The 72,089-nt window shown below is 38.8% G+C and overlaps 1 protein-coding gene across 2 annotated transcripts; it reads left to right on the forward strand.

Annotated features, from left to right (window-relative positions):
- The first annotated feature begins 1,438 nt into the window (after positions 1 to 1,438).
- On the forward strand, positions 1,439 to 24,309 carry LOC149018726 (protein STRUBBELIG-RECEPTOR FAMILY 5-like). Of its 2 annotated transcripts, XM_089152878.1 has the most exons (16): positions 1,439 to 2,008; positions 7,235 to 7,367; positions 8,351 to 8,422; positions 8,530 to 8,595; positions 8,884 to 8,955; positions 9,044 to 9,115; positions 17,580 to 17,651; positions 17,722 to 17,787; positions 18,204 to 18,269; positions 18,373 to 18,674; positions 19,332 to 19,606; positions 21,119 to 21,387; positions 21,960 to 22,080; positions 22,776 to 22,912; positions 23,002 to 23,158; positions 23,791 to 24,309. In XM_089152878.1, exons 1-16 carry the CDS (start codon positions 1,906 to 1,908, stop codon positions 23,920 to 23,922), a joined length of 2,115 nt encoding a protein of 704 aa, XP_089009004.1. In that variant the 5' UTR covers positions 1,439 to 1,905; the 3' UTR covers positions 23,923 to 24,309. The 2 variants fall into 2 exon arrangements, with proteins under 2 accessions (XP_089009004.1, XP_089009005.1); XM_089152879.1 differs by lacking the exon at positions 1,439 to 2,008 and having other exon boundaries at positions 7,257 to 7,367; positions 8,525 to 8,595.
- Positions 24,310 to 72,089: the final 47,780 nt, after the last annotated feature.

Here is a 72,089-nt window from a genome sequence, read left to right on the forward strand (position 1 = left end):
TCTGATAGTTGTTTTGAGATCCTTATCTTTTATTTTATTCTGTAATTAAATTAATACATTGATTGATTCTTGCTCATGATTGTATTATTGTGTGGAATGGGAGGATGATTGTTTGAGACTTGATCTTGGGGGCTGTGGATCACACCTTTGGGTATTTCAGATAAGGTATCGGTTGGGGGGATGTGACATCCACACTTCTCAAACTAGCTCATATGGGATTTAAAGTCTCCAACGCATAACCATTCCTCATTCCTTCGTCTATCAAATTTGCTAATCCTCTCCCACACCTCTTGTCTCCTATCTCTCAAGGGTTCTCCATAGACACAAGTCAAGAAAAATTTGTCATTATTTGGCCAAACAATTCTGCAGTCAATGAAGTGATCCTCCGCTTCAATTATGTCAGTATGATACACCTCCTACCACGTTAAACATAACCCCCCAAAGCTACCTCATGCCTCGACCACAAAAGAATTTGTAAATTTAACTAATTTCTATACTATCTTCATCCTTGCTCGATTACAAATTGTTTTCATCACAAATACTAGGTCGGGTCCATTGGAAACCCACGATAGTTCTAGCTAAGTAGTTTCATGACCACCCATGGGACTGATAGACCCAAGCCTTCACAAGTGAAAATGATAAAAAATAATAAAAAAAGAATTGCTACCATCTCCTTCGTTAATACTCACATCAAAATCTTTGTAGCACTTAACACTACCTATGTGCTAGCTCTCTTAGGCATTCCCCTCTTCTTTGTCAACTTTACAGATTCAACCACATTTAGTTTGGAACTCCCTTTTCCGCTTGGAGCCTTCCTAGAACTTCTTCTGACCTTCTAGCGTCTACTCATGTGGTCTTCATTCATTGGTCATGGTTTGGGACAAGTTTGAAGCTCTAAGGAGGAAGGGATTAGAGATAATAGGAGGGAGTTCAAGGTCCACACACATTAGTTTCAAGATTTGGGTGGGCAAGAGATGAGGTATTAAAGTTGGATTGGTTTGGGTTGGGTGTGGTTATTTGATGGGCTTGGAATTGATGGCTTCAAGAGTTCTGATATGGGCCTTGGTGTTTAGGGAAAACCTGCAATTTTATATATGAGGAGCTGAAGGTCAGAGTTCAAATTCCTTCGAGGCCAAGGGCGAAGCCCCGCCTATAATGAATTATATAAAGCTCTCCTGAGAATGTAGTCGAGGTATGCGTAAGTTGGCCTGGATAAACCTCATTTCTAAAAGAAGAAAAAAAATTGGGGTATAACATAATGTAAGGCGGATTTGATCTCTATAAGGAGGGGATTTGAACGGAAAACATCCTCTCTATACAAGGTTATTTTGGACTTTTCAAATTTGGAATCAAGCTTTAAATCTCAGCCTGTAATTTGGTATTAAAAATGCAACGCTGGAAGATGATCTTTTTTCGATTTGAACCCTTACCTCCTAATTGGAGGTGGTGGTTGAAACGGATAAAATGAAGCGGGAAGAGTTTTCGTATCCATTAATCATAGACACAATCAGCATAGGAGGGGCGTAAAGCGAATAAATCATAGACACCTCATCATCTTTCACCTAGACCATATTCAATTTCACCAGACAAGACACAAGTTCAAATAAATTTCCAAAGGCTCTCCATCACTTGGGGCGATTGTCTCGCTTTTGAGTTTTGACGACTATGGTGGTCTCAATGTTTTCCAACTGTACTTCTGTTACCTCCAGATTTAGCGGTGATTTGCTAAAACTGAATGCAACAGAGAAATCAAAGGAGTTGGATCATTGGAGCATTGGAGGGGTTCTCTTCCTCTTGGGATTCATGGCAGAATCCGGTCATTCTTATCCTTGGTTTCATCATCACCTTCATCAGATCTTCAGAATCTCAGTTATCTGATGAAGAGAAAAGGCTAAATTTACATGCATGGTCTTCTTGCGCAGGAAGATGGTCCTGATCTTTCTCAGGTTTTGGGCTATTGTTTTCGGGATTTTAATCCCTGTCAATGCCAAGACCAAAAAGTCAGATGGTACGCCCTTCTACTTTTCTGTTCGTTTATCCAAATATCTTAAAATATTTTTCTTTAAATGTTCAACCGATGATTCTTGGAAGTTGGCAATCAATATGATATTTTCCCCCCTAAAGAGCTTTGTTTATGGTAACGAATTGTATCAATTTCAGTTCTTTTTGATAGATATAATCGTATCATGTTCAGATATACTTCACATGATGCCACGGAAGACTACTGCTGTAGAATCTCTAAATTGACCTATGGTGTGCCTAAAAGTTTGGATTCATTTGCAGGGCAGAAGCTGGATTTATCTTAATTAAAATTAAAACAAGAATGTGTCATTTCTTTTTCATGCATTTTGTATTCTTTTGACAATATAAAGAGTTTTATGTTGATTTTTCTAGGAGGGTAGTTTAGAAATCATTCAATGCTTTGATTATAAGAATATGGAAGAATGGCGCAAACGCTTTGTTTACTAAAATCCTACTAAATTCTCTACATGTTTATATTATATAGTGAAGGTTTGGGGTAGCCCAGTCCCAATACTTGAGATATCTGGTTAGGTGACTGTGCTTAATGAAATATTTTATTTAGTTCACTTAAATACTGGGTTTACATTGATGTTTGGGTAGAAACTGTGACTCTTGACATCGCTTTCGCATTTGAGGGTTCTAATTGTAGTTTGGGGTTATTATGTTAATCTATTTAGAGTTCATGGACCATACAAATTGGAATATTTTTTAGCATTTTATTACTTGGATGGATATGATGAATTTTTGTTCTTTGGTTCTACAATATAGAAAAGGAAATCTTGTATATTTATGTGGAAAAATCATCTTTTGGCCAATTATATATATATATATACACACACATTCAACAGAGGCTTTTAAGTGCCCCTGTATGTAGAGAGTGATATAATTAAGACTAAAGGACTAGAAGAGCTAGGGCCAAACCTAGGATAAGCTTAGGAGAATTGGTGAGAAAGGATATGCATGATTTAGGCCTTATATCTAATATGGTCTCAGATAGAGCTAATTGAAATGCAAGGATCCATGTAGCTAACTCCATTTAGTTGGGATAAAGCTTGTTACTGTTGTTGTTGTGAGTGAGATAGAAGCTGAAGAATATTGTAAGGTAAAGCATAGTTTTTTTATACTGATGTTTGTAGGGACAACAACAGAAATTGTAGTATCCATTTTAGTTTGACTATAAAATATTTAATTTAACTGCTCTGATTTTTGGATAATGGATCTCCAGATTTTCGAGTAATGAAGATGGTTGATTGTTAATTATATAGGACAACCTAGGAAATTTAGATTGTTCGGAATGAAGTATAAGGAATGATGGTGAGCTAGAGCCTAGGATTGATTACTGATTAGTTTTAATAAATTGAAGAAATTAGAGGGAGAAGACATGGAGATATTCCTCTTTACTGCAATGGCTATGGCTTATGTGGTTGTGCTATGGCTAGTTCTAGTTTCACATTCTATATGGCAAGAAAGAAATTTCAGAGCTTTTGAGGGATGACAGAGGACGGTGGGGGTTTCTTCTGAAAACAGTCCTCATTGAGATGAGGATGCAGTCCTATAAGATCCCTGGGAAGTATCTCTATCAAACAGATTTATTAATCTTTTCTAGACTGGGTCTTCAAGTTGAATTTGTGTAGGCAAGAGATCTAATTCCAGTGTTCTGGTGTAGGCCTAAGAAGGGCTGGGTCAAGTTTCATATAGGTGGGAGTTCCTGTAGTAATTCGGGACTGGCAAGGGTGCTTGTTATCTTCGGCTAGGGTGCTATCAGTATTTCAAGTAAGGTAGAAGTGGAGTTTGAAGCTTTAATGTCAGGTTCGGAGAAGCCCGTTATATGCATCTTCACAAGTATTGGGTAGAATGCGATCCAGTGGCTGTTGTGGTTCAAGTGAATACAAAAGCTCCTCGGTTTATCTATCAAAAGCAGAGTGCTTTACAAAGCTACCTAACTTTAATAGAGTGGAAGATTACTCATTGTTTTTGTAAAGCTAATCCCACTGTAGAATTCTTAGCAGTGAGCATCAATATCTTGAGGAGTTCCATCTATGGAAAAATTTATTAAGGTCTCATTTTGAAAGGGATGGCCTTGCATGCCGCGGTACAGATTCCTATTTTATCTAGAAGTCGCTTGCTGTTTTAAGGGATGTTTGAGTAGCTTGTACCTTTTGTAACTCTGTTTTCCCCCTTCTCTTTAATACTTGCAACCTTTTAGGGAAAGAATATGTGGCTTATGAGTTCAGAAATCATATGTCTAAACATTAAAAGATGATTTTACCTTGTGTTTTAATCCCCTTCATCCTCCCCCATTTTTACCTTCCATTGTATCTTCGCTTTATTTGAAACCGATATTCTTCTTCAACTCATTAAACAATGAAACTCACTTATTGCACTTTTGTTATTCCTTACCTAGTAACCATAGTGGCAAACTCCTATGTCTCCTTCCCTTGTTTCTGAAATAGTAAACCATAGTTTCCTTCTTTCTAGACGCATTTAACCAGCTTCATCTCTCATTATCTATCTGGTTCATTTATATTATCCTTTCTTCCTAAAAAAGGACTGAGAAGAAACAGAGAAAGGGAATAAGGAAAAAAGAATTTTTTCGATCAGCATGGTGACTGAAGACGTTATGAGGCAACATTGTAGACCAATGGAGAGTAAAGGTTGCATTCTGTTGCTGCAACTCCAATGATTGCAATTTTAACCTCAACTTACTTTGGGCTTTTAGAAATTGAAAACCTTATTTTCAACCTTCATGCTCTAGTCGCTTGCCAACTTAAAATTACATAGAACTAATCCAATTAACTTAAGCTGAAACAACTTAAAAAAAGCCCATTTGGGTCATGAGTCTGCATCAGCCTCTCTTGAAACATGGGTAAGGGTGTGTACCTTTGTCCCTCCCTAAATGCTACTAAACACATGAACCTTGTGCATTGTGTACAGCCAGTATCCTGGCCCTTTCAGTCCAAGAATGAGTCCAAGACTAAGTGGAGGGCCAAGGGAACCACCTAGGGTTGTTGGCCAGTTGCTTTTATTTTCAGTTTTAATTACTTTGTTTCATTTCCAATTGCTTTCTTTGAGTCTACTGGATTGGTCAGGGCAGAAATTGCAAATTCTGCCCACCTGAGGGGTATCTTTGGTAGGCAATTTCTTTTATTAGAAGCTTGTGTTTAATTAGGAGTTTTAAATCAGTCCTTGTACAAGTCAAACTATAAGACCTAGTAGTGGTTGAATTCAAGTGGTATTTGGCTGGGAATACAAGTCCAAGTAGGAACCCAGCCGCTAGCATGTATAAATAAACACCTTCAGCCTCCACTTGATGGGGATAGGCAATTATGATTATCGAGTAATAAAGCCTTCCCATTTGAGCACTGAATGTGTGTTTTAGTAGTGAATAAGTCAATTAAATTGAGGATTCAAGTAGTAGCGGGTCTGATTCTGTCAATAAGTTTGGAGAATCAACTCTAGGAAGGCTCTAAGTGAAGTCCCGCTCAGATCCTGATAGTGGCTGTAGGAAACAGCCGTCAAGCACCATCAATAGCAGCATTCCAGCTTCATCAAGGCTCCATAGAAGGTCCTAAGCAGGTGCTGTTGGAAGCCTTATCTATCCCCTTCCTTTTCCCCTTCCTTTTCTATTTTATCCAGATTTGTCTTAAATTTTTCGGACTTCTTTGGAAAGCCTAAATTCAAGGACAGATCTACACCAATCTAACCGTTAGATCGGTACCAAACTTCAGAAATATCATCCCCTAAACCTAGTGACCTCCAACCCAATTTCAATCCTAATGGATCAACCAAACCCTCCTTTCTCTTCAAAATCAAACCCAATATCTTCCAATCCACTTATCCAACATCATTGAAACTTATAGAGATTATTCCAAGGAACAAAATAAAATTTCCGTTGAAGTTTAATGCTATTCCACTTAGTTTTCAGCCCACATTGTTACTCCATACCAACTAATCCAACTAGGGAATTAGAACTTGATTATTTGGAATCAATTGGGGAACAATCACCTCATACACCCTAACTAAAACCCTAGTTTTGGACCAGGAATACAAGTCCAGCCCTAGAGATCCTTGAAGCAACAGCCATATTTGAGCAAGGCAGCATCAGGTTGGAGCTGATTTATATAATTTTAGTCATCTTCTTTAGGTGTCTACGGGTAGGCTCTTTGATGAAAAAATGGTATTTAACAATCCATGCATATAATGATGTGTAATGGATTCCCACGCCATCTTTTATGCTCTTTTTCTCCCACTTCAAAGGAGGTTGCCTATAGGTTTTGAGTAGTTCCTATGTGCTCCTGCAATAGATGCATATCAACTGATGTAATATTTAATAGAATGCTATAAGACCCAACCAATCTTATGGAAGTGAATGCTTGGCAAAGAAAGAAACAACACATCCATTGCACTATATGCTATGGATTATTAACAATAAAATTGAAAAACTTGATGAAAATAAACAGTGACATAAGGGGGCAAGATTTGGGGGGTGGGGAGGTTTAGTTGATGGAGTTGGTTTTCTATATATGAAAAAAAATGAATACTGCATGACGAGCAATTTTATGCCACACTACTTTAAAGAGCAGAAGGGGAAGGCCGACAAGGTGGTGTATTGGTAAAGAGGAGAACCTAAAATTAAAACTTGGAAGATATTTCCTTCAGCTAGAGTTGGAGGGTGGACTGCTTGCAATTGAAATTAAATAATTGAGACAAGTCGATCTAGCTAACACTAAGTAATTCATATAAGTCCTCATTTGAGTTTTTGAGAATATAAAACATATCATTCTACTAATATAGAAATTCAAACATCTAGAGGAAGTCGATCTCGAGAAATTGCTATAGGAATGGATGTTGTCTTGGTTCATCCTTAATAGAGGTAGCAGACTAGCAGTGACTGAGATGTATCTTTCTTCTTCCTTTAATTTGAAGTTTGTTGTCTAATTGTTTTAAAACATGCCTTGGTGACATAAAGCAAATTTCTAGTTGTCAATGTCTGAATTTGTTTACATTTGGGTTATCCTTGTTTCTTAAATTCAAAGTAGTATTTCACTAGAGTTAAAATCATCTTGGAAGAAACTTATATTCAAAATTCTAAATGAGATCTAATTCATATATGTTTTTTCTATAGAAGATGGCATTTGCCTTGTTTGTGCTTGTCATGGTATTTTGAGACCTTGATGCGCTTTAACATTTTATTTTTTAATTGTATTTGTAGTCTCTGCTCTCAATGTGATGTATAATAGCTTAAACTCTCCTCAAAAATTGACTGGATGGAAATCTAGTGGAGGTGATCCTTGTGGAGAATCTTGGGAAGGAATCACATGCTCAGGCTCTTCTGTTACAGAAATGTTTGTACTCCTTATTCATTTACTCTTAGAATTTGATTTTGTAAGGAAATTGGAAAGTGGAGATTGACTTGATAAATATTAGAACATAGGGATAACTATTGTTGCCCCCCTGTACTATAGTTTTATTACTAAAAAGACCCTACTTTATATGAAATTATTGTTCCCCTCCCCCTCAGTTTAACAGTGTTTAGAGACCATTACAGTTGAATGTTTAATGTTTATTTTGTCCTTCTAAAATTAAAGTCAAAATACAATATTATCCTCATTTAGAAAGAAGAAAAAAAAACATATCAAGTTCCAATTTTAGAGTTGTATTCTTATTATTTTGATTTCCCAAAAAAGATTACCTAAATTATTTTTTTCTGCTAAATGAATACAAATTGAAATGAGAATATAACATCAAAATTGGAGATTATAAAGGAAAAATCTAATGAATACAAATTGATAGTAAATAAATGAAAATCTAATGAAAATGGGAACTTCTTAAAATTGATAACATCAAATTGGAAATTGAATAACAAAAACTAAAAAGCAACACCAAATTGAAAAGTAAATTTAAAAAAAGCTAAAAAATAAAGAGCTACCTAATTAGGGTTAATTTTTCCCTAATTGCTAAGGTAATAATGTAATTTAGTATAAAGTATAAATAAATAGAATAAAACCTTAGGGTTATTTTTGGATTTTTAAATAAATAAAAATTGCCACATTATCACTTAACTAATGCAGTTTAGCCGTAGGGGGCAACAATAATTATAGATGAAGCTTAAGGTTGGATTAGTAATTTCAAAAAGTATAAGGGATAAAGTAGTAATTAAACTATAATATAAGGGACAACAATAATCATCTATAGCATATAAAATAATAATATTCGTCTATAGTCTTTCATTTTTACGGTATATATTCTTCACTAACAGGAATATCTAGTACTAGTAAAGCCATTAATGATGGTAACCAATTAATCCTCCCTCCTTTGAATTGTGCAGAAATTTATCTGGTCTTGGATTGACAGGATCCATGGGCTACCAATTGTCAAGCTTGACGTCTGTAACCGACTTGTGAGGCGTAGCTTTTGTACATAATCATTTATGCTTTGTTTTTCTTTTAAACTTCTTTTGGAAGGATTTCAATTGATGTCATTGTGCATTTATTTGTCATAGTACAGTGACTTGAGCAAGAACAACCTTAAAGGTGATATACCATATCAACTGCCACCCAATCTTGTTCGGTTGTAAGTTATCACCAAACAGATGCAACAAATGAATTTCCTATATTATTTAAGAAATATTTTGATATATTCTGTTATCATTTCCTTGTGAGGATTTTATAATCATGTCTTCTTAGCATATGGAGATATAGATGAGAGTTATCATGATTTATGAGGTGGACTTATATGTTAACTGATCATATTGCTACATTGATCTTCAATGAATTTTTCTAGTTGGATTTTGTTATCTGGAGAAATTCTATTTCAATGATTCTTTGAACTTGCCAATGATAAAATTAACTTGACGTGTAGGAACCTTGCTGAAAATGGCTTTACTGGTACTGTACCTTATTCTATTTCTCAAATGGCACATCTTGAAGAATTGTAAGTGGTGGTTATTTGTTAGTTGCATATATGTCTCTTTCCTTTAAATTACTTCTTTTTACCAGTGTAATTGTTTGAGTGAATGCAGAAATTTTGGTCATAATAAGCTCAATGGCCAGATGGCTGATGTGTTCGGGAAGCTCACTAAACTTAAACTACTGTAAGTAACACTCATATTATGACCATAAGATCTCGTGTATACGTGTGTGTGAGTGCACGTGTATATATGTGTGGATCCACTTCGAACATGTAACATTTTTTTATTGCTCCTTGGTCTTAACTATATAATTCTATAATTCATGGGTGAAAAAGGGTATTTAAAATGATCTATCATAATGTTATTCTTAAGAGTCATTGTTTTTCCAAGAGTGTGGCTGCCCCTTGATCTTCCTTTGCCACATGTCCCCTTTTTCTGAGCTTGTCCCTTAAGTGTCCCCCTGCAGCAGCTGGCGATGACTTACTGTTTTGCCTCCTGATGTTGCGCCTGTAGGGCCTATACACTCGAGATAGTAAGGGTTTATCACAACAAGTGAAAACAAAACAGGAAGTGAAGAATAGATTTAGTTACTCATGAGCTATAATAGTTAGTGGGTGTAAAGTTAGGAACCGACATGACAAAATTACAAACCAAGTCAAGGATGTGGATGACAACATTTATGTGTTATTTGGGTCCTGCATAATTTATTTTTTTATTATTTTTTACTTTTGTGTGTGTGTGTTTTTTTTAGTGTTCTTGGGTCCTAAAACACTATATTGCTTAGGTTAGGCTGGTAAAAAGAGAACATTTTCTATAGCAAGGAAGAAACTAAAAACTTTATGGGTTTGTACTTACTAATAAGCTTTTCCAAACAAGAATCTAGATCACCTATATAATCATTTTTTGTGCTTACAAATTACATAAAACCCACTTACTTTATAATTTTTATACTCATCAAATATTACCAATAGAAACTACTTAATTTTTTTAGCTACCCACTAATGAATTCGAACCAATTAATACCACTTCTACTTCAATTGGGTTGGGCATGATGAGGGTCAAGTGTGATGTCCTGGGTAACGCTAAACATCCGTTTGGCAGACCAAGGCTTGTCCAACTTCAAATATTGACACCTGAATATCTGATGCGCATTCCGTATGGCACCTTCATTGATAAAAGAAGTAACTAACTTATTCTTGTAGAACACTCCCTTCTGATGTTGTTCTTGTCGATGCTTCTTAAGTATGGCCAGGTATCTTTTAATAGTGGAATTGCAATTTCAAACTCATGCATTGTTTAATAAAGCATTGAAATCATCTTCTACCTTAAACTACTAGTTTGGGGTAACCAATATTTTTCTCTTAAAAAGTTTCACTTGCTATTTCAAGGCATCTCTTTGAATCAACAAACTTTTCCTGATTATACGAGGTAACTGATGTAGGCCAGGAAATTGACGCCTACAAGAAGAAGCCAAATAGGTCCACCTGCTTGTTGTCCAATAGTATTAATTTTTTTTATAGAACTCCAAATAGAGATTGAGCCAGGTTAAATTTGTGTGTGGGTGAATCTATGTTGGTTTGAGGAGTATTCGTAGAAACTGATTCTGTAAATTATGTTAGGACATAATAGGGGAAAAGAGTAAATTAGAGAAAGCAAGAATTGAGACAAAATTAGGAAGGAGAAAATTAGAGAAAGCAAGAATTGAGACAAAATTAGGAAGGAGAAGGTTGTGCACACAGCCCTTGCCAACAGCATGAAGAAACTTCAATTGATTATCCAAAATCATATCCTTCTCCTTAATGGGAATATGTGCCCTTTTATAACGGGGAAAAAATAATCCTACTCTTAATTGGAAACTAAAGGATTCAACTGACTAAAAACTCTATCCTAAATTCATGTATGACCTAAGGCCTACTTGTAGCTGCATCAAGAGGAGAATCAAAACTGATCCTTAAGCTCCATTACCATGTGGCAATATCAAAATCTAGAATCAGTGACCTGGGAAGAAGATAAGGATCAAGTGGAGCAGTGAAGAGAGATGGGTTCTAAAAGAACTAGGAATTGATAGTCAGGCCTCTCCCATTACTGTATATTTATAATGTAGCATAACTGAATTATTTAGTTTAGGAAAGTATTAACAAATAATGCAAAAGGGAACTGTAACTTTTCGAAATATAGAACAAAGGAAAAATTAAAAAATAGAACACTAACATGGAGCATAATTATCAAGCCGCTACCAAGGTATCCAAGCATAAAGGGCTGGATAGTTGGTTAGTATACTGCAAAGTGCGTTGTAATATTTTAGATTAGTGTCAAATCCTGTGTTGGTCCTCATACCTAATATCATTTTGTATTTCATTACATAAGATAATTATTGAAGTATACGCAAGTTTTGCGTTGTTTTCTACTTTCAATTTCTAATATAGGAATCTTGCTACACAAGTTTTGATAGTTTCTAATAAACGTAGTTTCTAATTTGGTGATAGTTTCTATTGTGGTGGTATTTTCTATTTTTAGAACTTTTTATTTTAGGAGCTAGAAAAGTTACTAAAGCTGTATTTTTTTTCTTTTCTAGAGGACAATTACTTGTCTCTCAAGTGTATTAGATTCATTAGAAGCTACAAATAAAAGGGCTCTGCGATTCTAAACTCTTTAGCTAGAATCGCAGGCCTCTTTTCTACTAGTTCTTCATCTCTGTTCTCTTCTTTTTCTTCTCTCTTTCTTTTGTTCAAGTTCAGTTGCTGTTTTGATTATTTAAAGCTTGTTTTCTAATATGGCATCAGAGCTTTTTTGAATCAGAATAGTGTTGTTCTCAATATTCTCTTATGAAGTTCTCTTTTGTTATCTTATTTTCCTTGGTGTGCAGCTACCTAATGTTGTATATTATGGACTGTTAGATCAGATATTCATGTGAACTGATCTTCTCTACCTATTATCTTACTCTCACAAGTTCCAAAACTTGGATTAAATATTGTTTTCTACCTACCTTCATTACCTCTTTTTGTTGTACTTCACAAACCTTTTTTTTTTCTCCTATTCGGTCCCAAGGTTGCAAAATTATTATTATTACTTTTTTGTGCTCATTCTACTTCAAGTTCTTGAAAATTGATTTGCGTGATATCTACCTCAGTTTTAATGTCTTCACTTACAAGTGACTCATTCGTGATATCTACCTCAGTTTTAATGTTTTCACTTACAAGTGACTCAACCATGAGTACGGCTGAATCTAAAGGATTTCAAGGAGATAATGAAACGTTCAAATTACATCCATCAAACTCAAAGGTAGTTCTAATTACTTGTTGTGATCACAAGCCGTTCGAGTGTACATATTTGCAATAGGTAGGCTTAAGTTCATTAAGGGTGAAGCTCTTGCTGAGACTGACAAAGCCTATTTTAATTGGATCCAAGATGATGCAATCATAAAAATTGGATGTGGAATAATATGGACCCTGATATTGCAGCGAATGTTATGTTCCATAAAATTGCAAAGGGAATTTGGGGTGACTTGCAAAAGACCTATTCCCAAGCTAAAATTACGACTTGGATAGTATTTATAAAAAGCTACTTCAATTTCAGCAAGCTGACGAGTCTCTGCAGGATTATTACAACTCCTTTAAAAGCATGATGGAGGAGTTGAATTTCTTTCAACCTCTCACCACAGATATTGAGAAGCTTAAGGCCCAATGGAATGAATTTTTTGTATCCAAGTTTTTTGTAGGATTAAAGGCTGAATTGAAATCTGTCAAATGATATCTATAGTAGTTCTAGATCTTCTTCAAGGGACTTCTCTCAGACTCTAAGAGATTATGTAAGACAAATCCTTTGCCGATTACAAAATATTGAGATCGATGCTTTCACATCCACTGGTACTTCTACTGGCACACTTTCTCATGCATGTAACACAACACTTCTCATTTCTACTCCCACCCCTTGGATCATTGATGCAAGGGCATCTTCCTACATGACTGGTAAGTCATCACTTTTCAGCTTTTTTTCTAAATTTACCACTAAAAATTATGTTGTCATAGCTAATGGGATTTCCACACCTATTCTAGGCTTTGGAAGTGTTTCTCCTACACCTTCTGTTACTTTGTCATTCGTACTTCATGTTGCTAATTTTCCTTTTAACTTATTATTTATTAGTTAACTAAATCATTAAACTGTTCTATGACTTCTACTCCTACTTCTTGTGTTTTTAAGGACATTCACACAAGGAAGACAATTGGTGGAGGATGTGAAAGGAAGGGACTCTACTATCTAAACTATGCTGCCCCTATTGCGTCTCTCTCTAATGATGGTGTAGATGCTCTCCAGTGACACTGTCATTAACTAGATGAAAAATTTTATTTCCTTCTTTTAAGTCAGTGTTTAGATTAAATTGTGAAGCGTGTGAGTTAAGGAAGCATCAACTTGCCACCTATCCTCCACACTCTATCCCTCATAGTGAATCCTTGTTTTCTCTTGTTCATTCCGATATTTAGGGTCCTTGCAGAATTGGTAATAAACATGGTTTTCAATATTTTGGCAATTTTGTGAACGATTTCTCCCGTTTTATATGGTTGTATCTTTTAAAGGATCGGACAGAGTTCTTAACTACATTTAAAAATTTTACTCATGACATTTGGACTCAATTTTCTCGTCCTGTTAAAAATTTTTGGTCTAATAATGCTTTAGAATATGTGCAACATGATATATCTAACCTTTGTGATTCTTTTGGAATGATTCATCAAACCATTTGCTCATTCACTCCTCAACAAAATGGAGTGGCTGAATGCAAAAATCATCATCTCTTGGAGGTTGCACGCGCTATTTTGATTTAGATGAATGTTCCCAAGAGTTAATGGTGTGATGCAGTTTTGACTGCTGGTCATTTAATTAACCAAATGCCTATGACTTTGCTTTCTGAAAAATTCCCTTTTTTAGTTGTTTTTCCCAATAGAGAATCATTTTTAATCCCACCCAAAATTTTTGGTTTTGTGTATTTTGTTCACATTCCACATCCTTTGAATAAACTTTCCCCCCATTCTGTTAAGTGTATTTTTCTTGGGTACTCACATACTCAAAAAGGTTTTCATTGTTATGATTCGGTCCTTTCCAAACAATTTGTAAGTGAAAATGTGACCTTTTTTTTGAACACTTCTTATTATCCTAGTCGATCTGTGTCTGTTGAAAATTGTGTTTTGGATGATACTCCTCCTATTCCCTCTTTAGTTCCTTCCTCTCCGGGTTTATCAACAAAGACATAAGTTGGCAGAACATACTGTGGATAGTACAGTTCTTTCTAAAGACACTAGCAGCTCTCCTTTAGTGGAGCCTGAAGCTGGTCCTACAGATGTTCCTTCTTTATTCTCTACACCGCCATATTCTTCTAGTGCCACTCTGCCTTCAGATGACTTACCAATTGCTTTGACGTAAGGTACTCGTACTTATATTTTACGCTTTAACATTGTTCATCCTGTTTCCAATTTTGTCACTGTCTCTCATCTCCCTCCTAGCTTTCATTGCCTTGCTTTGTCTCTGTCTGCCATTTATATTCCAACCCATCATGCCGAGGCTCTTAAAATTCTTGACTGGAAAGCCGCCATGGATGTGAAAATGGATGCTTTACAATCTCTCATACATGGTCTTTAGTAGACTTACCTCCTAGGAAATATGTGGTCCACTGTCAATGGGTGTATACTGTTAAGTACCATTCTGATGGTATAGTTGAAAGGCTCAAGGCCTACTTGGTGGCTAAGGGCTATACAAAAACGTGTGGTGTGGACTATTTTGAGACTTTATCTCCTTGGTTAGACTTAATTTTGTCCCTTTTTTTTATCTTTTTAGTTGTGAATTATGATTGGCCTCTTTTTCAGCTTGACATAAAAAATGCTTTCTTATACGGTGATCTTCATGAAGAAGTTTACATGGAGCAACCTCCAAGGTATGTTGCTCAGGGGGAGGACAATGTTCATGTTTATAGGCTTCATAAAGTAATTTATGGACTCAAACAGGCTCCACAAGCTTGGTTTGAGAAATTTAGCAAGACTATGAAGTCTTTTGGATTTGTACAATGTTATTTTGATCACTTTATCTTTGTTAGATGACAGGGTGATTGTGTTGTCATTATGGCAGTTTATGTTGATGATATTGTTCTTTCAAACAGTGATGTTGGAGCAATCCATAGTCAATGCTAACTTATAGAAATCTTTCCAAATCAAGACTTAGGTGATCTATAGTATTTTTTGGGGATTGAAGTGATCCGCAGTAAACAAGGAGTAAGTTTGTCACAAAGGAAATATGTGTTAGATCTTTTGACTGAGACTGTCATGCTTGCTTTTAAACCTAGCGACATTCCCATGGATCCTCAGCTAAAGTTAGGACAAGATGATTGTGAATTGTTGGATGAGTCTATCGTTACAAGAGTCTTATTAGGAAACTTATTTATCTTACCATATCTCATCCTAATATTTCTTATTATGTTGGTGTGTTGAGTCAGTTTATGCAATCTCCTAGGAAGGCCATTGGGATGTAAAGTACTTCGATACCTCAAAAGTGCACTTGGAAAAGAGTTAATCTATCGATTAAATTGGAATATGGACTTGGTTTCCTTTTCTGATGCAAATTGGGCTGGATCCATCGCTGATCACCAGCTAATTATAGGTAATTGTACTGTTCTTGGTGGAAATCTTATGACTTGAAAGAGTAAGAAGCAATCCACCATTGCTCGATTTAGTGTTGAAGCTGAGTATAGGGCTATAGCCACACCGCTACTGAATTGTTGTGGTTTCGTTCTTTGTTAGAGGAAATTGGATTTCCAGTTTCCGCCTCTATGAAAATGTTTTGTGGTAATCAGGCTACCACTTACATTGCTAGTAATATAGTGTTCCATGAGAGGACGACGCATATTGAGATAGACTGTCACTTTGTGCGTGATGCAATCATAAAGAAGTTTATAGCAACTCCTTTTGTAAGCTTTACTGACCAGCTAGCTGATTTGTTCACACCAAGTTTTCGGTCATCTATTGCAAGCTGGGTATGAGAGATTTGTATGCTCCAGCTTTAGGGAGAATATTGAAGTATACACAAGTTTTGGATTGTTTTACTGTTCATGTGAACAGTATTTTGCCAGTGATGCTACTCTACTTTCTATTCCTAATATTGGAATCTTGCTACACAAGTTTTGGGAGTTTCTAGAAAGCATAGTCTCTAATTTGGTGATAGTTTATATTTTGGTGATAGTTTCTATTTTGGTGGTAGTTTTTATTTTTATAACTTTCTATTATAGGAGCTAGAAAGTTACTAAAGTTGTAATTTTTTGTTTCTTTTTTCCGTAGGACAATTACTTGTCTCTCAAGTTGTATTAGATTCATTAGACGCTATAAATAAAAGACTTTGTGATTCTGGACTCTTTAGCTAGAATTGTAGGCCTCTTGTGCTGGTTCTCTTCATATATGTTCTCTTCTTCTTCTTCTCTCTTTTCTCTGTTCCAGTTCAGTTGTTGTTTTGATTATTTAAAGCTTGCTTTTTAACAATAATATTCATAAATATGCAAGTATCTCCTATTTGAATTCAATAAAGACATTAAAATTTCAAACTGAAGAAAGAAACATTCAACTCCTCGATTGAAGAACAAAAACTAGATTTCCACTAGTAGTAGGTAAAGGTTTTAACTTTTTGTTAATGGGCATTTTAATATGGAGAAACATTGCAAAAAAAACCAGAAGTACAATAAAATATTCATTTGGTTTGATATATAAAATAAGGTTTTCTTTTAGAGTGATAATGTCAAAATTCGCATACACCTATAGGGTATGACCATGACATAACTCTTTCAATATAGATAAGATTTTAGCAGTATTAGAGTCGTAGGAAAGCTAATTTTGTGCTTTATGAAATATAAAAAGCTCTGATGGAATACAAATTATTTGGTGGACTGAATTTTTTAGTCATGATTTATATGTTTTATTTTTATAATATCATGGTAAACTTAGCCCTTTTTTACTAAATGAATAGCTTGATATTGTTATGATTATTCAATATCAAGTTATCATATAAGTAGAGTTATACAATTTTTACTATGTTATCTGTGCCAAATAAAATGGTTATATTAAAAAGGACGCCGAAATGCTTTGTTCCTCATTGCAGTGCCTTATGGTCTTAATATTGCCAAGATGCTTAGAGAGACCTTTAGAAACCATGGTTGTCTCATTGCCTAGATAACCATGTCATATGGAACCATCGAAGCTTGCTTAGTCAGTAATGACCGGCACCTCTTAGTGAAGAAGTCATAGGTTTGACGCTCCAATAGTCCTCACAACCTAATATGAAGCTATATATTCCAAGGAATATATATGTGTGTGTGTGTGTGTGTGTCTCATATAAATCTAGTCCATAATAGAGGTACACAATATTCACAATTTAGCAACAAAGTTTCATAAAATAATCTTAAACTTCTTTTTTACCCATAAAAGTAATTTAAACCTTTTCATTTTAGAGGTGCAAATATTAAGAAAATATTTCTTACTAAGATATTAATGAGAATAATATTATTTACAATTTGCTTCCACAAAATGATAATATCTTGGTTTGTTGCCCCCCACCCTTTTTGTTGATCAATTATAATTAGAAGAGCTTCTCTAATTCTTGATTTGCTTCTGAAATTCAGAGACCTCTCATTCAACAGCCTCTCTGGACAGCTACCACAAAGTTTGGGATCCCTTTCTAAGCTCAATACATTGTAAGGAGCAAACATCAAGTGTGATATATGCTGGTCTTCTTCTAGCTAACAATATTGTGTATTTGTATAGGTCTTTGCAGAACAATAAACTTTCTGGTCCCATAAATGTGCTTGCAAGAATTCCCCTTGATGACTTGTAAGTGTGCTATACAGTTTTAGTTTCATAATCAATAAGTATTTTCCATGCTTTAAGACATGAAAATAAGAACTTCAAAATATATAATCATGTTGCTTTCGGAGAGTGAAAATGACTAAGCTAGCTTCTTATTTTATTACCTCTTTTTATGGTAAATAAATAATAGTGGGATTGATATGATTCCAATGCATATAACACCCTTTATGGCTTTATCAATAGTTTCCTTTTTAAATAATCTGGCCAATAAAAAATCATGGAGTGGTTTTCTTAACGTTGGCAATAAAAAAGATTTTAGTTTCTCATTCTATTCTTGTACACTTTACTACTTCAGATTACGTTGTTAGTTTATTGCTATTACTAGCTGGAATTGGTCTCATCTTGGGAAATATTAACCGTCTCTCTTGTTGACTGCACAGGAATGTTGCAAATAACAAGTTTACTGGTTGGATCCCTGATGCGTTGAAAGATATAAATAGCATCGAGTGAGTTTCAATAAAGGAAAAAAAGAACTGTTTTTCTTGTTCAACTAGATTGAGTGATGTTCAATTGTTATCTATATTGACAGTGTAATTATCTTTTTTTAAGAACTGGAGGGAATTCCTGGTCTTCAGGATCTGCTCCTCCACCTCCTCCAGGTACACCTGCTATTCCCAAACGTCACTCTGGAAGCGGCAACAGAAAATCAGGGTTAAATGGAGTTGTTATAGGGGGTATAGTGATAAGCATCTTGGTAGTACTTGTGCTTCTGATCGCGTTATTCTCACGAAAATCATCTTCATCTTCCCATTATATTGAGGACGACAGTCCTAGCCGGCACAGACCATTCACACCATTGCATGAATTATCACTCTCAAGGCACTATCCTCTTGAACCCAAGAGCTTCAAAGGTAACTTCTTTGCAGTCAATGTGATTTTTGCCCTAGATCCTTAATTTTATTGCAAACACAAGCTTTTAATTTGAAGGGTCATAACTAAAAAATACATTGAGAACTGGGGAATAAACATTTGAAACTTCAATATACATCTCTAATATATCATGTAACTTTGATTCTTGAGACAATCTAGACTAATTTAAAATTTTCCAAAGTTTGCTGGTTAATTTTTCTTTTTTGGGTACCTTGGTCACTTGGAAGCCTTGTTGGTGTAACTTCATCTTATAACACCCTTAACTTTATTGATTTGCCCAGATGTTGTGACATTATTGATTTGGATAGTTGATTCCCGTTGAAATTTCAAAATTTTGTTAATGACATGTGATTGAATAGCCAAATGCTAAGAATAATATGGATTGTGGAGCTGGGAAATTTGGTCAGCCATACTATGATTTCAGTCATTTTTGTAACTGACAATCCTTTGGGTTGGACTGTTTCAGTTTATTGTGTCTATTATATTTCTTTCAGTCTTTTATTACCAAAACTAACTTTTGCAAATTTGTTTTAGATGCCCCAGCATGTTGATCTTTCCCCTCCTAAACCATTTTCTGGTGATTTCTGAGTTCTGTGAACTATATATGTTACAACTAACCAGTGCTAGATCTATTACAGAACGCAGGTCCTTGGATTCCACATCTTCATTTGACGTCAAGTCTATGCAAACATCTCCTTCAATGCATCTTAAGCCACCACCTTCTTCTGACCGGTTGAAATCATTTAATGAAACTGAATTTGCAAATAGACTTGCCAAAAGAAGCACGTCCATTCACACTACAGTTTTCACCCTAGCAGATTTGCAGTCTGCGACTGCTAACTTCGCTACAGGTCGTCTTCTGGGGGAAGGAACCATAGGACGCGTTTATAGGGCAAAGTATCCGGACGGGAAGGTATTAATTCTCTCTGATGCTTTTGACCGTTTAGTATTTACTCATTAAGTTAATGAATTTGCTTTACTAAAAACGGAACGGAAATCCATGACTGCCAGAATTATATCCAAACTAAAACAGAAGATTAAAAGATAAATCTGAATAAATAAATAAACTAGTGAAAACTTCTTTCCGTCCCCTATACTTGATCTCTATTTACTCTTAGTCCCCTCTCTAAAGTTTCACCTTTGGTTCCCCCAAAAAAGTGAATTATTGTCTCTCTTTTCCCCTAATATTTCAAAATGGCCAAATTACCCTTTGTTTTACCTCTCTATCGATTATGTTGATTTTTTTGTTAGCTGTTTTTTCTTCCTCTCTTCCCTCTAGCTGTGTTCTTTTCATATATTATTTCTTTCTTCATTTTTCATAGATTTTTTTTTCTCCATTTTCTGTAGGAACCCATTTTATGTGATTAGATGCATTTATTTTTATCAATGTGTCTTTTATCCGAATCCATTAAACATGTTTAGATGCATTTTTTAATTTGACCGTCTTTTATAAGAATTCGTCAAAGGAGAGAGAAAAAGACTTAAGAATCCTCTTTTATAAGAATCCATTGAAACAGGGGAAAGGAAAAAGATAAGAACAAAAAGTATAAAAATACACCTAATCACGTGTAATGGATTTTTATTAAGAAAAGGAGAAATGGAAGAAAACAAACATATGAAAGAAAAAAAATTGCTTTAATCAATTTAAGGGCATAAATGAAGGGTAATTTGGCCATTTGAAATATTAGGGAAGAATGAGAGGTAATAATTCATTTTTTTTGGAGGAATCACAGTGAAACTTTTGAGAGGGAAGTAAGAGTAATTAGAGAGTAAGTACAAGGGAGCAATTGAAATTTTCCCAATAACTAATAATATCCTACCACACCAGACCTGAATCTGGACCTAGTTCATCTGCATCTAGCTCCCCAGTGGGTTCGGGACAGGTCTGAACCATTTATGTGTTTTTTTCATTTGTAATATTGAATTGAAGAATAAGGATTATATTGAAGAGTTAGGAACTGATTCTCTTAATCGGAAACCAGAGTTTTGAGCTTGCTGACATGTAACAGTAGTTTCTTATGGTTTTTATGCCTCTATTAAATCTCTTTGTCTTGAAATGGCTTAAAAAGATTGGCTAGTCATCAACAGATATAATTTATGCTAATATATGCATGTCTTGAATGTGCTGCTTTAACTCAGAATAGATTGATTTTTTCTTTCCTTGGCCTTTGTCCGATCCATATAGTTCTATTTTGAATGGTCTTGATGCATTCCTTCTAATTTTTTGTTGCTGTTAATTGATGGTTTTCTTTATTTTAATTATTTGATCCATTTTATTTTTACTTCTAAAAAGTTCCATTTTCTTTTACTCAGATGATTGTTGTGTGTCAAAAATAGTTCAAAGTGGCAATTGGTTCATTTCTTTTGCCTCATGGATGTTATTCAATGAGAATTGATTTTTTTTTTCTTCTTTTGTTTAAATTAGGTTTTGGCTGTGAAGAAGATAGACTCCTCACTTTTTCAAAGTGCAGGCCCTGAATTTTCAGAAATAGTTTCAAACATCTCAAAACTACATCACCCAAACATTGCCGAACTTGTTGGATATTGTTCAGAACAGGGTCATAATCTGCTAGTCTACGAGTACTTCAGGAATGGATCACTTCATGATTTCTTACACCTCTCAGACGACTATAGCAAGCCTCTTACGTGGAACACAAGAATTCGAATTGCTCTATGCACAGCCCGTGCAGTGGAGTAAGTGAATCTCTTTGCCAAATTCTTCTCGACTTCCTATTCTTTTTTATTTTTTTGGCATGTTTTAAATGAAGATTAATCAACTGATTGGGTTCTTGACATTAGGATTTCCATAGTAGGAAACATTAAGTGCTATTCTTAGATTTCACTTTTATTTGTTGTTTTTACTGCACAATTATTGTCAATGGCTGCAGACCTAAAATTTTATGGTTGTTATTCATAGGATAGAAACACTTAGGATGTTTAAGCAGCATCTCTGCAAGTCTGACTCTGCCATGGTGCAGTATGTATAATGTGATGACTCAAACAAAGTTCTTTCTAGCAATAGCTAGAAAATATTCTCATTTCTGCTTGTTAATCTACCTAGACATGCATATGTTTATTATATTTCTTGTGCATGCATGGATATATCAGCTTTCTCATGACAAACTATTATGGAGGTTAGTATATCATGATATTAGGAACTCACAATCCAAGTAGGACTGGTACCATTTCGTTGAGATCAGTTCTTTTGGTTTCTTTTCGGCCTTCAAATGATACTTTCACCCTTCATTGCTGTCTTTTTATTTCAGGTATCTACATGAGATCAGTTCACCATCTTGTGTCCACAAGAACATTAAGTCGGCTAACGTTTTGCTTGATGCCGAACTCAATCCCCGGCTCACGGATTATGGTTTGGCAAATTTCCACCAGGTTGCTTTTCTATAGATGTGCATGATAATTCCTAGCTTGATAACTGCAAGAACTGTAGGAAGCCTTCCTTCTACTTTATCCCTTAATAATGTTACACATGCTAGGGATCAAGTTGTAGGAGTGATGTTAACCATTAAGAATTATTTAGCTACAATCAGCTGATTGGCTCCAAGAATTTGGATATATGGACTGCTAGTCATAGACACCCCTTGCGTATGTTTGCATATGTACCACATGTTTTGACAATGTTTGTGAAGATTTTTGTATTCCTAGACAATATTTTGTTTTTCCAGGTCATGGCTGAAAACTATTGGTCTTTACCTATGTCACAATTGCAGTGACTCAGACATCTGGAACATTAAGAGGCCTAAATCCTTTGTGTATTGACTTTCTTAGATTTGATAGTGAAATAAGGTTTGCCTATATAATTTCTTTTTTGGCCAACCTATATAAATGTATATGTGCATGAATGTATATAGCTCAACTCAACTTGGCTTTCCCATAGCTTATGGGGATAACTGGTTTGTATGTACACTAGAAAATGTGAAGAGTATGAGCATTTTCCACACAAGCACGTGAGATCCTTCCTTTATGGATGAATGATCCACTACATCCTTGCAATCCAGTGTGCATGGGAACATATATACTTACTGAGCTTACTACAAGTAACTGAAAAAATGAACTCTTTTTATCAGCGTACAAGTGTAAACCTGGGAGTAGGATACAATGCTCCAGAGTGCACAAAGCCATCTGCATATACACTAAAAAGTGATGTATACAGCTTTGGAGTTGTGATGTTAGAGCTTTTGACTGGACGAAAGCCATATGACAGGTTTGATGTGTTTACTGTAATAGCGTTTCTTCCGTTGTTATTCTGATCTTAAATCCCTTGCCATTTATCACTTCAATTATTTATTTCAGTTCAAAACCAAGAATGGAACAGTCTTTGGTCAGATGGGCATCACCACAGCTTCATGACATTGATGCATTGGCCAACATGGTAGACCCAGCTCTGTATGGACTGTATCCCCCCAAGTCACTCTCACGATTTGCTGATGTCATTGCACTCTGTGTCCAGGTAGGATCTGTAACGCAAGCTATGTTCCATAAATTTTCACATAGTTTTCATTTTTTTTTCCCTTTATGTAAAAAACAAAAAATGATGACCTCAATTTGTCAACTGCGCTCTGAAATAGTTTCCATTGCTAATTGAGATACTATTGTTTTAATCATTCCATGAATATGCCTAGAATTTGTAGAGGGCGTGGATGATGAGGATTTTCCACAATCCACATCTAGTTTCACCTAACAAGATTAGTTTTTGAGTTGGGTTAGAACCATAATTACAACTGGGAGACAAAAAGTATCTTTGGATCATTTTAACAGTGCATGTACAAGTTTATTTACCAAGATCCTTAATAGACAAGCCTTTTTGATGGCACCATTAGCATCTGGCGTATTCTTATACGCTTACAGCTGAGGACCTACTCCTCATGTGGAAGGGAAGAGATCTAGCACAAGTATGAAAGATGCAAAGTCTCCTTTGACACTTTTTTTGGGATACAGGTCCCTTTAGATGCTGCTGCTTTTTTTTTTTTTTTTGGGGGGGGGGGATTTGAAATTTTCTTACTGTTATGTGGTTATGTTACTGTTTTTTTTTCTTCTTTTTCTCAACTATCTCTCTTGCTTATTCATTGAATCATTTTCTAGTCGGAACCGGAATTCCGACCACCTATGTCTGAGGTGGTCCAAGCACTTGTGAGGTTAGTTCAGCGATCAAGTATGACCAAGCGAGGAGATGATGCCAGTGCTTCTCGGCGGACGGATGATGATTATTTTTAACATGGAGCTCTCTGCATGTTTTAGATACTTATGAAGCACTGAGGAAAAGAATGACAACTCTTTTTTAAGCATTATATTTCTTTAGTTTTCTTTTGATTTCAAGGTGCTATTATTTGATAGCTTAGATGTTCTAAAAGTCTTGTAAGAAAACCTATAGAAACTCAGTTGTAGATTGAATACAGCTCTAAATTCAGTTTTAGATGCGGTTTGAGCTTGTTTTTTTATTGCTTGGCTTCAAATTCTCAATAACATCTTTGTTCACCAAAGCATGGCATTAAGTGAACAATAGTTTTAATTTCATTCCATGCTTAAGGAGTGGCATTAGTTTAGGATGAAATCCCTAGCATTAACAATTTGGCACTAGGATTCTATACAAAGCCATCTTAATAGGGGAGAAATTGAAAGAGTGTTATATTCTTTGGTAAAATAAAGAAATAGAGCTCCTATTCTAATTTAAATTTAACATGGTTATCAGTGCCTTTGCTCACGTGCTCAAGCATATATTTATTTTCTTATTTAAATTGAACATAGTTGTTCATGCCTTTGCTCATGTGCTCAAGTATCTGTTTGTTTTCTTTTCTCGAAATCTTAATATTATTTGAGAATCTATTTTTCCTACCTAATGTCTATTAGATCATAGACGCTTAATTTGGTTTTAGGTTAGTAAACCAAATTGATGAATATAACCATGGTGCAACTTTTCAGCAAAATTTGGAGAAAATTTTGTCGAATTTCGGCTGTTTAGATAGAAGGCGAACCGAAACGTCCGCCGAAACTCATATTTGCGAGTCAACGATATCTCGCTAATTATTGTTTTTTTATTTCAAATATCACGATTTTTTTATATTTTTTTGCCAAAAAATACGTCTTTCAAAATCGAGGTTTGATTTGACTCATCACTCACGTCACTCACCCACCCCCTCTCTCGTTCTCTCTTTCATAGTTTCATCTAATCTTGGGTTGGTTGCCATTGATTTAAAAAGAAAAGAGAAAAAAAAGTGGATGTGTGGTGTAAAATTAACGTAGTTCAAACTTTGAAGTTTAATGTTATTAAGGAACATCTCCGCTGCAGTTTGCTTTAGAACTTTTTTTTTTTTTGTAAATGCTTTAGAACTTATTATTACATAGAAATGATAGAATCATTAGAAATAAAATAGGGATAATTACTGTTGCCCCTTGTAATTTGATTTTATTACTAATAAAACCCTGTTCTTTACGAAATTACTGTTGCCCCCTTCCTTATAACGGTGTTAAGTTGCTGTTAAGTTTGAATATGTAATGTCTAATTCGCCCTTCATTAAAATTAAGAAATCAAAAGACGATGCTACTCTATTTATAAAACCAGATTAAATGTCAATTTTATCCTAAACTTCATTTATTTTGAATTAATGAAATGGGAAAAATCCAAATTCGATTTGGTTTCCCACCTTCACAAAACTTATCTATTTCGAATTAAAGAAATGAACAAAATCCAAATCCGATTTGGTTTTCCACCTTCACTAAACTTCATTTATTTTGAATTAAAGAAATGAACAAAATCCAAATCCAATTTGATTTCCCACCCTCACTAAACTTCATTTATTTTGAAATTTTTTGAGGTGATATTCAGTTTCCAATTTGAGTTGAATTCGATTTTCCTTCCTCTTCCTTTTCTATTTGAGTTTTATTCAATCATTCATTCATTCTTCTTCTTCTCTTTTTTTCTTTCTTTTTTTTTTTTTTTTTTTTTTGAGAATAAAACGGATTATAGTGAAAGGTCGGATTAGTAATTTTGAAAAGTACAGGGAATGCAATAGTAATAAAATCAAAGTACAGGGGGCCAATAGTAATTATCCCAATAAAATACTATACGGAAATTTAGAAATATGAGAACCATACGAGAATTATTTGTCCGGAACTACTACTGAAAGAAGATACGCACGCACCATGTACCCTATGTATGTATATATGTTGCCGCTCCAGGGTCGCCTTTGACCTTTTCCAAGAATTCGATGTATCGAAGTATTGAAGCCCGACTGACAACCTAGAATCATCAACAGGGCCAAAGTGCATTTGAGCCATGTGCTGTAAATGAATAGAGCCCAAAACTGTCATTCAGAAATGAAATACAAATCCATAACCATAAGCATATGGAATTAAACATTAAGACCAATAGCAAAGCTCGGGAAGAATATCCTAGGATAGAACATAGAAGTGCAACAGAATCTGTAATCAAGGCATACAAGAAGAAGAAATGCATTATGAATACAAGAGACACATCAAAAGAGCTGAAAGATTAAAAAGATTCAAGAGAACACAAGATTAATAACAGAGCACCTACCAGGGCAGCTCGGTACGCAGTTTCAGCTTCAAATGACCAAAGAAAAAAATATGTAGAGGAGAATCCTCTCCAGTGACGGTAAGTTGAAGACATTTTTGCAAGTGAGATCTCCGGTGATGGTGAGTTGAATGTGTTTTTGCAAGTAGGAGTGAGACCATGCGTTTTTTGCAGTGAGTTGGGGTCTGGGGGGAAGGGACTACGAATCGAGATTTCGCCGTTTCGCTGATTTCGTACAGTGAATATAACATAATCTCTTGGCAACAACATTTAATAGTGAAGCAAGTTTACCTTCTTATTGATTTCCTCCCATGTCTTAAAACTCATTTATATCCCATATTTTGTAAATATTATCGCGTATATACAGATAATCTCATATTAAATAAAGTGAACTAAGGATTCTTTCAAAGAATGCCTAGAAATAAGTCATCATTTTGGTATGCTCCTTAAGTTCACGCTAGGTAAATGTTTGACAGCTAGGAGGAATACTTTCATTCCTTCCCACACTGATCGCCTGAATTAATGAGCCCTTTTTAAGTAAGCATATAAATGGATCATCAAAAATCTAAATTTGATCCAAACCTATATCCATTTATAAGATTTCGTAATTGGTAAGAGTATTGAGATTCAAATTTCAAATTCAGATTATCTATTATCATCTATCCAATTAGAACAAAAATTCAACTAATAATTAAAATTTAAATACCTAATGATTTTGAAGGTTTTTTTATGCATGCATTTTGTACATAAGTAAGGGGTTAAATCCATGGTAATCTCATGTAATTCCCAAACAAAATTGAGAGAGTTTGTCAATGGTGGGTTAGTAGAGCCGTTAAAAGCCCAGACTCCCATGGGGAGGTCTTGGGTTCGCACCCATCCGGCCCTTCATCCTTTCAAAAAATATATATATATTTGGGCAGAGTTTTTTTTTTTTTTTCTTTCTTCTTCGGTAAAAGGAGCGGTTATATTATATATATTATAAGTTAATAAAGCTTAGAATCACATCCTCTTGTAAGGGTGGGTGCCTAGTAGCATACTAGCATCATTGTTTATAAGAGTACAAAGATGGCCAGGGAGAGAACTAAGCGGTAAACAAATTTCCCCATCCATTCTTAAATCTTTCGCTAAGTAGTAGGCATGGTTATTGGTCTGACACAAGTGGTGACAAAAGGCGAATTGCTTCAGTGCTACACACGCTTATGGTTGATGTCTAAAGTTGTGAGAACCTCAACCACTTGTTTTGTCTCATTTTACATAAGTGAACTTTTTTTTTTATGAAGTTTATTTGCGAAACGAGTGGTCATCTTGACCACAAGCAGCTCTATGCGCCATGCAGCACCCAAGCATGATCCTATGAAAAGAGATAGCCCCATAATTTCTCTCGGAACACCAAATATTTTCCGACAATTCCAGATAGTGCCAGTGAGGTTGGCATTGTTTGCCGACTAGAGAAATCACAAGTTGTGAATGGGAGCGTATATCCACCTTGTCCAGACCCAAGGACACCTTTGGCTTGGGTGTTGCATAAATTATGTGCAACATCTACAACCTACGGTCAATATTGAAATCTCGACCATCTGCATGGCAAAAAGGTAAAAATTTACTTGTGCAAAACGGACGGTTGAGATTTTGATCTCCACCGTAGGCAGCATAGTAAACAATTGCGAAAAAATAATTGGTCAAGAGTCTCATCCATAGACCCACAGAGTAAACAATCACAACATAGTTGCTCCTTTGTGGATAACATTCCTTGAATGGCTAACCACACAATACACGAAAATCGCAGGTGATGAGTTGAAAACCAGAGAAGACCATGCCAAGGTACTGATGGCGCCGAGGGATGAAGAGAGCACAAGGCACTGCGAACAATGAATTGGCCATGAGCATGAGCTTCAAGAATGCAAACTGGGGTATCTTGCATCAAGGACGGATGCAAACATAACGAGGTAGTCTCACCCTCACGTAAGGCAAATACTGGGACATACATAAATCATAATGAGGAATCACCCAGATGCCAGGTCATTTCATTTTTAGTCTGCATGGCGTGCTGCAACTCCACCTTAATGGTTTGAACTAAATGCTCCTTACCAACCCTACTACTTTTAACCAATATCTAGAACCATCTACCAACCATTAATGCCTAATGCGTCCAAAATCTAGTCAGCCCTTAGATCTCCTAAGGATGACCTGCGCAAAACGAACGTCGATGTGGCCCGACCGCTGGGATCGGGAATCCACCTCCGAAAGCTAAGTCAGTTGATGAACTTAATCACAAATGGCTCAGTTGGGTCACAGAGCTAAGGAATGAATAATCGAGAATACGATTCACAATGTATGTATATGTGTGTGTGTCCCCCTACCTTGTGGGTAGGTGATGTCTTATATAGAGTGTACCTTCGAATTTCCTTCATTTGATGTATTTGAGCCTTCTTCGGATAATCGTTGGATCTTAACAGATAGATCCATTGAGTGATAGATCTCTACTAGGTTGGACTAGTAGATGACTCCTTTGATAATATGATCGTTATATGGTAGTTATCCATATAATAGCGATGAGTGACAGCCGCCAAATACTGCTAGCCGTCTTTAGGTTGATTAGCCTATTCTGATCATATCGGATTAGGGCGTGCTTGTGAATGAGTTAGTTTTCTTCCTCAGCAAGCTATCTCCTGGACCCAGCTCGCTCGGAAGTGAGTCGATTCCTTTAGTCCCAACCGGAGTCGAGGGTCGAACCAAGATTGAACCAGGTTCAGTTATATTTTCTCCAAATCACGAGCCCCCCAAACCAAGTGTTCGGACGATCCTGAGGGCTTGGTTTTTAATTGGGTTTTCTATCGAACAATAGTTTTGCATAATCCCCAACCCATTAAATGTCATATCACATTTAATGCGGCTGTGTCAGCTTTTTCCTCGAGCATTGTGAGTAGGGTGACGCCACACGTCTTCCTGCAGCTGAAACTATCGTTGCTCACGAAATCGAAACGACGGTTTAATGCTCCTGTTTTGGATTCGTGAGGTCAAACTTTCGAACCGTCTCCAAATCTCGATCGTTGATGTTGAATTCATCTTGATCGTACACGTCCTCGAACGCTCATGCGGGTGCTTAAAAGCGGTTCGTTGTCTTTGTAGGTTTCATTCTCTTTGTCTGGAGTTTTGAAACCTCGTTGTCTTCTTCGCGCCCTCACGATCTTCTCGCCCTCGAGCTTTTTGCCTCAGTGATTTAGTAAGTTTACTGACTCCTTTGCAAAGTTTACTTTCGTCTCTAGGTTTCTTTTTCTCTAGAAACCACAATCAAACTTTTTAGTAATGGAGGGCGGTAGGGTTTCTTCTGAAATTTCTCCTGTACTTAGCGCCGGTAAAGGCGATAGTGGTGATGAGGCCTTTGTCTCTGTCCCCTCTAAGCAGTCGGATAGTGACAAGAAAACCCTAATTGCTCTCTGGCGCGACTTCGAAGAAGTTAGCCAACAAAGAAAAGCAGAAGAAAATGCTGAGGCTCCTTCTGCCCTTCCTGAGTCTGGACCATCCAGGACTCCGAAGGTGACTGCCGAATCCTCTGGGCAGTCCAAACAACCCACTAGGTCCGCTGATGGACCTGGTTATGTTGCTTCCTCCTTTACTAAGGAAAACCTTCCTTTAGCCATCCAACGCTACGACTTTCATTCCTCGTACCATCTTAGGGCTCCCACTTCTGATGAGAGGGTTGATTCGATCCTTCCGGGCGAATTTTTCCTGTATATAGATACCTTGGAAAGCGGAATTCGCTTTCCCTTCTTTAATACTTTGTTTTCTGCTATTCTAAATCATTGAGACATTTGTCCCGGAATCCTTCTTCCCAATAGTTGGCATCTCATCGTTGGCTTCTTGGGTTTATGTTTTGAGCTTGGTATCATACCTTCTCTTCCTCTTTTTGTACATTTTCATGTTCTTTCTCTTTCCCATCCTCCTGGCTGGATTGTGCTTTCCAAGCGCAACAAAGTTGAGCTGGACTGGTCGGGCAACATTCTTGCCAGGGGAACCTACCCTTCCAATCACAAAGGGTGGCGCAAGCGGTATTTTTTCTGCCGAGCGCCTCAATCAGATCTTAACTTCTTGACCACCTGGAAACTGTACACTTCATATTCTGAGGGTAACCAAGTCGCTCAACTATCCACAGAAGATAGAGCGGTTGTCGGGAAGATCAAGTCAATTCCATGGTATCAAGAGATACATGGATACGAGATGGAATACAACTCCATTCTTCAATACTGGGGGCTGGCTCAACGTGAGCTTTCTGACTGCCACATTTCGCTTTCTTGAATGTACTGCGAACTTTTTCAACTTTTTGACTTTCGTCTTTCTTTGTAGTGCCTCCAAGAATGAATCCAGACAGCCTTCGGGTGAAGGCTGCCAAAGCCGTTGTGACTGCAGAGCAACGGTCTCCTCAAGCATTGATTGTAGAACAGGTGGCCTCGGTGCCGCCTCCAGACCCTTCTTACAAAGGTATCAGAAACCTGAAGCCAGTGGTTGAGGCTTCGGGGAGAGGGAAGAAACCGATGGTGGAAGAGGTCGAAATTCCCTCTCCCATCCAAACCAAAAGGAAGCATGACTCGGTCGATGCTTCTGCCCCGAAGAAATTCAAAAAGAATAAAGATTCTAAGGAGATCTTCGTCCCCCAATGGTCGTTGATGCAGACAGACCGAGCCACGCAGGATCCTAAGAAGGCTGCTGAGTGGAGCTCCCTCGGCCTGATGCCTGCCGACTGTCAGGCCTTTGAAACCCTGCAAGACGACGTCCTCATTCGTCTTTCCACAAGGTATTACTTTTCTTGAGTTTTTACTACTTGCTTCGTAATCTCTTATGGGATTTTTGATAATTCTCCTGCCTTTCCAGGAATGTCGTGTTGAGATTTTAACAACACATGGAGGCATTGAGTCGAGTTGGTCGTAGCAGCTCCTTGCTGCAGACCATTTAAGAGAATCTGGCGAAGGCCAATTCTGAGGTGGACCGGCTGAAGAAGGCAGCCGAAGAGTCATAGGAGAAGAATGATGAGGCCATGAGTTCTTTGAAAAAGAACTTGACTTGTCGATCAGTCGAGCTGTTGCTGCTGAGCGCGAGGCCAAGAAGCAGAAGAATGCTGCTATCGCTTTCGGTGAGAGCCTCGAGCTTAAAGCCCTAGAGAATGAGCGCCTATCGAAGATGGCAGTTCCTAGCAAGCCCGAACATCTTTCTCAAGATCTTCGGAGGGACTGCATTCGGAAATATCTAAACAACGTTCCTTTCTCTGACCTGTTGGGTTCCTTCAACCTTCAAGCTTACCGAGAGGGGCAGAATGATGTCTGGAGAAAGATTCTTGAATCTAATCCTTCTTTTGACACAACTCCCTTTCAGGAGGTGTGTCACAAGGAAATCTTCGAGAAACTTAAGCTGCCTCTCCCTGATTGGGTTTTGGAAGAGGACGACCCCATTCTAGCCGACCCAGATATCAAGAAGTATCTTGTTGATTTTCCGCCTCTTCCCAAATAACCTCAAAAGCCTGCTTCGGATAAAGATTCTAACTAAGATTCTTTGGCTGACAATGAGAAAGAACAATAGGAAACCATCTTTTTTTTTTTTTTTTTTTTGTAAGGGTTGGCCCCCCACGGTCTTCTATAATGAAATAGAAATTTACCTTCTTTTTCTCAAACTCTTCCAATGATTGCCATAATGCTTTCTCATTTCGTACCCAGGGGATTGTCTATTCCCTCACGTAAGAGGTATTTAAGAATTTGTACCTCAATTGAAGATAGCGCTCGGGACATCAGAGAGATGCGTTCGGGAGATATGCGTTCGGGAGCGTTAATTTGATTCTTCCAAACCATTTATAACACAAACTTTTTCTCCCAATAGCTCCTTCTTTATGACGAAGCCCAAACGTTTCCTTGTATTCGCGTACAAGTTGCTCTTCCCAAGGAATTGGAAATACTCTATTATTTAATACTGGTGCGATGGTTGGTATTTGGCAGTATCCTCGTATCAGGTGCACACTGTTCCATGTGGAAACCTAGGTCAGCCTTCAAGTTTCGAAATTTGAAGCGCCGTTATCCCCTGACCGTTGATCCTGCATTTTTCGGAATTCGAAGCGTCTCTTCCATCCTATCCCTTGATTAACTTGGGCTTTCAACCGTCGCATCACTCCTTGAGGCTATTTGAGTTCCTCAAGGGTGCTTCATCCTTATCTCGCTATCTGCAAGTTATTCTTGTCTTGTAAATTTGCAAAGTAGTATTTTGTCTTCCTTTGCTGCCTCTCTGTACTCTTGTCCTCCAACAATATCTTCGATCGAACCTGAACAAGTAAGTCTTCTGCTCTGTCATTCAGTTTTATCACGAACTTCTTCTTCCCCCTGAGTAATCTCCACAGTATTCATACTTGGGGTTTACTCCTTACGGAAGTTCCCTGCTGGGTATTCGTTACTTCATCTGTTTGACAGAAATCAAGGGTTTTCCCTTTTTTGCTATATTTTGTTGGATTTCTCATACTGACACCTCTTTCCTTTCATTTGCAGTGCCTCCAAGAATTAACATGGATAATATTAGGGCGAAACCTTGCAAGAAGACTACTTTAGTGTTGACGAAGGTTGTTCCCTTTGAGGTGATTGCCATTGGCGAATCTTCTAAACCTGGGGAGATTGCTGTTGGTGAATCTTCAGATCAAATTCCCACAGCTTCTGCTGATGCTTCTCCCACGCTTCCTCTGCCTAGAGAGACCGTTCGGTCTTCTAAGGAGGATGTGGCTCCCTCTATCATCGCTTGCACTGTTGACGCCCCTGCTAGCACTACGCTGGAGTCTTCTTCCATGATGAAGACCCTTCGGGCATCTGAGGAAGATGTGGTCCCCGCAGGTGCCGCTCGTATTTCCAACTCTAGTGCTTGTTTGGCATCCTCCTCCACTCCTTCCCTGGAGCCAGAGGATTTTGCCACTAGGAAGCACCCTCAATTGACCGATGACGTGTTCCATCCTTCTTGGTCGCTGAAGAGGTATGATTTGGTGACAGGCGATTTTGACAAGGCACTAGAATGGTGCACTGCCGCGAGAAGGAGCCCTCTCTACGGTCCCAGATAGGGAACTTATAAAATCACTGGTGATGTAAGTTTTTCTTCATTACCTTTTGTTTTGAAGATTTTTTCTTTTGCTCTTGACTAACTCTTAAGTTATTGTAGGAGTCTCACTGGTAACTTCCACAACCAAGTGGAAGCAGCCTTTAGACTCAGTAGACTGAGTGATGAGCTTTCCAGGCTTTGGGAAGAATCCAAAGCCAAAGATGTTGAGATTGCTCGTCTTGGAAACCAAGCTTGGGAGATTGCCTGAGAGAAGAATTCCGAGAACGAGCGTCTTCGTTCGGATTTGGATGATGCCAGGGAGAAGATCCGGCAGCTGGAGCGGGAAGTTGGAAAGCTTTGAGCAAGGGCGAAAGGGTCCGGAGCTGTGTCATCGTCCCATAGGCAAGTTGTTACCCTTTTGCCCGAGTCCCTTTCAACTGATGTTCGCAGGGCTTGCATCTTCAAATATTTGCAGAGTAAGCCTTTTGTTAACATGCTGAACGCTTATAACTTGCAGGCATACCGGGATGGTGAGAATGAGGTATGGGAATCGATGTTAAGGAGAAATCCTTATTTCAACACGACTCCCCACCGCGCCAATTGTCATCCTGAAGTGTTTGCAAAGCTGAGACTTCCTCTTCCTGCCTGGGCCAAGGATACAACGGACCTTCCACCTCCAAATCCGGATATAATGCATCATCTTGACGACTCTCCTCCCTTGTCTCCTCTGAAAGGATTCAGCTATGAAGAGCTTGTTTTGAATGCTTCTTCTGGAAAAGTTGGATAAAGAGTATGGAATTGCGGAGGATTTTGTATTTAAAGAATGCTTCGCAATCCCCAAGGGAGATAAACAAATGATAACATATGTTTTCCCGACTCTGTTCTTCTTCTTCTTCTTCTTCTTGAATCTGTGTTGCTTTTGACAAAGCTGCTTCGATCTTGTTTAAATTCTTGATGATCACCGATGATGACTTTCTTTTTTGACTGAACGAAGATTGTATCCCAACACTTGTTATCTCATATGTATGTTTGATGTAAAGGTTGGCCCCTTCTGGTCGTTTAAAGAAATAAAGAATTAACTTCATCTTCGAACTTTGTCAGTCACTTGAGTCTTGTTGCAGTAGGTCTTAGTTGTTTCAAAACAATGCTTGTACTTAGAGATTTCCGTAGAAATTCAATAAGTTTTGAGAAGGAACTCACTCAGGTTTTAAACCAACGCCTTGTAGAAGGTCCCACACGGGTTTTAACCGGTGCCGTTCTCCGGAGAAATTCAATAGTTGGCCCGGGTTTTAATCCGATGCCTTGTGAAGGTCTCACACGCCTTTTTACTTAAGAATGTCCGGAGAAATTCAATAAGTTTGAGAAGGAACTCACTCGGGTTTTAATCCGATGCCTTGTAGAAGGTCCCACACGAGTTTAAAACCGATGCCTTTACTTAAGAACTTCTGGAGAAATTCAATAAGTTTGAGAAGGAACTCACTCGGGTTTTAATTCGATGCCTTGTAGAAGGTCCCACACGGGTTTTAAACCGATGCCTTTATTTAAGAATTTCTGGAGAAATTCAATAAGTTTGAGAAGGAACTCACTTGAGTTTTAATCCGATGCCTTGTAGAAGGTCCCACACGGGTTTTAAACCAATGCCTTTTGATTTTGTCACTGGATCTGATCTTGAGTGTTGTGTGATGCCCCCAATCAAAAGACGTAAGTATGTTGAAAACTAAGAATTTTATTGATTGAGTTGAATTTTGTTACATCATGAATGAAAATGATAATCTCCTCAAGAATAATATTTCTTCAAGTGCCTGGCATTCCACGAACGATCCAGCTCTTTCTGCGTTGTCATGTTCTTTAGCTTATAAGCTCCCGAACCGAATGGTTTAATAACCATATACGAGCCTTTCTATGAAGGGTCCAATTTCCTTTGATGGCGTGGATCTGAAGCTAAGGTATTTCTCAATACCAAGTCTCCTGCTACGTATCGACGATTCTTCATTCGGGAATTATAATGTGATGCTATCCTTCGTTGATAATGTTGAGTTCGTGCTATTGCTTTTGCACGAACTTCATCTAACAAATCAAGGCTATCTAGCAATCCTTGTTCGTTCGCTTTTTCTTTGAACTCCCTTTCCCGTAGTGTTCCGGCCATTACTTCAACAGGTGCCAACGCTTCAGATCCATAAGCCAATTTAAAAGGAGTTTCTCCTGTGGGTGTTCGAACCGTAGTTCGATAGGCCCACAAGACGTTGTGCAATTCTTTGACCCATAAGGCTTTATCAGCTTCGAATCTTCTCTTTATCCCCTCAAGTAATGTTTAGTTTGTAACTTCTATTTGGCTGTTGCTTTGGGGTATGCCATTGACGACATATGATGCTCGATCAAGTAAGTTCCACAAAATTGTTCAAATTGTGGATTATCGAATTGAGTGGCATGATCGGTCACTATTATTTTAGGCATCCCGAACCGATATATGATTGACTCGAGCATGAGCTTCTCCACCTTTCGTTCAATGATGGTTGCCAGGGCGCTAGCCTCGACCCATTTGGTGAAGTAGTCAATTGTTACTATGAGATATTCTCTTCCGCCCGAGGCCTTGGTGAATTTTCCCATGGTATCAATTCCCCACATTGCAAAAGGGATGGGGTCTAGAATCGAAGTCAAGGTTTCAGCTGGGCGTTTAGATATCGTAGCATGGTTTTGGCAATTGCTACACCGATGAACATATTCCATAGCAGCTTGCTGGAGCTTAGGCCAATATAACACGAGCCTCAAAATTTTGTGTGCCAGGGCCCGACCGCCCATGTGAGCACCACAAATTCCTTCATGCACCTCAGCCAAAGCTGATTCCGATCCTTCGGGACCCAAGCATCTTAAAAGGGGTCCGGAATAGGATCTTCTGTATAGCCTTCCATTCTGCATAACAAATCGTGCTGATCGCACCTTGATTAATCTAGCTTCTTTCGGATCTTCTGGTAGTTTATCATATCTCAGATATTCTACGATCGGATCCATCCAACAACGCTCCACTTCAATAAGGAAATTTTCTTTTCCTGATAACTTGGGAATGTTACTTCTTCTATATAGATCGAAGGGTCTAAATTTTTTCTTTGGCATTGGCTAATCTGGATAGCTCATCTGTTATTGCCAATGCTTTTGACAATCGAAGTCTAGCTATTAGGACCTCGTACTCTGCCTCATTGTTACTTGCTTCGAATGCAAATCTTAGTGCATATCGAATGATAAAACCAGCTGGACTCTTCAGGAGAATTCCAGCCCCGCTCTCCTTGCTTATTACTCGAACCATCCACGTATACCTCCCAAACGGTCGGAATAGTGGGTTCGATAATCTCCTCCACAGGTGCAGTAGTCTCTACTATGAAATCGGCTAATGCCTGAGCTTTAATTGTCGTTCGAGGCTTAAAGCTAACTTGGAACTTGCTGAGTTCGACCAACCAAGCTACCATTCTTCCAGACAAATCAGGTTTACGAAGAACTTTACAAAGGGGAAAAGTATTAAATACCTCGATTGGATGAGCCTGAAAGGATGGCCGTAGTTTTCTAGCTGTTGTCATAAGAGCCAGAGCCTGCTTTTCAATCTGAGAGTACCGTGTCTCCGTGTCGAGTAGTACGTGGCTGACATAATAGATTGGCCATTGCTTTTTGTCTTTTTCCAGAATGAGTATTGCGCTTACTGCCGAAGGAGATGCTGCTAAATACAGCTGTAAAATTTCTCCCTTCTCGGGTCGGGACAATAGCGGTGGTCTTCCCAGTGTTTCCTTCAGATCTTCGAAAGCTTTTTGACACTCCTCAGTCCATTTTGCCTCCTTACTGCCCCTCAAGTCTTTGAGTGCTTTGAAAAAAGGTAGGCACTTTTCTCCCGATTGTGAGATGAACCGATTCAAAGCGGCTACTCTCTCCGTTAAGCATTGCACATCCCAAGCAGTCTTGGGGGCTTCCATATCAATCAAAGCTTGTATTTTGGCCGAGTTTTCCTCAATACCTCTTTGTGATACCATAAAGCCCAAGAATTTGCCCGACGAAACACCAAAGGCACACTTCTCCGGATTCAGCTTCATCTGGTATTTCCGCAGTACTGAAAATACCTCTGTTAAATCTTCAATGTGCTTTGTCCTCGCAGTGCTTTTTACCAGCATATCGTCAACATATGCTTCCACGTTCTTCCCGATCAAGTCTTTAAAGATTTTGTTGACGGCCCTCTAATAAGTAGCCCCTGCATTCTTCAGGCCAAACGGCATGACTTTATAATAAAAGCTCTCACGATCAGTCATGAAAGCCGTAAACTTCTCATCCTCCTTGTTCATGAGGATCTAGTTATATCCTGAGTATGCATCCATGAAACTCAATGTTTCATATCCTGGTTGTTGCATCTATCAATAGATCAATCCTGGGCAATGGATAACAGTCTTTAGGGCAAGTCTTGTTGAGATCTGTGTAATCTGTACACATCCTCCACTTTCCATTTGCCTTTTTGACCATTACCACATTGGCCAACCAAATTGGGCATTCAATAGGTTCAATGAAACCAGAGTTCTTCAATTTCTCAACCTCACCCCGAACGGCTTCATATTTTTCTATGGAGAAATTTCTCCTCTTTTGAATAACTGGTTTCACCTTTGGATCTATCCAAAGCTTGTGTCTGCAACTTGCCGATCAATTCCTGGCATGTCGTCCCCAGACCACGCGAACACATCGTTGTTATGTTGAAGAAAAGACTTCAACTCCTTTTTGAATTCTTCCAGCTGCTCAAACCCGATATAAGTAACTCTTTTTTCATCATCGAGATACAACTGGATTTGTTCCAATTTTTCTACCGGCTCCGGCCTTTGCATTTCTTCCTTGTCTTGATCATCCCGTACCTCTATTAGTAACGCCGTTACCTTTCTTGGGCCCTCCTTATCCTTTAAATATGCAACATAACATTGCCGAGAAATTCTCTAGTCAGATGAGACCTGACCAATCCCCATTTCTGTCGGGAATTTTATTTTTAGGTGCTTTGTTGAAACTATAGCACCTAACTTTGATAGGATGGCCTCCCGAGGATGACTTTATAAGCTGGAAGCTCTTGAACCACTAGGAAGTTCACCCGAACAATAGCCTCTTTGGGGAAGCTTCCAATCGATAGATCTAGCTGTACTGATCCTTCCGCTATTGCAGACGATCCCGCAAAGCCATATAGATGTGAGAATGATGGCTCCATCAAGTCTTCATCCACTTTAAGCTTTTGATAAGCCGCATAAGATAAAAGGTCTGCAGCGGACCCGGTGTCAACTAACACCTTATGTACTTCACGGCGCGCGATTTCTACCTTGATGACTATGGCATCATCATGAGGTAAACATACACCTCTCTCATCTTCCTCGCCGAAGGTGATCGAACCCTCACCATTCGGCCTTTTACGCTTCTACGTTTCTCCGGTCCCAACGAACTTGGATTTGGCTTTTAGCTTCCGGAGTGACTCAGGTTCGGGACCTCCAAATATTGTTAGGATGGGTGACCAAGTGGCATCGATCACCTCCTTACTTTTCTTAGACTTAGGAGCCTCCGTCGGTTGTTCTGCGCTAACCGAATGGTCCCTTTTATTACCTGTGTCTTGCTATTCCGCTCGTCTTCCTCTGACGAAATTGGACAAGTGCCCTTGAGATATCAATCTCTCAATATCTGCTTTTAAATGTCTGCAGTCATTGGTATAATGACAGTAATCCTTGTGGAAACGGCAATACCTTTCTCGATCCTGCTCTCCAGGCTTGGTGGGAAGCTTTGGAGGCCATTTCAAGATATTCTGCTTTTTGATAATATTTAAAATATCAGCCCGAGGAGTATTTAATGGAGTATACTCACTTTTACCGGGAGATCTTTGCCGCCACGCCTGATGAGGCTTTCCGACTCGATCACGAACATTCTGTTTCAACTTCTGCTTATTCTCAGGAGCCTTATGTTCTTTTGTAGAGGCTTTATTATCCCCCTGGCATCCGTCTAGGATCTCCGTGACCTCTGCCTGCTTTTGGCATCTTTGCACCAGTTTAGCATAAGTTGTAGGCATATCTTGAAGTAATAACTCCAAGAGTCGTCGGTTAGTGAGTCCAGTGAACAAAGCAGTTTTAGCTACTTGCTCATCTAGATTCTCTATCTCCATTGTGACTCTTTTGAATCTTTTCAGGTATTCCCGAATCGATTCACTTTTCCCTTGTCTAATAGTAAACAAGGTCTCCTCATTCTTTTTAATTTGGATTCCGCTCTGGAATCGTTATATGAATTTGCGTGCCAATTCTTCGAAATCCACGATCTTTTCCGACGAGAGGTTCGAGAATCATTTATGTGCTGCTCCAGTCAAGGATGAACCGAAAACCCTGCAAAGGATTTCATCGGAACTACCTACAACAGCCATTGTCTGCTGATAATAACTGATGTGAGCGGTGGGATCTCCCGAACCATCGAACGTGGAAAAAGTCGACAAACGGAAATTATGAGGAAACTGATTTCCGGATATGGGCTCGGAAAAATGGAGTTTTTCGAATAACCGAATAGATGTCATCGGTTATTCTCCCTCTCGCTAATTGTCCGAGCATTTGATTGATATTGGCCAATTCTTGACCAATATGTGCTGACCAATCTCCGACGACACGATCATTCCCTCGAGCAACACGTCTGATGGTTGGTGAGTGAGTTCGTACTCCTGCACCCAACCTTATATTTGAATCGGTCGTACTTCCTTGCGGTCCATCGAACCGATCATCTCGCCTAGGTAGTTCTCCAGTTCTCCTAGGTTCTCTTTCTCGCCACCGGTCGCCTTCCCGGAAATTTTGACCGACATTCTGTTCATCGATCAGTTGGTGCTCCCACCGTAATGCACACCTTTCTGCATCACGATGATCGGGTGCTTGTGGTATCACCACTTGTGTAAAATCCGGCCTTATCCTAACCCTGACCCAACCCGGATTTTATACTGTTGCAGGTCCAAAGACCCAAAGTGGTGGTAGAAGAGACTTGTGGGCCCTCTTAGTTGAAGATTCGATGTTAGATCTAGAGCCTTTGGACATTGACAATGATGCCCCTTACTTGAGCACATTGTCAGTGTTGAGTGAAAATCTGCGCATCGATGAAGATTGAATTAGTTGAAGCACCTATTGGACCCCGTGATCAATCTGAAGGTATTTCTTGAAACTAGACTTGTTGATTGACTTGTAGGAGAAAACCCAACTCAATTCGGATATGTCTAGCCTTCCAAATCCAACTCCCGAAGTTGTTGTCATGCCTTGGTCGACTGACAGTCAACCAGCCAGTCGACCAGCAGTAATGGAATCCGAAAAGTTACAAAATCACTTCCCATTTTGCCCCTACCTTTTTGGAACTCATGAATGAGGACCTAAACTAATCATTGGCACTCCAGAGCATGAAGTTGGACACTCTCTTGGGATTTTCTTGGTGTTTGTGAAGATCTTTGACTCCAATCATTAGTATTACACATCAATCATCAACTCAAGGTATGATTCCTTCTATCCTCCTTCTAATCTATTCATTTTCTACCAAATTATGATCTTAAGACCATGGTTGAAGTGCTGCAACCTTGCAAGCACTTAACCATGAGTTTTTCCCATTCAATTCCATGATTATCACCCCATTCTTGCTATGTTATGATTCAATTAGGATCGCTTACATTTCATTACTTTGATTCCTTCCATTTCAACCTTGTCTTGATTCAAAACTGATATGTAAATGCATGTTAGGTCTAGATTACTATGAATTCATGACTCTAACTTGATTCTTACCATTCACTTAATTGATTCCCATCATTCTTTACAATTTCAATCAATTCCAATTCGATTTGTGACATTTATCATATAGAACATAAGGCTTCGATTTGGGTATTTATAATTGGACCGTTGGATCGTCATGAAATTTAGTGTGTAGTATCCTCATATTGTTATAATCATGCCCTCCAAATTTCTTGTCAATCGGAGCACCGGAAGGTCAGTTTCGGACCAAGTCTTCAATTCTGCCCATGGTTAACAAGTCTTGGTCGACTGCCTTGGTCGACTGATAGTCGACCCAGTCAACCAAGAGATGGTAACATCCCTGTACTTGGCTGAATTGCTTCGTTTGACCTCCGATTCAATTGTTTTCTTCTCTGATGTTACTTGTATGTTGTCTAGGGTACCAACACTGATTTTTGGGACTATTCTTGGTGATCATTGATTTTATTTACGACTCGATTAAGGTAAGGACGGTCGTTAACTCAAGTACATTAATTATGTAAACATGCTTATACTTTGAGAACTCAATGGTTATATTCCTATGTGTACTCCTTTACCATACATGACTATTATATGCATTTTTATCAGTAGTAATATGTTACATATCATTCGGAATATCATGTTTAATTATATTTGATGATTTTGTATATGATCAATCATGTTATGATATGCCTTTGTTTATATGATGAATCATTGATTATGTATGATATGATGAGATTGAGTTTGTGATTGACTACGTATGACTTGGGATTGGGAAGTGTTGGAACTTCCGACACTTCCGTCCTTGGACATCGGAGGGAATAGTATGGGATATTCTCCGAAGGTGTCCATCGACACTTTCCCGAGTTATTGGATGACATACATAGGATTGTCTAGGTGTATGGCTAGGATTACCCTTGTTGTATCAGACCCGAATCGGAAGGGTATTGAGACCGAACGACCCATGGTAGAGTATGGTTGATGGGTGCTCAAGACCAGTAACCACTCCGTGAGAGGACTTAAACCATACTGCGGATATCCAAAAGGGGCCATTTATTGGTAGGGTTGCAAATGGATAGACCTGGGCTCACGGGCGCTCAAGACCGGTAACCAACCCGTGAGAGGACGTGAGAGCTTCCCGTTTACCATTTGTGGATGACCAATAGGGTTGATGAGTCTGTAGTCCGAGTTGGTCGGTGCCATAGGATACGTTGACTCTAGTGTGAAGGATACGGAACCGAGTTGGTCGGTGCCATAGGGAAAGTATCCGGATTTGACATGATACGACTGAGTAGATGACTTGCATTGGGCTAGGCTATGCCGTGACATGCGCCAGTACTTATACCAATGGTGATGTGAGAGAGTGGTGACTTAACCCCCAGCCATGGTTTGATGAGGACTTTACCCAATTACCCCGGCAGACCCAAGATATCTTGTATGATTGAGGGGGAGTGACAGACGACCTAAAGAAGTATGGTGCTATGGCTTAAAGCATGTCTACCTTAGAGACTAGCATACTTAGGGTTAGAATCATATATCATCATTGTCTCATATCATCTTGCATCATATCATGACTTGTATCTAATGAACTGTGTATTATGAAATGACTTGCCTTGCTGAGTTCTTTTGAACTCATTCCTTTTGTGCAATTTGTTAGATTATCCTGCAGGTGTAGAAGACTCTTATGGCGCACTCTACGACCCAAGCTATGATCCCACATACTGTCCTTCGGGTGATGGCTACGATGAGAGTCAGGATTATTGTGACGAGGAGGATTATGGTTCGTACCAGGGTTAGCCCCACCATGGTGAGGGAGCGGCTGCGCTGGGTTCACTTTATCCATACTTATGAAGAAACAATCATTAGGATAGAAGAAACCTTTGCGTAGTGCCCCATTTCCCTAGATGACTGTTAAACATTAGATATATATTGTCCTTAACTCTTATGGATTTACTCTTGACACTGATTGTAATTAACGTTAATTAACCACTTTTCCGCTATTATTGAAGGAGTGACTCCTTATCACTCTTTCTCTTTGAGATTATTTTTATGTGAAGTTGATACTTGATAATTCTGCACTCTGATTGATTATCTTTTCTTATTCATTTGATCTGTTTATTGCTTACTTAAACATTGATTATATTGTTCATGATTATGCTAACGTGTATGTGGGAGGCATGGCCGCTCGATCTAGATCTTCGGGCTGTGGGTCACATCCCGGATATGCCAGATAGGATACCAGCTGGGTGGATGTGACAACTTGTTTGGTCAGCGCACGGCGCGCTTGACTTACCTCCAACATCTAGAGTTTCAGTTGATCCAGTTGATACTGGAGTGGATCCGGAGGATTATTACCTCCCTGACCACCATCTACTTCAAGGGGTCGACTTCCCTCTGGAATATTTGGATTGTTTACTCCGGGAATTTGGACGCCAGCATCTCACTGGGCCGCAGCAGCCGCTGCTGCTGCCACTGCTGCCGATGATCTAGTCATCATAGCTTTCTGAAATGTTTCCCACAGACGGTGCCAAATGATGCGTCCAAAATCTCAGCCCTTAGATCTCCTGAGGATGACCTACAAAAATGAACGTCAAATGTGGCCCAACCGCTGGGATCGGGAATCCACCTCTGAAGGCTAAGTCAGTTGATGAACTTAATCACAAACGGCTCTGTTGGGTCACAGAGCTAAGGAATGAATAATCGAGAATACAATTCAGAATGTATGTATCTGTGTGTGTGTTCCCCTACCTTGTGGGTAGGTGATGTCTTATATAGAGTGTACCTTCGAATCTCCTTCGTTTGATGTATTTGAGCCTTCTTCGGATAATCGTTGGATCTTAACAGATAGATCCGTTGAGTGATAGATCTCTACTAGGTTGGACTAGTAGATGACTCCTTTGATAATACGATCGTTATATGGTAGTTATCCATATAATAGCGATGAGTGACAGCCGCCAAATACTGCTAGCCGTCTTTAGGTTGATTAGCCTATTCTGATTGTATCGGATTAGGGCGTGCTTGTGACTGAGTTAGTTTTCTTCCTCAGCAAGCTATCTCCTGGACCCAACTCGCTCGGAAGTGAGTCGATTCCTTTCGTCCCGACCGGAGTCAAGGGTCGAACCAAGATTGAACCAGGTTCAGTTATATTTTCTCCATATCAATGCCCAAACCTAAAAGCTTGAAATCTAAACATCATCCTTCTACCCACACCCAACCATACTAGGAAACCCTCTCCACATAAACAAATCCACCAAACCCGCAACCAAAACTCTACCAGAGAAACCAACCTACCGGAAGCCCAACAGAGAGTTCTAAAACCCCTGAACCAGGAATGACAACTGCCAAGGCGAGTTAGAGCTCGATGAGGAGTTCGACGAATATCTCGATCAAAAAGATAATTTTATGCTTGTTGGACTCATCATGGAGGGGAAGAGATTTTGATCACAAGCTGTTACTAAAGGTTTGACTAAAGCCTAGAACACCAGAGGTGGAGTTACGACACTCAAGACAATGAACAAATGTACACATTCTAGTTTCAGCACAAACAAGATTTGCTGAATGTTTTGAATTGTAGGTTAATCTTTATCGATTCTATAAATAGATGGAAGAAGGATCCTTACCTAGATTCGCTTTTCCCAATATAAAAAGATCGCAACGGAAGTAAACTTGAATCTACGTCCTCATTCCTCCACGAAATTGTCAGCGGTTAATTTTCACAATAACACGAAAAGGGAATAGACTCCACAACCCAAATGTTGTGTCGATAAATGGTATAAGATCGAGATCCAAAACTAGGAGAAGAAAAACCTCGAAAGCTTCCTCCTTTCTGCTTTTCTTGGAGAGAGAAAAAAGAGAGCGAGAGCCGTTTTCCAGAAACTCACGAATGTCGTAATGCAATTGTGTTACTCGTGATTCGGCGGTTACCTAAATATAACCCTATATTTAGTAACCACCCATAAGTGAGTTTCCAATTTTTCCCTTGGGCATATTATTATTAATAAATGCTAACATCTCCCAATTGCACAAAGGCAAGTGTCAATCTCTTTATCATAGTGCGTCCCAAACACACATCTATATCCCAAATATACACATTTTGATCACTCTAACACAGTGTGTCCCAAACACACATGTACATCCCAGATATACATATTTTGATCTCTCTACGCTATGTATCCCTGATACATAGACCACTTGTGTCTTAGACACCAACAACCACAAGTCATACTAGAAAATGGGTTGTGCGACTGGTGATATACTTGCACTAGTGAGCCTCAAACTATAAACCTTCCCAGAAGGCCAGAATGGTAGCATCAGTCAAAGAAACATATCAAATAAGCATTAGTATACCACAATGTCTTAGGTTTATTCAAACTCACAAGACAAAAAGTATCTCGATCCCTCTGAGAGATCACATTCTTGTCCTAAAATTGTTCACTACTATAACAAATACACTGGCGCCAGCAACACTTTTAGGGTGCAACTGAATTAAGCCTTTTCTTTCTCCGTAGACCATCACTACACTTGGGATTGACTCCTTTTCCGATAATGGCCCTTTAGGTCCAATCAATCATGATTATAGGTAACACCCCAAAGTAGCCACATCAGCCCTTCGTTTCATGATGTCGTCAAAAGTCATTAAGGACACTAATGGACCATAAGGTCCAGGACTCACACAATGAAAAGAGCAGGGATCCATCCTCTCATTTTCAATGATCGCTCAGCACACATAGTATGATATACGCGCTATGGTGGAGCATTCTATACACAATAGAACGTATGTATCTCCCAACACCATACAGGTCTTAGTCTAGTCGCACCTTTTGCGCCTAACCCGAGTTCTTTATTGTCACTACCTCAGTGCACATAAAGTACTCGCACTAGCTTCTATAGGCAACATGAATAATGGGAAAATTCATGTTGATTCTCTTCACAATAGAGAAACTCAACTTGATTCTTGATTCCAAATCAAGGCGATAACATGATTATGAATTGACCTACACAAGGTCATTCACAATCCGTCTCATCTCTGCTCGCCTCCAAAGCGCCAGAGGCGAATGCTCGTGTGAGTGACCCATTCTTATGCCTATTGACATTTCATGTTTTATGCTAGAAGAACACAATCACACAGAAAGTGGAAAAATAAATGCTGGAATGAACTCATATTACTCAATAATAAGAAAGTTTCAGTACAAAAATAAGTCACAATCTACGCAAGCTCAAGGACTTTACATGAGAAATAAAAGCATCATTGGCTATAGGTTTGGTAAGAGGGTCAGCTACCATCTAACTAGTATATATGTGCTTAAGTACAACTTTCTTCCTTGCTACAATGTCTTTAACAAAATGATATCTCACTTGTATATGTTTGGTCTTTCCATGATACTTGGGGTCTTTGACATGACTAAAAGTTGCCGTACTATCACAGAAGACAAGGGCAAGCTCTTTGGATGTCAACACAAATTCAGTATGTCATAGGAACCTCCTCAACCAAACAGCCTCTTGTACCGCAGCTAAGCATGCCACATACTCTGCTTCCATGGTCGAGAGTGATATATAAGTTTACTTTTTGCTACACCACGAAATGGCCCCACCATTCAGCAAGAAAGTATATCCAGAGGTTGATTTGCGCTCATCAATGTCTCTAGCTCAATCGGCATCGGCATCGCTATAGCCAAACAATCGCAAATCCGATCCTTGGCAACACAGCATGTAGTTACGAGGTATTAATCCAACAGTTGGTAGGGATCCTATGAAATTAATATTCCTCGGTGGAAAAAGATATTGGACCAAAAGAGCACTAGGCATGAGGGATGATATTTGTACCACATATAGTATGTGATCTTTATGACTCTTACATTGGACTAGGATATCCTTAACACGTTTGGGTTCTCTTACCAATGGTTGTGGTGAGAAAATGTGGTCCTATAACCCATATCATTATTGGTTTGGACTTGTATACCTATACCTTCGTCGTGACACCCAAAAGTTGGTTGGAGGCCATGAGGGATCTGTGTGAGACTACCTGATGAGCACATTTATGTGTGAAATCTTAGGGTATAAAGCATGCATTTTACACACTTGGAGTGGAGTACCTTGGTTTTTTGTTGTTTTTGCAGATTTTAGGATTTTTCAGAATTTGAGTAAATATTTGAAGTTTTGGATATGAAACCTGCAATTTTACACGTCAAGAGGTCTATTCAAATTCTCAAATGTGAAAAGGGATTGATTTGGAGCATGATGGACTAGAGATGCAATTATCGGCCGACTCCAAGAATATCTTAGAAATAGAGAAACCAATTCTATTCTACGGTAGAGATTAGTTAGGATTTTTATTTTATTTCACTTTGTTGTAATTGAAAATTTTATAGGGCCCACAAGTAGTCAAAGATTAGGATTTCTTATTTTTTTCTTAGATTTTCTGGAAGATTTTATTTATTTCTCTAATTATTTTTCTCTCTCTCCACTTTCTATTTCTTTTACTTTATTATTTCCTATATATATATCTTTCCTCTCCCACGTCTAACTCAAAATATTTCTTTTTCTTTTTCTTTCACTCATTCTCTCTCTTCCCTTACATTCTCAAATGAATTTTGTTTTGTTTCTTTATTTTATTTTTTTCCTTTATTCTTTTTAACTCCTATTTCTCTATTTATTCAATTATCATTATTATTATTATATTTTTTTTTCTTTATTTACACCAATCATTAACACAAAGGGACTCGTCTTCTTTGATGCACTTCTCAAAATCAACAAAAATACTAGTTATGTCTCTTCCATGTATGTATAAGATTTTCTTTACGTGTTTGCAAATTTGCTTTTGTGAAAACATTTCCAGCACGATATTCTTGTTGCATGGGTAGCTTATCTAAGTCCTGATTTTGCAATTATAGACCAACAGTTGAAGAGATAGGACAGTGGCATTCCTGAACATCGACTAGCTGAAACTGAAACCAGTTTTTTCAGGAGCTACCATGGAGGCATCATCTTCTAAATCGAAATGTCGACGAAGAACTAGCCCACACTCACTACACGCAACTGCATCTTAGATTTCTCACCCTCTGAGGGATCTATCATATCTGTACTTCCATTCCCACTAGGATCTTCTAGATGAACCTTAAGTTCATTATCCATAATTTGTATTCCTGGAGTGGCAAGATCACTATCTTGTATTTCAAAAAATTTCAATGATTTTTTGCTAACTTCTGTAAGAGATAAAAAATCATTTTCCAAGAATGCTGCATCCGAGTCTCTCAACGTTTTCAATAAGACACCTTCGGAAGAAGGCAGCATTTGCGCTGACAAATAACATCTCCGTTGCAGATTGCTTTAGAACCTATTGTTACATAGAAATGATAGAATCATTAGAAATAAAATAATATACGGAAATTAGAAATATGAGAACCATAAGGAAATTATTTGCCTAGAACTACTATTGAAAGAAGATACACACGCACCATGTACCCTATATCTGTTGCCGCTCCAGGGTCGCCTTTGACCTTTTCCAAGAATTTGACGTATCAAAGCCCAACTGACAGCCTAAAATCATCAGCAGGGCCAAGGTGCGTTTGATCCCTTTGCTGTAAATGAATAGAGCCTAAAAACCGTCATTCAGAAATGAAATACAAATCCATAACCATAAGCATATGGAATTAAACATTATGGCCAATAGAACATAGAAGTGCAACAGAATCTGTAATTATGGCATATAGGAAGAAAAAATGCATTACTGAATACAAGAGAACCCATCAAGAGAGCTCAAAGATTAAAAGATTCAAGAGAACACAAGATTAATAACAGAACCCCTACCAGGGCTGCTCGGTTCGCAATTTCAGCTTCAAATGACCAAACAAAAAAAATGTGATTACGTCACTCACCCACCCCTCTCTCGTTCTCTCTCTCATAATCTATCTAATCTTGGGTGGGTGGCTGCCACTGATTTGAAAAGAAAAAAAAAAGTGAATGTGTGGCGTAAGATTCAAGTTGTTCAAACTTCAGAATTTAATATAATTAATGCGCACAGTACATTTCACTTTACCTTCTCAAGTTCCCATTCCACTTTTTTAACTTTCTTGTCATTCACAGTAGCCGAACAACGAGCAGACTGAGGAGAACCACGGTGACGGTGAGTTGAAGACATTTTTACAGGTGAGATCTCCGGTGACGGTGAGTTGAAGACGTTTTTGCAAGTGAGAGTGAGACCATGCATTTTTTGCAGTGAGTTTGGGCCTGGGGGGAAGGGACTACGAACCGAGATTTCGCCGTTTCGCTGAGTTCGTAGAGTGAATATAACATAATCTCTTGGGCACAACATTTGGTAGTGAAGCAAGTTTACCTTCTTATTGATTTCCTCCCATGTCTTAAAACTCATGTATATCCCATATTGTGTAAATATTATTGCATATTTACAGATAATCTCATATTAAATAAAGTGAACAAGGATTCTTCAAAGAATGCCTAGAAATAAGTCATCATTTTGGTATGCTCCTTAAGTTCACGCTAGGTAAATGTCTTGACAGCTAAGAGGAATACTTTCATTCCTTCCCACACCGATCGTCCGAATTAATGAGCCTTTTTCTAAATAAGCATATAAATGGATCATTAAAAATCTAAATTTGATCCGAACCTATATCCATTTATATGATTTCGTAATTGATAAGAGTATTGAGATTCAAATTCAGATTATCTATTATAATCTATCCAATTAGAACAGAAATTCAACTAATAATTAAAATTTAAATACCTAATGATTTTGAAGGTTCTTTTATGCATGCATTTTGTGCATACGTAAGGGGTTGTTAAATCCATGGTAACCTCATGTAATTCCCAAACAAAATTGGGCAGACTTTTTTTTTTTTTTTCCGGTAAAAGGAGCGGTTATATATATATATATTATAAGTTAAAAAGTTTAGAATCACATCCTCTTATAAGGGTGCCTAGTAGCACCATTGTTTATAAGAGTACAAAGATAGGTCAGGGAGAGAACTAAGCGGTAAACAAATTTCCAATTTTGCTACTGTCAAGCGCAATTAATGCGCTTGACGGTCAAGCCAGCCATCCGATTAAAAAAAAAAAAACCCACCTTAAAGGCTTGCTTTTTGCTAACGGTTCGGTCCAATGACAAACCAACGGTCCGAGTTGGGCGGTTCGAGTGGTTTATGTAACTGAAGTATTGGTATTCCATACAAGTTTGGTTAATACGTTTTAAAAACACAACATACAAAATACGTATATACGAATTCAAAAACCAAAACAAGCGGTTCAATTTTGCTTTTCAAAATGTTTTGAAAATACCCAAAAACCATGGCTTTCACGCCGCCCAACTCATTTTACGATTTGGAGCTCTGAAAATCTAGAGAAGAAGAAGAATAGCAAGCCCTCTTGAGAACGAACTCGCTTCCGTTGATCACATCTTAGAGAAGCTCGAGAAGATCTGTCTGTCATTGGAAGAAGAAGAAGCAGAGGAGAAGACGAGTTGAACTCGTGTTTCATTCCAAAATCAAAAGCCTAACAACTCTAAACACGAACTTGTAGAGGGAGAAGACGAAGACGAACTTGGGGCTTGCAGCTTGACGAAGGCGAACTTGCAGGATTAGTTGACAAAGATGAACTTGCAGAGCAGCTTGACGAGTAATTTTTTTTTTTTTTTATCACAAAAAAAGAAGATAATATATTAGTCAAAATAGTTATGTGAGTTACACCTATGCTCACTACTAACCTATTCTATTTGCTTGCCCATAATCTAACTTAGTCCTTGGTAGTGTTTTTAAACTACAAAAAGTTGCTTCATGATAGTTTGTCAAAATGCTAATCAAGATTTTTGTGAGATGCATCGGCCAGTCTTGTTGACATGGTTTAGGTAGCAAGTCAAAGACCATTTCCAAGTTGCACCGGATTTTGTATGGTCTCATACCCATAGCTGATGTTATAGACATGCCCTCTTGAATTGCCCCTAACAATGCCTTCATGCTGTCATTGCCCTCAATTTTTCTTGTGGTCAGATTGTAGATGCTTCCATTTTCTACAATCCCCAGACACTATCCAGCTTTGTTCAGTAGTTTGTTAGATACCCCTGCACATAACAAAGTGGGTAAGTGGATATTTTTTATATGAGCCCTAGATTCATGTTCAAGTATTGGGCATGGCATAAGCAAAATCTCAGGTTGAAAATCCTGTCCTGCATCAACGAGGTTAGAATGCCACAGGTTACTATCATTCATCCATCTTTCAACACTTGTCAAGATGTTATAGGGGTTGGGTTTTTGTTTTTTAAAAATAACCTTATTTCTCTCTTTCCAAATAAAATAGCATTGTATTATAAAATTCTGGAAGAACCATTGTTTCATTCTTTTGTCTAGCTCTGTGCTAGCCAAAATACTCCTGCAGAGATGTAGGATTGAGCGTTGGGTCAAGTGTTCAGTTCTTAATCCAATCGCTCCTGCCGCCCAAACTCTTTTGGTCCATTCACATGAGAGGAAGACATGCCAGTCCGTCTCTGTCTTGTTGCCGCAAAATTCACACAAAGGGTTCGTCTTTGACCATTGGGATAATATACCCTTAACTGGTAACCCTGCATTCACAAGACGCCAAAAAAAACTTTTAAATTTAGGGTGTAGTGGTAATTTCCAAAAAAATTCCACCACGGGTAAACTCATTGTGACCAGTTGGGTATTTTTGTTTCAACAATGCTTGCCCCGCCAGCTTGGCAGAGAACTCGCCATTGGATCCAATTAACAATCCCATCTGTCAAGAACACAGGAAAGAGACAATTCAGCTAAATCGGAAGAGATGTGTTCGGAGTTTGTTAGGTAAGAGAGATACTCCCTGTACATTTGGAAATTTCTGACCATTTCAGCCACCGTGAGATCATGAAACCAAATGTTTTCTTTAGGGTGGGTTGTGGCTATGCTTCGGGAATTGTTCCTCCATGGATCGTACCAGAAAGATGTTTCATTTCCATTTCCTACCTTTCTCATGACCATTGGCTCCAGTTGTGGTAGGACACTACAAATACTTTTCCAGGTCCAGGATCTAGCCTTCTTTCTTACCCTGGGGTCAAACACACTACACTTGGGAGTACTTGCCTTCAAGTTGTCGCCCACAATGTTGAAGGTTCATTTATTAACATCCATCCCCGCTTAGAAGGAGTGATGTATTGATGTCCAATCTTCCTCATTCCCAAACCCCCCCATACTCTTGGGTGGCTTTATCCCAGGATTGAGTCAACTATCTACTCTTATTAGGTTGCCGAGCCGGTTTCACACATGGAGTCTAAGCCCTTCGACCGTACTTGGAATCGAGGTCCGCTGTGATACAAGGATAGGCTATAACACGGTTTAATAAGGACTTCTCTCCGCATAGAAAGAGTGCTTGCTTTCCATGATGCAAATCTTGCCTTGAATTTTCTTATCAAGAAGGCCGGATTTTTTGCTTTTCCCCTCCCTTGCAAAAAGTTGGTTCCCAAATACACAGCATCCTTTTTTAATTCAGAGATCCTCAACAAAGACAAAATTTGGGTACGAAGCTATGACCCCACTTTTTTCAAAATTAATTTCTTGTCTCGTAACATGGGAGAAAAGCTCTAGAATATATTTAATAGCAGTAATATCCTCCTTCTCTCGCTCGTGTAAGAAAGTATCATCTGCAAAATAGGTGAGATATTTCCGGTGTTTTTTTCGCAATTTTGATCCCCTTAAAAAGGTTCAAAGTTCTATACTCATTAAGTAGCCTGGATAGGACTTCCATAACGAGAAGAAAGAGGTAAGGGCTAAGTGGGCAGCCCTGTCTCAGCCCTCTTGTCCCAAAAAAATTAAGGTAAGGATTGCCATTGACTTTAACAGAGAAAGAAGGAGAGGAAACTAACCTGTCCACAAGATTGCACCAGTGCTGATCAAACCCCAGGAAAGAGAAAAGGTGGCGAATGACCGACCACTCAACCCTATCATAGGCCTTGGACATATCCAGTTTCAGGGCAACATACCCAGTCTTGCCTTTGGTTCTATTCATGTAATGAAAGATTTCATGGGCCAAAAAAATATTATCAGTAATTTGTCTCTTAGGAACAAAGGCACCCTGGAGTGGGGAGATTATTGTCGACAGGAGAGGTTTCAATCTTCTGGCTAGGACCTTAGCCAAGATTTTGTAGCTAACATTGCACAGACTAATGGGTCTAAAATCCGAAACCCGTCTAGGATTCTCCTTTTTTCGTATGAAACACAGTAAAGTATGGTTAGTTCCCCCAGGCGGAATTAAGTTTGAAAAGAAAGAATTAACAAAATTTATCAGATCCTGGCCCACGAGATCCCAATGTTTTTGATAAAAACAAGCTCTAAAACCATCAACACCAGGGGCTTTGTAGGGTCCCAAGGAGAACACCACATCCTTAATTTCTTCAACGAGGAGGACCGAGATCCCTAATAGGTCCTCGGCATTGACCGGGGTGGGAATAGGGCTTCCACAAAGGTTGGGTCAAGAGGTCTGGATGTGGAGTACAAATTATGCATGAAACTAGCGAACTCCGCAGCTATTTCACTTGAGCCATGGATCAGTCCATCATCCATTTCAAGAAAGTTAATATTCCTCCTATAGGTATGAATTTTAGAGGCAAGATGGTAAACCGGTATTTTGATCTCCATCGGAGATGTACAAGTTTCTTGATTTCGAAACCAACATCTCCTCGGATTTTAGAGCCCGGACAAGTGGGATTTCTTATCCTTGATTAACTCCCAATTTGGATTAGGGTCCGACTCAAGAAGATCAATTTCCGAGGAGAGATTAGAAAAGATTTGCTTGACATTTCCAAACTCTTCCTGGTTCCATTTTTGCAAGATCCGAGACAAATTGGCAAGTTTACCTTCAAAAGGCTGAGATTGATTTGCATCCCGTGGAGCTAACTACATCCGTAAACACGGATGATGATGCCGGCCACCATATAATGAAAGTTTTCTACCCACAGTCCGGGATGTTGGGTAGAAAAGAGAAGAGGGTTATGGTCCGGCGGTGGCGGGTAGCTTTTTTACACGGATATTTGGGAACATGGCCAAGCAGAAGGGATTAGCAAAAACAAGATCGATTTTTTCCTTGACCAGATGTGGAGGTTTCTTCTTATTTGTCCAAGTGAAGTAGGTTCCAGGGGCCGAGATCTCATGAAGGCCAGCATCATTAATAAGTGAAAGGAGATCCTGTAAAGAAGAAGAGGCCCTAAAACTACTTCCACACTTACCATCACTATCTAGAACCTCATTAAAATCGCCCGCAATAAGAAAAGGTTTATCCAACTGAGAGATGTAGAGGTTCAACATGTTCCAAAAAATTTTCCTCTCTAAGTAAGACGGAGGGGCATAGATAAAGATAAGAACCCAGGGTGTAGGTAGTTCACAGAGAATGGCAATCACAACTTGATCAGATTTTAGCACAAGAAAGCAAGAAGGGTCTTGGCCTAACACCAATAGGCCACCCTTAAGAGCCTTCAAGCCCGAGCTGTTGGAGTGTTCAATCAATCCGTAATTCTTAAATCGTTTCTTTCTCCCCTCCACCAGGCTAATATGGTTCGAACACTTAGTTTCACATACAAACAACAGGTTTGGTCTATGAGAATCAAACAGCTTGTTAATACACTGTTGGGTAAAATTTCCATTAATGCCCCTAATATCCAACAAATCATTTTGAAATTATCCATTACAAATTTATTTGGCTTTCAACTCTCCACCACCCTCGACAGGAGGAGTGATAATCAGAGGATAAGATTAGACACAAAAAAAAGCCGAAACCTCAAGCAAATTGAGATTGTAAATCAGCTCACAAGTCCCAAACTAGGAACGCAATAGAAGGACAGAATTGGGTCAACAGATATGAAACAAAGGAGTTGACAATACAGGTGAATCAGTACCCGTAAAAATCACATGGCAACAAAGGATTATAACTATTCAGCAGCAGGTAATACACAGTAACAAACAAAAAATTAAAAAACACAAGGAAAGCAAACCAGCACCTTGAAAACAAGACCTAACAACGAAGAAGGCTTAAGCACTAAACCTATTACGGGAAGGTACTGCTTTTTAATCCAACAACAATACCAGCAGCTTGACGAGTTGAAAAGCACAAATACATTTTCAAAATTTTAGCAACAGCAATACGTGAACTCATGTTTCATTTCAAAATCAAAAGCCCCAATTACATACTTGTTGCAAAGGAGAAGACAAAGGGTGTAATGGTGCTTACCTTGAAGCGAAGAGAAAGAAGAAACCATCAAAACCCTCTTCGGTTATTCCATCTTTCCTTGCGACTCTTACTTCGTGCCTCTTCTCTATCTCTCTGTGTGTTAACAGGTAACATTTCGTCTTAGCCTTTGATCTTATGGTTTCCTATACTCGTTGGGCATTTGATCCTATGATATTTTTGTATAATAGGTCATTTTTATGAACCTTGAGTATAGTGTTGCAGACGAGATTAGCTGTTTTTGTTCCACTCCTACTTTTATTTTGGTGTTTTTCTTTTAAATTTAAGTGGTTCAACCTGTGGTTCAGTTTAAATGATTTTTTTGTTGAGATTCAGTGCTTTAGATATGATTGTTAGGACTTTGTGCACTATCTCCTATGCTTATCTTTGAACAAAGGTTTTTTTCCCCTTTATAACTTGGACTATCTCTTGTAATCCAGGTTTCCATAACTTGAACCTAGGTGTAATTTAACAACTATTTTTTAAAGCATTACAATATCTGTAGTTGCAGTTTTCTTATTAGTTTTATTAGTGTGAGACTATCTTTTCATGTTTGCCTCCTACATAAGCATTTTGGTAGCATTACAATATGTGGTTGCTGTGAATTAATGGTTTCTGTTAAAAGGTTTGAGGGTTTAGGTCTGAATGTGGAGGCTTTTCATTTTACTTCTGTAACTCAATTATGTGATCATTTTTTTAAAACATTTCTCTCTATCATTGATAGATAAATAAATGTTGGTTGTTTTTCTCTCGATGGCTATTACTTGCTATTATATTTGGCAAACTTGTTGTAGATTCTACTCATTTCAAAGTAACTGCTTGTTTGCACTTTGCTTTTGCTGCTCACTTGAGTAAGCTTCCCATATTTATTAATGTGGAGAGAATGAAAGAATCATGGCAATACTTGTATAAATTGTCAATAATCAATCAGTTGGACCTGACAGGGTTGTAATTGCTGATGTTGGGTTCTAAAAGTTCTTTCCATTTTACTTTTTAGGTTGTTTTGTGATTTTTCAGCATGGATTTGTTTTGATTGTTTTTATTTTATTGAAAAGAAACCAAATTATTTTCTACAAGTTGCAGGTATTTTGTTTCATTGTACTGACTTTTCCAACATACTTTGTTTCCAGCATACTATGTGGATTTGAGTTTTTTACCTAAGTTTAAGCAGTTGTTAGTGTCTTTCGTTGAGTCAATTACAGTGTTGTTTTTCTTAAATTTTCTTTGTGGTTTTTAAGATCTGCTAATTGAGTACGACTTGCGCTTAAATTAGTCTAACATTTTCCATTTCACTCCCACAAAGCCACAAATAGTTAGGACTTTATCCTGCACTCCTTCTATGATGAAGTTTGGTGTAATGGAACTGATGCATTGCGGTTGTCTAATCAAGCTAATTGGTATTTGGAAGATTTTATTTTGGCATGTGGATAGTTTCTATAGCCTTTGGTTTTGTTTTGTTCTATTATCAGTTGTTTTCAAGTATTTTGTAGTAGTTATGCTTGGCAAACAGGGTTTTCTTTTTCTTTCTTTTTTTTTGGGGGGGGGGGGATAAATGGCTTGGCATACAGGATTGGTCTCCATAGATCTTCTTTTCTCTTTTGTCGGTTGATTATGAAGTTAGTTTCTAGTTCTTACTTCTGATTCATTTCCTGGCATGAAATCTTATATTTTCCAACTAGGGATATACTGAAGCTTTAAAACTACTTGTTCGATTTCAAATCTACTTCAGTGCTAAATATCTGGTTTCTGTTCTGAACCTTCGTGTGGTTTCAGTATTTGGTTTTTGTTTTGATTTATTAGAGTCCTATTGTGAGTTTGATGTCAAACTCTACTGTTTTAATATCAGATGTGATTCTCTTGCAGCATATTAATCATATATCATTGCTGAAAGTTGTTGGTTTTTGATACTCTTAATTGCGGGTTTGAATCCCACATGAATAATTGGTAATCACTTAATAATTTCTAAGAGTTTGTTTCAAATAACCCTATTCTTAGTGGGATAACTTTATTAACTTTCAAATCAGTCCATTGGATCAAACTCATCTTTTGAAGTCTTGTACTAGACAACTAAAGTGGCATCAGAATCAACATGATTTCCCGATATAACACATTGTCCATTATTTCAAATCTGACCAGTCCTAGATCTTTCCTTATCTTATTCTATTTTTTTTTTTTTTTTTTTTTTTTTTATTAAGTTTGTTGCTGAACTGAAACTCCATCGGATCATAGAATCTGGCTTGCAGATTGGTTTGAGCTTTTACTATGTTATTCTTCTACTTTTGGTTAATTTAGTGACTTTAAAATGCCATTTCTATTTGGGTCTTAAAGATGTTTGTTGTCATACTGTTTTTGTGTTTTGGACTTCCCTTATTATTTGCTCTTGATAGATGATGATGTTGTGGATGTACTTTAGCCTAGGGTAAGATGAGTGATAGTGCAAAGAAATGTTTTATGAGCTAGAAAATCTACTTATGTACCTTTAGTATACCATTATGGTTAACTAACATGTGGACTGCTGAAGAAGTGGGTCCTCCCGCTAAGAAACTTAAATGTTGATGTTGTTATGCAATTTGTGGATATGTTATCACTTCATTCTTGAACGTTTAGAATTTAAACTACTTCACTTTGATACTTTTTAAATTTGTTGCATGTATTTTTGTTAATGGTTCGTAGTTGAACTTGTTAGGGTTTGTAAATTTGAAGCATTTTGATTTTAAGATTAGAGAGTTATTTCCCTCTCTTTGTGATGTGTTGAGGGTGGGTGGGATGCTTGGCACATGTTTTTGGTTATTAAGTTAAAATATAGACTAGTAGTTACAAATGGATTCTCGGTTACTTGCAAAATATGGGTGTGGAAATGTTTGTCCTTAATATGACTTGTTGAGTGAAGCTTTCAATTCAGGCCAATGGTTGGATGGTTGTTCATTTTGAATAACTAATATGTGGACTGAATCTTTTTCATGCTTAGAATGCTTGTCTTCTCTCTTTAATGTTGTCTCATCCTTAGAATTTTTATTTGTTTTGTTATACTTTAGTTTCATTGTCAAAATATGTCGTTTAGCTAATATGTTTTGTGATCTATGCAGCAAAAACCACTATAACAAGAAATGGCTCCTAAGGCAAACACAAAAGAAAAGGCAAAAGCAAAAAAAGGCAAGGGGAAGCAATAGCAAGATGATGTATCAGGTTTAGTGGATGACAATGCGAGAGCCTCATTTGTTGTCATAAAAGAGCAATGTATATAAGGACATCCCTTCCTTTGAGTGGAGGTGTAGCACAACGGTTTAGAAACATTGGGTGGGAAAGCATACTTGAGTTACCTCCCAAATGTTATTATCAGCTGGTGAAAGTATTTATTTCTAACTTTAGATTCAAGGAGGAGGGAATCTTATATGCTATGTCCAGTGTTAAAGGGGTGGAGATTGTGTGGAATATTGGTGAGCTAGGTTGTAGGCTTGGACTCTCAATTGTAGGACGTTTATTTTTTTTGGGAGCCTAGGAAGAAGTTTGATGACCTGATTGATGTGGGTGGCACCTATACGGATATAATGGTTAACTACACGGGTGACACCCATGTGAAGTTAAAGCACCTGAAACCAATTCCTCATGCCATTGCCTGCATCATGCCACATAATATTATCCTGCGTAGAGGTCACCATGAAGGGCTGAGTTCTTCTGAAGCCTATGTGACCCATTGCGTTCATTCAAGGATGCCTCTCAACCTGCCGTATATAATTCTTTGCATGATGAAGTATGCAAAACAGGCCCACAATCGTGCTCTCCCATATGGTAGACTCCTTACCCGCATCTTTACTACCTATGGGATTGATCTTGAGGGGGAGGACTATGAAAATGGGAAGAATAAGAAGAAGAACAACAATGATGTTAAAATCTTTGGAAGAAATTTTCCTTGTGAGGTGGCAGATGTAGGAGCACATGCTGTTGTTGATGCATACATCACTCGAGCTGAATTTGTGGCTTTTCAGGAAGAAGTAGCATGAAACAGGGGTGATGTGCCGTACATGCGTCAACGCATGGACCAAATCACCAATAGCCTCAACCTCCCACAAATTTCGGAGCCCTCAGCATCTTCGTCAGATGCTGAAAGATCTGCATTAGATTATGAATAGGTTGAATAGGTTGATTATGTTTGTTAAATTTAATTTGGATGTTTGTGAAGGGGATTATTTGTTTGAATCCTTTGAACAATGTTTATTTAAGAGACAGTGAACAACTTGGATTACAATTTCTATATGATATATTTCTTATATTTTGTTATTTGACTATACTATGTGTGAAATACAATTAGAATATCAACTATTGGTTTTCCTTGTGTTATTTGACTATAGTATGTGTGAAATACATTTAGAATAATGACCTAGATTACTGTCTAAAGTGGCAGCAAAAGTTTTATTCTCACAAGAGCCATTGCTTAAAAGAGCTAATGATCCAGGGGCTTTGGTGAGGGGATAGCAAAAAAGTAAGTTAATTACTTTGTCTTCTGAATTTGCTGATCGTTTCTAATTGATGTACTTGGTGGGAACTCATGGGTTATAATAACCAACATTTGCCAATTCTTATCTAAATCTCAATCATCAAGTTTGTCAGAGATTTGGGTATTTAAGCCTTTTTTTTTTTTCTGCTGGGCCGAGATTATGGATTTTTTTTTTTTTTTTTTTTTTTGGTTCTTTTGTGTATTTTGGAAATGGAGATAAACACTCTGTCAAGGTCGTTAGATTGTTAATTGATTCCGATGGTTTCGTTATTTTCTTTCATTCTCTGCCTTTTAAGTTTTTTTTTTTTTTTTTTTTTTTTTTTTTAGCAAAGAAGACGAGGCCTTCAATGCGGAGCTTTGTGAATTGTATAGCCGGTAAGTCTGACCATTATTTCCTCAGCTGCAGATGCATAGTATTTGTTGATATATTGTTATAAACAAGTATTTTGCATTCCTATTTCAACATGTAAATAATGAAGTATATATTTCTGAGTTGGAGGGCCAATGGTGCTTAAGTTATCAGGCAGTTTCCATGACCTAATGTTTTTGGAACGCTGATCCGCTTTCATGATGACCACAAGTTTACTTTATCTTATAAGAGGTTATATAACGGGATCCTTTACAATGTCTAGTTAAGAGAAGTATCTGTTAATTGTCTAAATACCTTAGATTTATAGACATGCCCATGCCTCCATCTATCTATCTGTTAATTTGACCCAGCCTACTTTTTCCACGTATGGATGTGTGGCGGTTGAAAAAATTCTACTTCTCTCTTAGGGTCATACCATCCTTGTGGTTGAGAACTTGAGATGGGTTTCTGGTTGGATACATGGCTGATCCATAGGTGTGTACTTTCCTTTGTGGTGCTTTCTTGGAAGAACTCAATTTCCTTGTGGCTCATATAGCTGGGCCATGTAAGCATGCCTATCTTAAAGGCTATTAAGGAAAGATTCACCCATGTTTATTGTAGTCCTCATGTATTAGTAATTTAGTACTAATATTCACTTCTGATTATGTAATAATTATATAGTATCTAGAAGAGAAGTTCCAATGTCCTATTGTTATGTTGCTTTTATCATACTTTTTTTTAATTTTCTTATATAAGAAAGAAAACAACCTTTTATGTCTAGTATTTACAAGTATCAAGTATATTGTTTTGAATGACCTGTGGACTTCCCTAATATGATCTTAGTGTTTTGTGTGTTTAGATTTGTGTTCTCTGTTATTCCACATGGAAGTGAGAATCTTAAAGGCAATGAAGTAGAGACCATCGTGAAATTTAATGCTCTTGGCATTTATGATCCACATGCAGCTTCTGTGCACATGGAGGTAGGTAGTGTATATATATTTGGGTATTATTATCATTTTCTATAGTAATCATTTTTTTATTCCTTCATTGATTGAGTTTTGTGTGCTTGATGCTTAGATTGAGAGGTATTACATTTTTCATCATCACATGATGTTATTCGTAAGTCTCTTATAGTATTTCAAACTCTTTATTATCTTTGAGACCTACATTTGGTATTCAATGGTCATATTTCTATGACATTGAAATTGCTTCTGGAGTTCACGAACCAGGCATTACAGAAGTAATTGTTGATTGACGAGAAGCTTCGTCTTTCAACGTTGATTGCAGCGAACCAACGGTTAGTTTTCAATTTCTCTTTTATATGCTCAACCAATTGCATCGCTTTTGTTTGACTAGATATATTGTTCATGATATCTGTGAGATTGTAGCTTCTAGGTTTTCCTTTAGATCCATATTTTCACTCTTAATGATTCAACTATGAACTCAATGAACAGAACTATAATGCGCATTTAAAAATTTTAAGATGCAAATTATTCATTTGCATCTTAAAATTACAAAGTGAAAGATAACTGATTTTCTCTCCAACGCAGCTTAAGTTTTTTCATGTTAATGCACGTTTTTTCTTTTCCTTTTATTTATTTATTTTTTTCCCTCTTCCTCTGTAGACTTCACCATTGTTGTGGCTTGTTACTTGATAGCAATTTTGGATCTCTTATTGGACTTCACCGCTGCTTGTTCATCCCTTGCACTGGCCATTGGTTGGTCATTATTGAAATTATCATAATTAGTTCATAATACCTAGATGATCACTATAATACACAATTGTCTATCAAACGCAGCTTAAGTTTTTTCATTATTGGATTTCTGCATACTTTGCTGTTTATTTTAGCCAGAATTTATTGTGTGCATGCAAAAATTATGCATTTGGTTGCATCTCTGAACTAGTGCTGCTTTCTCCATGTGCTAACATTTTCACCGATTTGAAGGCAAAACATTCAGCCACACAAGTAAGTTTTTCATGCTTGATCATCGGAATTTTTTTCCCCTTAAAGCAAAAGTTAGATCTCCTTTGTATTAATCTAAATTCAAGTTTTTTGTCTATTCAACTCATAAATCTTCAAAACTGGAGTTCTGGCCTTCTGGGAGCCTAGACCTATTTCTTTAATAGGTAGACATGCTACTTCAGACTGACTAGAGCTTTATGTTCCTTACGTGTACTAACAATTCAGTATTGGTTTCCTTGTATCTCTAGGATAGGTGGTGCATTTGATGGTGACAGAAAGATGGATGAGTGGAAGCTCCTTTACAGAGCTTATGTGGTTGAATCTTTGTCAAGTGGACAGAAACATTTGGTGGTGCATTCAAAATTCTTGTTACTATCTAAAGTGGTAGCAAAAGTTTTGGATTACAAGAGTCATTGCTTAAAAGAGCTACTTGATAACACACAGTTTTGCCAATATGGAAAAAGAATCATCACCTCCAATGTGGCCTCTGTGCCCAGATACGAAGAGTCGTTGAATCACACCCCATGAAAGGCACCACTGCTGATGCTTCTATGCATTTTGTTGTTAACCCCTGAGTTGATGTAGGAGCCACACTATGTTCAGGAAACCTTTTCACTGAGTGATTATATTCTTTTGTATCCCGGAAGTTACTATAAATAAATTCTCTTACTGAATATACTCCATCTTTCCATCCAACGTATTCCATCCAAAAAGAAAAGAAAAGAAAGGAAAAACATAATCATTTCATTTACCACTTTGGTTCATTGCGTGGAATTTATCAAATCCTACAAAAAGCAACTAGGACTTCCTATTGACCTCCAAATGGTAGGTTCCACTATGAGATCTTAGTGGTGGAATTCTTTTCGTTCACACAAAAGAGAAACTTGGACCTGTTTTCATACCCTTTTTCATCTTCTTGATAAATCTAAATCCAACTAATCTAAACTAACCCTAATCCCAACCAAGCTTTCCTTCCATTTGGAACACTGTTAGTTGGGATTGAGAAGCCGATAGCTTCGCCTTGTTGTAGCTACTTGAACTTGTATGCCTCATATTGAATGTAAAGCACCTTGTTGGGCTTCCATATCTGCTCAAAGGAGAACAAAGAAATTATCAGAGGACAAATAATACCAATCAGAACAAAAGATAATAAAATTGCTTAATTGAAAACACCCCAAAGATTGAGCTCAAAAATTATGAAATCCCACAAATTTAACATTTTAGATGTTTGGGGTCAATTGTACATGAGAAAGGTGATGTAGAGGAAGATGTTGTCTAGAGGATGAAAATTGGATGAGCCAAGTGAGAAATGCCTCCTATGTTCTATGTGATCCGCATTTCCTATAAAGCTTAAAACAAAATATTTAGAAATCTAGGTTATGAACGGCCATGTTGTATGGTGGCAATTAAAGCACCAAAGTTGTGAATCATACGTAATTTTTTAACATTTTAAATACTTGGTTTCAAAATACTGTTTAAATTTAACTTGTCTTCTTTTAACCAAGTTAGTAAAGCCATCGAATGAGATGTATTTTTTTCAGGAATGCAAAGTCTTTTTGTTTCAAACGCACTTTGGAGGAAATGGAAATAATTTGAAAGTAGGTAAAATGGAATGGTTCCTTTATAAATGGAACCATAACGTTTTAAATGGGTCATGAATTTGCTAAAATGGAATGGTTCCTTTTTAAACTGAACCATTCCGTTTCAACTCTAAGATCAGTCTGATGAAATGGAATGGTTCCTTTTTAAACGGAACCATTCCGTTTCAAATGGGTCATCAATATGCTAAAACGGAATGGTTCCTTTTTAAATGGAACCACTCCGTTTCAACATTGTGATCAGTCTGATGAAACGGAATGGTCCCTTGTTAAACGGAACCAGTCTGTTTCAAATGGGTCATGAATATGCTAAAATGGAATGGCTCCTTTTTAAACAGAACCACTCCGATTCAACACTATGACCAGTCTGATGAAACGGAATGGTTCCTTTTTAAATGGAACCAGTCCGTTTCAAATGGGTCATGAATATGCTAAAACGGGAATGGTTCCTTTTTAAACAGACCCACTCCATTTCAACATTGTGATCAGTCTGATGAAACGGAATGGTTCCTTTGTAAACGGAACGGAATGGTTCCTTTGTAAACGGAACCACTTCGTTTCAACCCTATGATCCGTTTGATGAAACGGATGGTTCCTTTTTAAACGGAACCATTCCCTTTCAACACTATATGACTACGGTAAAAGGGAATGGTTCCTTTTTAAACTATCTTCTTGCATTTTCTGACATAATCCACAGCGTCCTTCTGAATAATTGGCCAATAAAGGCCTTGGCGTATTATTTTGTGGGCCAAAGCCCGACCTCCCATATGCGCCCCACATATTCCTTCGTGTACTTCAGCCAAGGCATATTGAGCTCGAGAAGGGCCAACACACTTTAGGAGAGGTTGTGTGACTGATCTTTTATAAAGTTGCTCTTCAATGATGGTGAACTTCGCTGCTTGATTTTTAATTGCCTTAGCCTCCTTGATGTCTTCTGGAAGGATATCATTCTTCAAATATGCTATAATTGGATTCATCCAACTAGGCTCTTCTTCAATATCCATCGCCTCGGCTTCCTGAATGCTAGGAATTTCCAACTGTTCAATATAAACGGCTGAGCCTAAGGTCGAGTACTTGGATAAAGCCAGCTTGGACAACTCATCTGCTACTTCATTTTCCTTTCTTGGAATTTGCTTTATTTCGAGCTGATCGAAATAATGGCGACATTCATAAATTTTGGCTAAGTAATTTGCCATTCTTGTTTCTTTTCATACACGCCGTGAACTTGATTCACGATTAACTGAGAGTCGCTTTGGACTTCCAATTCTCGGACTCTTAGGGCTCGGGCAAGTCTTAGTCCTACTAGAAGGGCTTTGTACTCGGCCTCATTGTTGGAGGCTTTGAAGTTGAATCTTAAAGCATAATGAATAGTGAATCCATCCGGGCTGATTAGCATTAGTCCTGCTCCACTCCCCGAATAGTTGCTCTAGCCGTCGACATACAAAGTCCATAACTCCCGACCGGGTTGATTTTCTATTCCCGAAGTGGACATGCTATTCTCAAGAATGAAGTCGACCAATACTTGTCCTTTTATAGCTGGACGAGTTTTGTACTCGATTTGGTATTCGCTTAACTCAATGGCCCATGTTACCATTCTTCCTGCTAAGTTTGGTTTCTGTGGTATCTTCTTCAACGGGAAGTTGGTCAAGACTACAATTGGATATGCTTGGAAGTATGGCCTGAGTTTCCGAGATGCGATTACAAGGGCTAAAGCTTGTTTGTCCACATCCGAATATTGCATCTCGGCATCTACTAGAACATGACTTATGAAATAGATAGGGTTTTGTGAAGTACCTTCTTCTTTTACTAACACCGCGCTCACTGTTGCTGAAGAAATGGCTAAGTATGTAAACAGTTGCTCTCCCGTTGAAGGTCGGGCCAAGAGAGGTGGTGACCCGAGCTTCTCCTTTAACTTCTCAAACGCTTTCTGACATTCTTCGGTCTAGAGGGTTCCCTTTGCCTTCCCGAGGTCTTTGAGAGCTTTGAAGAAAGGCAAACATTTTTCACCCGATCTCGAAATGAATCTGTTTAATGCAGCTACTCTTCCGGTTAGGCATTGGATATCCCTAACCGTCTTCGGTGACTCCATCTCGAGCAAGGCTTTGATTTTTTCCGGGTTGGCCTCGATTCCTCGTTGGGATACCATAAATCCAAGGAATTTCCCAGAAGAAACCCCAAATGCACACTTCTCTAGATTTAGCCTCATCTGATATGTTCTTAACGTATCAAAGACTTCTTTAAGATCTTCTAAATGACTTCTTCGGATAGTACTCTTAATGAGCATATCATCCACGTATACTTCCATATTTCTTCCAATTTGGTCTTTGAAAACCTTATTTACCATTCTTTGATAAGTGGCCCTAGCGTTCTTCAACCCGAAGGGCATTACCTTGTAGATCTAGCTTTCTCGATCTGTCATGAAGGTCGTACTCGTATCCCTCTCGTCCTTGGGATTCATCATTATCTGATTGTATCCCGAGTAAGCGTCCATGAAGCTCAATACTTCATGTCATGCTGTGGCGTCGATCAAGAGGTCAATCCAGGGAAGTGGATAGCAATCCTTTGGGCATGCTTTATTCAAGTCTGTGTAATCCGTACACATTCTCCATTTGCCGTTGGCTTTCTTCACCATTACTACATTTGCTAACCAAGTTGGGCATTCTATTGGTTTGATGAAACCTGATTGCTCCAACTTCTCGACTTCTGTTCTGATGGCAGCATGTTTCTCGAGTGAAAAATTCCTCCTTTTTTGGATCATGGGAATTGCATCTTCTCTAATCCATAGACTGTGTTCTGCGATTCTTCGATCTATTCCTGGCATGTCTTCGGCCGACCATGCGAATACATCTAGATTGTTCTGGAGAAACTCGGTCAGTTCTTCTTTGAATTCTGTAGGTTGTTCTGAACCGATCATGGTTCCTTTCTCGGGAAAATCCGGATGAAGTTGGATTCGTTCAAGCTTCTCAACAGGTTCGGCCCTCTGCATAGCTTCTTCATCTCGGTCATCTCGAATTTCAATACTCATTGTATTGCCTGATCTCTCGGATCTTCTTACTTTCTTAAGATAACTCACATAGCATTGTCTTGATAGTCGCTGGTCAGAAGAACACTCCCCAACTCTTGCTGTTGTTGGAAACTTCAACTTCATATGTGTTGGAGAAACCACAACCCCTAAGGCGTTAAGAGTTGGTCTCTCGAGTAAGACGTTGTACGCCGATAAGTCCTGAACTACCATGAAGGTTGATTGGACGACGACATCCCGAGGAGGTGTCCCCGTCACATCCACCCCCTACCCCATTTGGATACCCGGATGTGTCCCTCCGATCATGTCTCCTCCTCCCACTCCTCCTATCTGCGTTTCATGGTCTTCCTGTTCTGTTGTTTTCGGTGCTCTTCTTCTGTGTTTCCCTCTCTCCTGGTTGTCTTTTCTGTCCGTGTCGTTCTCGTGTTGTTACGCCGGTTCCTTCCCGGGGGTGGGCCTGCTGGTTTCTTCTTCTTGGTTCTCCTCCGTTGGTGGTCCCCCTCTCTCCCCCCCTGGGCTCCCCGGTGCGTGTTCCTCCTCGGCTCCTATCGGTCCTCCCGCGCCCTCCGGGGGTGTTGTGTCTGTCCGCCTCGGGGTGCCTCGTGTCTTCGGTCCTGTTTCTCATTTGCACGGTGGTTCGGCTCGGTTTTCCTTTAGTTTCACTTCATCATTTTTGCTGCGTTGCATTGTGCTGTGGTCTAACTCTTGTGCTAGTCTCTGGTGCTGCTTTAGTCTGCCCGTCTTCTTTGGTCGTCGGTCCTCTCCCATTTCCATTCTTGGGTGCCGGGGTCGGTGTCATCCTGTGTGGGTCTCCCGCTCTCTCCTCACCATTTGGTCAGTTGGCGCTGTCCGGTGCCTGTCCTGCGTCATCTCTCGTCGGTCGTCTTCGTCGTCCATTCCTCGCCCCCGCTCCTTTCCGGTTCCTTCACCTGGTCGCTCCCGTTCGGACTCTCACCCTTTGGTCTCCACTTGTCGGGCTCTCCGTCCTCTCCGGTTGGTTCCGGTCTTGGCGCCCGTGAGCCCAGTCTTCCTTGCCTCTCCGGTTGGCCCCTTTCGGGTTCCGTGCTGGTTTATGTCCCCTCGGTTGGTTCCGGCCTGGCGCCCATCCCCTCCTCCCGGGTTGTTCGTCTCTGCCCTTCCGTTCGGGTCGCCCGGTCCTGCCCCCCTGCGTCCTTGTTGTCTCCTCCGGGTGTCGTTGCCCTCGGAGCTCCCATTCTTTCCCTCCGTGCCCGGCGGTGTCGGTGCCCCCCTCCCGTCTCGTGCTCCTTCCTCTCATCTTTCTCTGCATCCTGCATATCCATTGTATCTCTGTTTGCGTCTTTCATGCTCTGTGTACCACGGTTGTTTTGCTCTGTTCTACCATTGTCTCTCTTGTTGTCGGTTTCATTCTTTTCCTTCTTTTGTGCTTTTGTTTTGGGTACCATCCTTACCTTGGTGATTGTGTGTTGAGTCCGTGTCCTGTTGTTGGCCCTCCTCTTGTTGGGTCGGAGTCGGTGTTTTGGTCTTGGCCGGTTGTTGTCTGCCCTTTTGGTCGTGGTCTTTGGTCGTGGTCTTTGGTCGTGTTCGCCGGTCCCTTTCCTTCGGCGTGTGGTTTTGGGGGTTTTCTCCGTGGTTTTCCGGTGTTCGGTCTCCTTGGGCTCTTCTGTGTGCCTATTCCTTCCCATCCTGGTCTTGCCCCTTTGGCTTCGTTGTGTCTCTGGCTGGTTGGTTGTTGCTTGTGGGTGTCTGTTGTTGGGCTTGTTTGTTGGTCTTGGCTGTCCTGCATTCTCCTATCTCGTTTGGTCCTGGCTGTGTTTGTTCTGATACTTGCTGGCTGGTGGCTGCTCTGTGTTGGATCTGGTTGCTGGTGCCTTGGGTGGTGGTTGCGGTTGCGCCCTTCCCTGTCTCTCGCGTTGGCTGGGTGTGGTGGGTGGGTGGTGTGTTCTCCTTGTGTGGGTGGCGTCTGTCTTTTTGTGGGTGCCTTCACTTGCCGGGCTGCTTTGGGGCTCTCCCCCGTTTCCGTGGTGTTACTGGGCTCGGCTCGGGTTATTTGTGTATTCCTCGTCTTTACTTGGCGTGGGACTTTTGGTCGTGGTCCTTGGTCGTGGTATCGACCGGTCGCTTTTCTGGCTGTTTTAGCACCTTCGTGGGTTTGAGGCTTCGGTCTTGGTGGGTTTTCTTCCCATTCATCGGTCTGTTTCGGGGAATCCTTGGTTGTGCCGGAGGTCATTTGGTCATCAACTATTTATCTTCTCCGTGCCGCTTTCCTTCCCGCTGCATTTAGCGGGTATCTTGTCTGTCCTGGGCTCGGTCTCCGTCTGTCATCAATCGTGGTCCTTCTCTTCTTCCCCGCTCGGGTCTTCGGCTGTCCGGTGGTCGGGTCGGGGTCGGTTGATGGGCTGGTTTCGGTCCCCATCCTTAGATCCAGTTGAATGGTCCCTTCGGATATGGCAGATGACCCGGCGAATCCGTATAGATGAGTCTCACATGGAGTCATCATCTCGTCCTCAAATTTTAATTTCTTAAATGCTTCATAGGAGTGTAAGTCGGCGGAAGACCCTGTGTCAACAAGAGCTCGGTGAACTTCCCGATTTGCCAAATTCACCTTGATGACTATAGCATCATCATGAGGAGAAGTTACGCCCTTGAGATCTTCGTCCGTGAAGGTTATTGGATCTGGACATAAGTCATTTCTTCGTTTTCTTGGCAACTGCATTGATCCCATGAACCGCGCTTTTTGCTTCGCCTTCTTAATGGATTCCTCGGTCGGATTTCCTAAAACAATATAGATGGGAGAGAATTCCCGATGGTTGGGTTTCTTCTCGGGATTCTTATCTGCCCTCTCGGGACTTTTGGACCTGAGTCTTTTTGTTGATCTAGGTGGGGACTTCTCTCGATCTTGTTGCTTCCTTTGAAGATATTTTTCAAGATGACCTCCTTTGATAAGTTTCTCGATCTCAATCTTGAGATTTCTGCACTCATCCGTTTGGTGGCCATAGTCCTTGTGAAAGCGGCAATACTTTGTCATATTTCTATCTTCGGGTCGGGCTCTTAGCTTAGAGCCCGACTACTTCAAGTTCTCTTTATCTCTAATCTGTAATAGGATTTCTGACCTCTTAGTATTGAGATATGTAAAGTCCTCATTAGCGAGTCTTTCTTTCTAACTTCCTTTTTTGTTATCCTTTGCCCGAGCGTTTGAATTTTGACCTTTTTCTCCATAATTCTTCTTTTCCTTCGCCCCTCTTGTGGACTCTTCTCGGGCTTCGATAACTTCTGCAACTAATGCTTGCTTTTGGCATTTTCTAAGAAGAGCTCCATAAATCTTTGGCTTATCTTGAAGTATTACCTCTAGCAAGCGTCTTTGGGTTATTCCACTCCATAGTGCATTGTATGCCACCGTACCATCCAACTCTTCTACCTCGATAGCCACTTTATCAAATCTTAGAAGATAGTCTCGAACAGACTCGTTTGGCTTTTGCCTAATGGCAAAGAGGCTATCTGATGTCTTCTTGCTCCCGATGCAACTCAGATCAATAATTTTCTCCCGAGTTCTCTTTCGATGACTTGGCCGTGGCTAACCTTTTCTCGGCCTTTCCCGAGTTCGGCTAATCTCTCCTCTCGGCCATCCCCTGCTTGATCTATATGTTCCGGGGTTGCTTCGTTCTGGGGTTGTGCTTTTGGTGTCTCTCTCTTCCTCGGGGCTCTCTGTCCCGTCTGTCTCGTCGTCCCTCTCGCCTTCTTTCCTGGCTCTTCTTCTCCCCCTCGCCTCTTGTTTCCCCCCGCCTTTGTTCTCTCTTCTTTGGGCCGTCGTCCCCTTCCCCCCGTTGGTGCTGTGCCTCCTCCGCCGGCCCCGTTTTGGCCCTCCCCCCCCGTCCCTGGCTGTTCTTGGGGTTCTCCTTTCTTTTCTCTCCTTTCTCCTTGTGGTGTTTTTTTCCGCCTTCCTTGTTTTGGTCGTTTGTTGGTTCTTCGTTCCTCCTTCTTTGGCTCTTTCCCTCTCTCTCCCCTTCTCGCGGCCTTGTTTTTCTCTCTTTTGCTTCTGTCTTCTCCTCTTGGCTTTCGTGTTCTTGCTTTTCCTCTTTTCTCGGTTTTCTTCCTCCCGGTTTTCTCCTCTGCCCTTCTCCTCCTTCCGGTTGTGTTTTCTCCGAGGATTCTCTCTCCTTGAGACTTCTCACCCCTGGGGTGTTGCTCTCTCGGGGCCCCTTGGGCTTATGTTCTCCCCGTTTGTTTGGCCTCCACTTCTTTTATCTTTGCTTGTTTAATTTCTTTGTTCTTTATTGTTTCGGGCTCTTTTTTTGATTCAATGTTTTGTTTAAATTTTCTATTCATGCTGATTATTGGTTATTGTTTCTTTTGCGTGCATTTTTTCTTTCTATCAATCATTTCATTTTATTTCAATTCGCTTCTTTCACTTGCATTTCGAGATTGTTCTTCTCGGTTTGCTTCGGTTTGGATCATTCTAGATCTGGTTGTTGGGTTGGTTGGATTCTCTCATTCTTTTTTTTTTTATTATTCAGATTCGGGTCGTGTAACATTCGTATCTTCTCTCCCCCCCCTTCCCCTTCTACCCCTCCATATTCTTGACTTGGTTTACTTTCTTTTTTTTGTTTTCCTATCCCGGTCCTTGATCGTGTCTCTCTTTCTCTCTTTGATTGATTTCTTTTCCATTTATTGCTTTGATATTTGTTTTGTTATTTACTTTCTTTCTTTCTTTCTTTCTTTCTTTCTTTCTTTCTTTTTCTTTTTTTTTTTTTTTTTGGTTAATATCGGTTCCCCCATCGGGAGCTACTACAGGTCCCGGTCATGTCTTCCTAATTATATTCTTCTTCCCTCGATCCAAAGCGGACACTCAAATCACTTTGCTTTTATTTGTTTATTTATTTATTGTTTGCTTTTTTATTCCTACTTTTTATTTATACATTTTTTATCTATTTATTAGATGATGAATGGTTAGGTTATGTCTATTTTAGTTTTATTCTCAGTTCGATCGAATTAGATGTATGTGTTAAGACCGCTCAATTAGATCTGCTAATTTAATTTAATTAATTAATTAAAAATTTTGAATCCTTAAGCTCTCGCGTTACCATTAAGAGGTTGAGATGGTATATCTCCCTGAAATTGACCCATTAGCAATACGACATTGTGCGCTTGCAATTACTTCTATTTTACGAACACTACCCATAGGAGGTTGGTGTACGTTTTAGTGTGTGTCTATCTAAATACAAACTAGCACGGTTAGCATTCTAGCTGCATACTTTGGACATCTCTGCATTCTTTATCTTATGTCATCCTAGTATATGTGGATTGTTTTACCTTATGAAGTTCTTTGGAACTCATTCATGTGGTTATCTTTCTTTTTTTCATATTATGTTATAGGTTATGATGAGACATCAACCCAGGAATACTATGTTGCGCCAAAGCACCCGAG

This window comes from Hakea prostrata, chromosome 4 (assembly GCF_041222555.1).
Source record: "Hakea prostrata isolate BN-2017 chromosome 4, UWA_Hpros_2, whole genome shotgun sequence".
Lineage (NCBI taxonomy): Eukaryota > Viridiplantae > Streptophyta > Magnoliopsida > Proteales > Proteaceae > Hakea > Hakea prostrata.

Excerpts from the sequence above, each read along its gene's own strand:
- LOC149018726 (XM_089152878.1), top strand. The coding sequence starts at position 1,906 with ATGGTCTTCTTGCGCAGGAAGATGGTCCTGATCTTTCTCAGGTTTTGG. Across the intron at positions 7,368-8,350 it reads GGCTCTTCTGTTACAGAAAT|AAATTTATCTGGTCTTGGAT; the intron begins GTTTGTACTCCT and ends TGAATTGTGCAG. Across the intron at positions 8,596-8,883 it reads CCACCCAATCTTGTTCGGTT|GAACCTTGCTGAAAATGGCT; the intron begins GTAAGTTATCAC and ends CTTGACGTGTAG.